A 70,730-nucleotide genomic window follows, 5' to 3' on the forward strand; every position below is an offset into this window, starting at 1 on the left:
TTCGGGAAACTGAATATACGTGGGTTCCATAAACCTAACGTGCCATCTAACAACAGCATCTGTAAAGATGCTAACATTTCTGGAACTCAGACACATCCTGGTCTCAGAATCTACCTGATGCATTAAAAAAAAAAAAAAAAAAAAAAAAAAAAAAAAAAAACATAAACGACCACAGGAAAACACCAACACTTCGGTGATTGTTTCCCACTAAAATGAAGGCACTTCTTCCAACAGGGCAAATCCAAATAGTGGTGGGGAAATGACTCATCTTTATTTACAAGGACTTTGAATTTACCCCATTATAGTTCAGAAAAGAGAAGACATAGGGTACCAATTCTTCTTCCTTTCCTTTTTCTCACATGTGCTGAAGAAACAAAGAAAAGAAAAAAAAAAAAAGAGGAATCTGTTTCTGGCCTACAAATTTAGATTTCAGGATGAAAAATCAGAATATTATGTAGGGCAGCAATGATCCCAGTTATCCAAATATGAAATCTCTTATTTCTACCACAGTAGAATGGTTAAGGTAACCATAGATATAAGAATTGCTTAATAATTTTCAGTAACAGTGCAGGAATTCTAATTATTAGGTCATAAGTAAGGAAACTAAGGCAAAGAAGAGTGGTGAGTCACATACATTTGTCTGAAATAATTTATAATCACAAAAAGACTTCTCAATCACAGGCAAAATCAACCACTCAGAATGGGCAGGGCCCCTTTTCACAACAGCAAGGCATGTCCTGTAGCAAAATGGGAGACACACGATCCCTCCTCGCCTACTGGATGGAACTGTCTGACTTATTCATAGTCTGACTTAGCCTCCAGGTTCAGAATCAAACGTTAGTCTATTTTCTCTCAAAAACATCTATGCATCTTTGTGCCAGGTAAGCTGAAGTGAAAATCTTATAGATATGATAGCAATGGTTCTCAATCAGGGACATTTATTTTCCTACTGCTGGTGGCTAGTGGGTAAAGACCTGTGGTACTGCGAAACACTCTAGGACAGCCCATACACAACAAAGAATCATCTGGCCTAAAATGTCAACGGCGCCAAGGTTGAGAAACCTGGTGTTAGAGGAAAGCTGACACATGTCTCTTTTTTCCCAGTAAGTTTGTGATGTATTTCTGTCTCCCGATAATTCACCAAATATTTATTGAGTATCCATTATGGCACTGTGAAGAAGAAAAACAAGGTCACTGCTTTCCTGAGCCACACAATTTGAAGAGAGGAAATAAGCAAATAAGCAAATAAATAACTAAGTAAACAATTTAATTTCAGAGTGTGGTGCATATTGTTAAGGAAATAAATGGATAACAATAGAGAATAACTAGAGGATGTTTTCGATAGTATAGTCAAGGAAGACCTACCTTGCCGAGGAAATTAGGATGTTTTTAGCAGCAAATAACAGAAACTCCCAAGTCAAGCTGGCCTAAACAGTGAAGAAAAATATGGTTTCACCTAACTCCAGAGGTAGGATGGATCTCAGGGTTGACTTAATGCCCAGGCTCCAATATCTATCCAAGTGTCTATTCCAACTTCCTTTCCAGCATGGCAGTAAGGTCCATCATAACAATTGTTGGTCTCATAACCTCACTTAAGGGTGCCTACGGGAAGGCAAGGAGATGGAATGGGGCACACATAGAACACTCACATCTCAGCCTTCTAAGCAAGAACACTGAGAATCACCTGAGTGGACTATGTAGGTCACGTGCCCATCCCTAAACCAATGACTGTGGCCAAGAAGAATGGAATGTGCTGATTGGCTTAAACCAAACAGTGACCACCCTTGGCTGCAAGGTCTGGCATCAGCTTCTCCTTAATAACTAAACAATCCCTTGGGTGTTTCTTGGGGAAGAGTGATGTCCTAACTGGGGGGCACTCAGAAACTTTCTCTGTACATGAGATTCAAACTCAGTTTTGGAGACTGACAAGGAGCTGGCCTAGCCAAGAGCCCAAGGAAGAGCTTGGGGGTGGCGGGGTGCACAAAAGCTTTGAGGTGGCAAAAGGAGGTCATTGGCCCTCCAAGGAGAAAGTGGTTCACACTAAGCTTGGAGGGGCAGATATGAACTTTATCCTATAATTTGAGTTTTTGCTAACCACATTTGTTATATGGTGATTCTTTTTAAGTTGGGAGGGAAAAAAAAAAAAACCCACCAGTCTTTATTTCCTTCAGGATTTTTCCATGCATTCCATGATTACTTTTAGGTAATCATTCTTTCTAGTATCACTTAAAATGAAGACAGAATAGGTTTTATCAGAATTAATTGTCAAAGAACAATTTTCAAGTTAATATATGAGAAGAAAAAATCTTTTAGAAAGCAAATGTTGGAAAAGACTCAACTGGACAAGATTTGAGGTGTTTGAGCATTCAGATGCACAGGGACTATAGGGAAGCTATGCAAAACTCCTCCTGATTTGGAACAAATTTTCTTTGCTTCTGTAACCCCCCGCACCTGGCACAGGCTGAATACAGAGACAGCCACAATAGTGACTCACACCAGAAGTTGAAGATCATGGGCACTTTCGTGTCCATTATTCTACCTACATGACCACTGTTTTGCCCATCTCTTCCTTCCTTTTAAGGAAGCCCATCACAACTTTTGTTTATATTTACTGCACATGATCTCTCGGAATGGCATTTTTGTTTGGGCTTTTCTTTCATCTTTGCATTTTTGTTTTATTATTCTTTGGGAGCTGTTTCTGTTTCCAATGTTGATGACTCTCTTGTTCATCAAATATGGGGGGAAAACCCCTAGTAACTGCAAGGATACCTGCTAGCAGATTTAGGATAAAGTCACCTTAATTCCTTGTTTACCTTTGGCTCCATAATTAGCAATGATGTGTTGGGATCTGTGTCTGTTCTTTATTTGATCCTAAAATTTCTGACGCTATGACAGAAATAGTGTGAGAAGTTATGTGTATTAAAAATGTAATATATCGGGGCGCCTGGGTGGCTCAGTCGGTTAAACGTCCGACTTTGGCTCAGGTCGTGATCTGGCGGTTTGTGGGTTCGAGCCCCGCGTCAGGCTCTGTACTGACAGCTCGGAGCCTGGAGCCTGCTTCTACTTCTGTGTCTCCCTCTCTCTCTGCCCCTCCCCTGCTCATGCTCTGTCTCCCTCTGTCTCTCAAAAATAAATAAATGTAAAAAAATAAAAATGTAATAAATCAAAATAAAATAGTAAAATAGGATAAAGTAATATAAACAAGGATTCTAATTGAATAATAAGCATAGTATCATCTAATTAGATAATGTGATAGTTCATATGGCCCCTACTCCCTCACCTGTCCCAATAATTAAAGTGAACTGATTAAATAAAAGGGGGTTACGAACATGTACAACTCAGCATTCATGGAAGCGTGAGCTGAGATAGCAGTTGTGGTGTTGGCTTTTCTTGAATAATATTACTACCACTATAATTTGTTGAATGCCTACTACCATATAGATGTTGTATTTATATGTAATCCTTCCAAACTCCCAACAAAGATAGTTATCTCCATTTTTACAAATGACACCAAAGCCCCAATAACAATTTGAAGATTACCCAGATATCACATAATAAGGACATACGTTTGGTGGTTTATATACATCCTCAGTTATTACATACAACCTGCGAGGTGGAACTCAAGAAGGTTTAGTAATTATCTCAAGGCCTCACAGCTGGCAAATTCATAAGTATCTAGAGCCAGAATCAAAGCCCATAAAGTCTAACTCTGGAAGGCTGGTACTCCTACAAGCTGTGCTATAAAGTATCTTAGTATAGACCAGGATTTGAATCTGACTTGAAACTCTCTAGCTCTAAAGGCAAGAACTGTTCCCTTCTTTCTGTTCAAAGGTGCTACCATTCCGGTGATTTTAATACAAGGTTTTGTTACGCAAACAAAGTGGGGGTGAGAGAAGTTTTTGGAAGGCAAAACAAAAAATCAGTACAGCTAAACAATTTTCAAAGGTAAGAATACAATCACCTTTAGATAGCTACTGAAGCAATTAAAAGTTAAGTAGTTCGTCTAAATGCGGGCCTACCATCGAAAGGCACATGCAATTTACTTTGTATGTAATAAAAGCCGGCCTCCCAGGCTTCTATTATAACCTTCTAAGAATTGCCATACTCTTCAGGAGACATATTTTTGTATCTCCAGCTCACTACTACTACCTTATCCAGTTACACACATGTGAACTGTGCTTATATTTCTACGTGCCCGGGGGGAGAGGGAGCAAGGAGTTATCGGGACAACTTGAAAGACACAGAAGTGAGTAAAAGACGTAATAGCAGCAGAATTCCACCTTTTTTTTTTTTCCTTTTCGTCCTTGTCTCTTTACCGAAAACAAGCTGACAGCAACACCACTGTTCAGGGAAAGAAACAAGATCAAACAAGAAGCAAAACTTAATAATTTATGGCCAGGAGGGGCAGGGTAAAACGAGGTCTGCTCAAGTCAGACTTCAAAAATAAGCAGCAAGGGATACTACAGACAGCCTTCCAAATTACGCCACATTTAAAAGGGCTTCCTTTACAAAGAAAACAGTAACAACAACAACAACAACAACCTCTTATAGTTTATTCCACAAAAGAATATCCTGCCGGCTGATGAATACAAGAACTTTTAACACACACCCTGTGCCTATTATTAGCCGCATCAACGGAAATTCCTTCTTCTAATTCATAATTCACTGTGGGGTGATCTGTACAACAATAGAAGCGAATACAAACCAAACAGCAAACAAGATGCCACTGCTGGAGAAGGCGCGCAAACACAGTACGGGGAACCGGGCCTCTCCCGCGAACTCCCTAAAACAAAGCCGGGTCCCGGCACGCACTGCGGCCGGAACTACATATCCCAGCATACAAGGCGCACACAGTCTCCCGGCCGGACTACGGTTCCCGACATGCTCTGTTGACAGCTGGTCGGCCTCCTCAGGGTGTAGGGGTCTAGGGTCTCCGCAGAAGTGTGGTTTGTTTCCCCGCTCTCAGCCCCTCGGGGTCGCACACCATCACCCACTAGTAAACTGTGAAGATTACGATTTTTGGGGTCCGTCTTCATTGTCCATTTTATTCGGAGAGCAAAGAGCTGTGGCTAGGGCGGGCGGGGACGTAGGTGGGTCAGTCTGGCCGGCTTGAGCCAATAGCGCCGGAGCGGCTCTTCTGCCACTATGGCAACCGCGGCGCTCCCCAGAGGGACCAGCCACCCATTGGGTAGAATCTTTCGAGAAGGCTCGAGAAGAAGGAAGCGGAAGTGGCACGTGGAGGGGCCGGTGGAGGCGCCGGAGAGTAAATGCCGCAGATTCTGGAAAGTTCTGATCAGTGCGATACATAAGGCTGAGGAATTGGGACCTCCCCTTTTGGGTCGGTAGTTGAGCGCGGCGCCGGTGAGCAGCGGGTGCAGATCGAGACAGTCCTCCCGAGCTTGAGGAGCGCCCCGCGGAGACCGAGCGCCGCTTTCTCCCGTGCTTAGTCCGCCGAGTGCTGCCACTGTCCCCGGGAAGCCGGAGGCGCCGGCAGGCGGGCCGTTCGTGTTTCCGTCCGAGTGACAGAGGAGCGGTCGGACCCCGCGGGAGCCGCGCGCGGCCGGGGCAGGAAGCGGCTGCCGAAGCAGCGGGAGGGCGGCAGGAGGACGCTAGACCCAGACCCAGAGCCGAGGCGGAGGCGGAGGCGGACCGCGACCCGGCCATGTCGGTGGTGGGGCTGGACGTGGGCTCGCAGAGCTGTTACATTGCGGTGGCCCGGGCTGGGGGCATCGAGACCATCGCCAACGAGTTCAGCGACCGCTGCACCCCGTAAGTGGGAGCCTGCGGGGGCGCCAGGGGAGGTTCTGGAGTGCGGAGAGAGAGCGGGGGCCGGGGCTGGGGACCGTGGGGACCCGGGGCTCGCGGGCGGGCTGCGGCGCGCCGGGCCGAACGGAGGGCGATGTGGGTAGCGGTGCGCCCCTGGGGAAGGTTGGGAACCGGCGGCCCGGCCCGGCAGGATGCTTGCCCGACAGGGGTGGGGGCTTGCCGGCAGGACTGGAGGGGGGGGGGGGTCGTTTTGGCGATCCGGAGGCCAAGAATAGTCTCAGAGCGGAGAGTCCCAGGGTCGTCGCTTCTGGGGCGGGCTTCCTACTGATGGGAGAGCTAAGGCCAAGCCCGCGATTTCGTTCCCTTTTCTTGGCAAGCCTCAGTTCGCTGCTTCCGCGGCCGCCCCCGTTTCCCCACGCGGCTTCTGAGCTGACTGAGCCGCCCCCAGCTTGTCCCCCTCCTTCCGAGCATGCCTCTGCGCACCGCAGATGCGGGGCTGCTGAGCTTTTTCTTCCGCATCGAGTCTCCGAAATGAACTAGAAGCTTCCAGAGCCTGGATGCTGCTGCTTGTCCAGTGAGCGGGCGGATTGTTGTTAGCGACCGCAGAATCACTCCTTTGATAGATGCCTTTTCTTGCGCACTTTCGGTTGCTAACGCTAGCAGACTTCGTGCCTGGGATCGTTTGTGAAGATGTAAAGGGCCTTTTGCTCGTTTTAGGAGAGCCATTCAGGAGGAATCCTAAATCATGTTCTAGTTTATTAATTTTGCACAGTTTAAATAAAGGAGATAAGATGAAAATTGCACACTTTTGTGCTAGAATTCGGGGATGGATGTGGTCAGAATTAGAATGTTCTATTCCACAGCAGCGTGGGGTGGGCAAGGGCAACATTTTATTAAAGCAACTTTTTCAAGGGGCTTGTTTTCTGAAGATCATCATGCAGACACGCCTGCATGTACATTGATGGAAACAACTGATTCCTTCTCAGGAAAATTAATGTAGGTAGTAATTTTTTCAACGTCTGAAACCCAAGATAAAAAGCCTAGAATGATACCTTGAGCTCAAAGGTAGGATGACCGTGTTTGTATCACTGTTTGAGTGCAGATGGCCATTTGTGAAGGTGAATGGAAAATCAGAAAATTAGCAAATGTTTGACATTGGGAGTACCATTGGAAAGACTTATTCCACGATTCTACCTCTTTGCAAATCTACAGTCTGTTCTTTAGATATGTAAAGGTCTGTATAATTGGAGTACGGTAAGAAAGACAGTATGTCAGGCTTTCATGCTTAGGTACAATGCACATCTTTGTTCTCTTTGATCCAATAAAAAAGAAAAGCTGTTCAGATGAGACTAGGAAAATATTGTATACGTGGCTGTGGTGACCACTGTGAAACTGAAGACAGCAGGTATGTCCCTAGAAAAGGTAAACAGAGGGCAGCATTGGCGTTCCCTGTGATCTTGTTGATACAATAGATATTTGGCTACTTGCATTGGCCACTATTAATTTCCAAGTGGAAAATGAGTAAAGTCGTTCTGCAAGTAAATGGTTACTCTAGTCCTAGAATGTTACTTTGTTTTCAGAAGGTTCTAGCCTTTGAACACTTCTGCGGCTTTTAGGATGCTGTTTAGAGCACCTGCACAGATAATTTGGGTCTACGGTATCAGAGCAACCTTAAACTTGATGCAGCCCCGTGTTGAGTGCCCTCAGCATATTCCCACTTTGTTCACCTACCTGCGCCTTGATTGAAAATCTGATTTGCGCTCCTCCTGACAAGACTTGAGTTTATCTGTGCTCTGTGCTACCGTTCCGTTTCCATTGCTGAGAAGGCTGTCTCACAGAGGTCATCTTTCATCTCTTCAAAGCTGACTTAATTAATGGAACTAATTATTCATGCTTTTCCCTCAACAATTACACTCTGTTTGCTGTGGTACTTGCTCTGCATCATACTTACTTGGCCTCCTTAAGTAGAGTTCCCCGTAGGACCCTTTTGTGCTTTTAAACTGCAGAAACCTGACTTAGGCCAACTTGTTTGGATTCATATAAATCTGTTGATCCTGAAGGGGTGGAGGTATATCGGGACAGTAATCGGTATGACAGTGATACTTAGATTTGTACAGAGTTGCCAACTGAGAGTGGAATTCACTCCATATATTTTGCTGATCATGTGGCTAGGGCCAAAATAATTCCCTTCATTCAAAGTATTTTCAGAGTTAATGTCCATTTTGCTAATAATTGGGGACCTGGAGAATTACACGGGTATTTGAAGTAATGGAAAATGCCCCCTGAGCCATGAGCAGACTTTTTTGGCTAACTGCCCGTTAGATTACATTCTCAGAGTAACAATTAAGTGGGCTTCTACTAAGTATCTGACTAAAGCTTTAGACTACAACATTGTGCTGTACTTGTGCCGCCCACCAGCACCCCGACCATGGGTAGGAAACTGGTGTATTATTTTCTCGTCTATGCTTTTCAACATTTTGAGACCTGTGGTTTGTATATTTTCTAGATCAGTCATATCATTTGGATCCAAAAACAGAACCATTGGAGTTGCAGCCAAAAATCAGGTATGTTCTTTAAGACCATTCTGGTCACGTTTTTAAGGGAGAGGTTATGAAATATCGAAGCCTGTTTATGTTTGAGTTTTAGAAATGTAATGTACGTATTCCTTAAGAGCCCTTAGATGGTTATTTTTTTCTTTGTTCCCTTCCTCTTTCAGTGAGTAAGATCTGTCTTAACTTTTTAATCTGCCAACCTTAATTTTTAGTGATTTTGCTACCTTCTAATTTATCTAATTTTTAAAAATTATAAATGAGACACCTGAAGTTCTTTCATGTGGAATTGTGATACTCATTTAAGAGTTAAGGAAGATTTCTTCTAGAAGTTCTATATTTTAAAAGCACGTTCGGGTTACTTAGGTAAGACTGGGAGAACTGTGTCTAGATGTGTGCCGTCTTCAGGGTAGCTGTTAGATACACTTGAATTTGCCTCCTCTGCATTGAAATGGGAAGTAAGTAGGACATACACATGAGCTTTTGAAGTCTTACAAGGAAGTAAAGTATCTCATCGATATTCAACATGAGTACATGTTGAATGACAGTATTTTGGATCTGTTAGACTAAATCACTGAAATTAACTTCACTTGTTATTAATGTGACTAGAACATTTATGTATGCCCCTTCCATTTAGGGCTCACATTATAACCAGGAACCCTTAGGGTTGGGGAGGAAAAAAATAAAGGAAAAGAACATGAAATTTGAAATGTTTGGAGAGGCTGTAAGAAAGAGATTGAAAAAATTCTTTTAAACACAGAAAATAGTACTGCTGAAAAAGAAGCAAAACTCTAAACCCTGGAATGCTATAATAAGGCAAGTTGGAAGAGATACAAGGCAAAGGAGAGAAAAATAGCTATGCACACTCAAAATGGTGTACTTAAAAGAAAAGGGACACATCAGTGGAGGAACTGTCTCCCTCAATATGGCTATTTAGAATATTGATATGCCAGACCTTAAAATGCTGTTGCAGTTTTTTTGTGGTTCTGTGAGGAGACTCAGTGGAGGCTCAGATGTAGCCTGTAGATTACTAGATACACTTCAACTCCATTTCAGAATCACAGGGAATTTTAGTACATAAACATGCTTAAATTCCATGTTTGAAAAACTACTACTGCCAGGCTGTATTCCTCCCTTTAAAAGAAGTAGACCAGAGAAAATGGTAAATAGGAAACTGTTCTGGTATTTTCATTACTTTAGAAGTCTGTTTTTAATCTTTTATTTTAATTGTTTCTGTATTTTAAATACAGTTTTCACTGTTGAGTGCTTTGAGTGAAATATACTATGAAGTGGGACTTTTTAATCCGGAGCCTAATCATCAAAAATATGCAGTTAAAAGTCACTTAGAAATTTTGAATGATCCTTGCTTCTTCTGCTTTTTGGTACCGATAATTGACATTCCATGATTATAGCAGCCCGTGTATTTTATGGCACAAAATGTTTATCCTGACCAATTAACGTTAACTTTTTTAAAAAATGTAATTTGACTTGTAGTGCTTTTAGATCTCCTTATTCGTGTATTCGGTGGATATAAAACTTAATAAGTTTAGTGGGGAAAAAGGAATGAAATAAAGGGATGCAGTTCTTGATTTGTTCAGGGCTTTAGAGGTCGTTTCCCAATCTTTGATTTTATCTTGCAGGGTTTGAAATCTTTTTAAAAGTCTGTAGTGACAGCATTGCCTCCTGTTTCTTCTCATTTCCTACCTTTTGGCATTTCCCAGGGTTGCGGAGAAAGTTACTTATATTATGGTTTGAGTCGTACAATTGACTTTTTATAAAATTATAATTACCGATGTTCCAATTAGAAAAAAAACCTAACTTCTCGTTTCTTTTTCAGCAAATCACTCATGCAAACAACACAGTGTCTAACTTCAAAAGGTTTCATGGCCGAGCATTCAATGACCCCTTCATTCAAAAGGAGAAGGGAAACTTAAGTTACGATTTGGTTCCCATGAAAAATGGTGGAGTTGGAATAAAGGTAATCTAACTGACTAACTTTAATGTGCTTAATAGGAAATGAAATTCACCTATAGAAAAAAACGCCTAGTTCTTAATAAATGTTTACCTCAAATTTCTTAATTAGATGATCTTTTTTTTTGTCAAGTTCTTTTAAACTGTAGGTATATGTTTTAATGGCCAAAAAGTGTTTAAGTGGCATATATTGCTATAACTTAATTAATATCTTATGACTTCTTTATAATTGTTAAAATTTAGGTTTACTTAATGGTGCTTAAAAAGTTCTCCATTGTGTTACAAAAGTCTGTTCCATTACAGCCCAGTTGCAATTGTTTGAAGAGCACTCGTGTAATGCAACCAGAGATCTGTTCTTAAACCAGCGGAGGCATTCCTGTGTTATGACCTACACAAAATGATATTTGTCACAGTGATTCATCTCTTCAGTTAGAATGGAAATTTACTACTTTGTATAATGTTTTCACTAGTACTTTGGGTAGGGGGAAAATTTACCCTAGATTTGTTTTCTCTTCATCTCTAGAGAAAAGTTCTTTGTTGCATTTTGGGTTTGGTTGGTTTGGTTTTTGGTGTCCTGTTCCTTTCTTCTCTAATGACAGCTGCAACAATAAAGATTTTCTAGAAGAGGATATGTAATAATATATGGAAGTCAGTATTAGCATATAAACATTAAGTACTACAACGTTTAAAATGTTTTCTTTCCCTCATACAGGTAATGTACATGGACGAAGAACATCTGTTTAGTGTGGAGCAGATAACAGCCATGCTGTTGACGAAGTTAAAGGAAACCGCCGAAAACAACCTCAAGAAACCAGTAACAGATTGTGTTATTTCAGTAAGTAGAATTCAACAAGGCAGTGTGTTTTCTTTTAATTTGCCTTTCTTCCTACCCTTTACGTGTTATTACTAGGGATCAAAATCCTACTGGACTGTATTAACAGAGTGTTCAGGAGCATTCAGAGTATGTTTGAGTGGTATTTTTAGCAAGAAGTTGCAGGAGTTCCTGACTGGAGGTGCAAATCAATCTCTTGCGGGACTCTTTGAAAAGACTGAATTGGTCGGTTGAAATGGAAGATGTTCTAATGCTGTCCGTTAACAACACTGTTAGACAACCTGTACGCTTAACGGGGATTTTCAGAATTCTGTCCGTTGTGAACCAGTTCACTAGAAGTTTTACGATGTAACCTACCAGTAGTGACAAAACTTAAAAGATTTTTAGCACTGGAAAATCCACTATCAGTGGACGGTTGATAAGTTATCTAGGGGTATTTGAAAAGGACAGAAGTCAGTCTTTTATTTGGACGCCAAAAAAGCAGCTGTAAATTCTGCTTTCCCAAATGTGTAGGGTCACCTTTTGGTCTGCTCTGGTTATGCTCCGCACTAAGACTGTCTGTAACGGACTACATCACGCGTGGTCTTTGCATTACAACATGAGCAGGGTGGCCTGCCCAGACCAGTCAGAAGCTTTGGTGACTGTGTGTCCTAGGATGTGAAAGGATAAGGCAGAGAGCCCTGTCTTGCCCTTGCAAGACAGAATATGTTCTACTAAAAAGGAGTATTTGGCTGTTGCATGGAGAAATAATAATCTCTGGTAAAATTAAGAATTAAGTTACATGTCAGTAATTTTTCCTTTTTTTTTTTTTTTTTTTCCCTAAGTAAGCTAATATGGAAAAACTGCTGAAAGCAGTGTTCCTGATTGGAAAAGTGAGCAGAGACCCACTTTTGCTCTTGCCTCTCTTTCTGAAGCAGCTACAAATACTTTGGGGAAAAAAATGAAAGCCACTGTACTAAGTTTTCTCTTAGGTACTTTCTAGTTAAGTGATGCTATGAATGTATTGTTAGATTCTCCTGAAGAGTGTCCTAGTTAAAGTGCTGTCCTAGAAAGTGATCAAAAGAATTAACCTAGCTAAAGCACAGGTCAGCACCATAAGAAATTTCATCCCATCCCTTGAGCTGTTTTTGCTCTTCTTTTTAGGAATATCAACAGGCTTTGCCAAAAAATGTTTTTGTGATCTTAACAGGTCTACAGAATTAGAAGGTACCCCGTCATCTATTAATGCTTGAATACAGTGAATAGCAAACTGCAGGGCGGTGGTGTATACGAGAATTAGCTGTGCGTTACCTTTAGGTACCTGTAGTATTGTCTGTAGTTTAGTTACGTTTAACATTAAATGTTGACTTAGCATTGTCGTTTCCAAATAAGAAATTTCAGACTGGCTTGGAAATGGTATTTCATACACTTAGATTTAAAGCTTTCTTTTATTAGGTAGAGGCAGTTGTCACTATGTCTTAGTGAAGACTCCTGATTAATTTTTATTTTGGGTTAAAATTTGGTTATAGTAAAGATTACTTTGATAATACTGTTTCAGGGCATTTTTTTTTTTAAACAGCTACTCTTCTGAAAGTTACGGAACTTGCTAGAAACTAAGTGTAAATGTCTGTTTCTGTTTTATAACTTTGATAGGCACATATTTATCTAGACTGTTGTTAATGTGTCATAAGTGGTCGTGAGGAATTTGTGTGTGCTCTAGACAACTTAAGGTTCTTTGTTTTCTTGTTGGTAGGTCCCCTCTTTCTTCACAGATGCTGAGAGGCGATCCGTATTAGATGCTGCACAAATAGTTGGCCTAAACTGCCTACGACTTATGAATGACATGACAGCTGGTAAGAAAAAAAAGCTACTTCTGTGTAGAAGTGAATATACTATCAAAACTGAGTTAAGACAAGTCAGATATCCTAGCCAAACATTTGTTCATGTACCCGTAGAAACATAGCCTATTAAAAGACATGGGTTAGATTTGAAAGCAGGAATTCTGTTTTTTTTCAGATGCTTATGTTTAATGAGAAATGGTCACTGTGTCAGTTTATGAATCTGTTGTCATTAGGAAGTACTTCTAGGTATATATTTCAGTCCTTTGTATTATGTGTGTTAGATTTAGTTTTTTATTTCCTCACATGGTTTTTATAGTTAAATTTTCCCCAAACCTTAGGATTTTGGGTTTCACAGCTACCATGGCTACGAGTATTAATGAGGTTAAAAAAATTTTCCCCCCTTAGTCATTGATCACTCATTTTCTATCAAATATTGATTTAAGCTGTACCATTTGCCAGGCGTTGTGTTAGGTACGGATAGGGTGGTGAGCGGACCAGTCACTGTTCCTTCCTCCTAGAGCCTTTACTAGTTTTTTATGATTACAGGTGAACAAAAAGTCAAGTTACAATTTAGTGTATTCAGACAAAGCAAGTAAGACTTTATTCCAGAATATTTCTAATATGTGTATTCTTTAAAACTCTTAATTCAAGTATCAATAAAGGTGTATTCTTAGGCTATACATGTTTAGAAATATGGTGGCTTCAAAGTTCAGAAAAAGCTGACCCAGTCTCCTTAAGGTACATCAGTTATTTGCCTTGGCTCTAAAAAGAAATTGGTAGGAACTGCCATTGCTATAGTTGTATATTAAATTCTTAATTTTTTTGGATAAGCATTCTCCTGGCAGGTTGTGGTTAAAATGTAAGTATGGTGTAATTAGCCTGCTAATGTTTGTGGTTACATTTCATTGTATTTGCACCTTGTACATTTTCTTTGTCACATCTCTTCATTGAAAAGTAATAGAGCATTGTTCTAAAATCGGAAAGGGAAAAAATTATGCCATGAAAATTAGTATGAAGTCAGGTGTGAAAGAAACGTGTTCACCAAGTTTCCTGCATGTATAATTCTTTCGGTAATGATGAAATTCCTAAGAAAATGTGAAACAAGGAATTGAAACAGTTGTTTTTTTGTAGTTGCTTTGAATTACGGAATTTATAAGCAGGATCTCCCAAGCCTGGATGAGAAACCTCGGATAGTGGTTTTTGTTGATATGGGACACTCAGCTTTTCAAGTGTCTGCCTGTGCCTTTAACAAGGGAAAATTGAAGGTAAAGTCATAAATTTGAACTAAATGACCAAAACATATTAAATGTGTTGTAGTTGTCATTACTTTAAGCTACTGAGCCTTCTTGACTTTGTGCTTCTTAGGAAGCAGAATTTTGGGTACTATAGTAACAAGGACTTATTCCTAACACTGCTCCCCATAAAGATGACGTGATTATTTTAGGAGACCCTTAAGTGTTCTTGCTTAGGAAGGAGAAGCATTTTAAGATTATCTTCTATGTAATCATTAAAAGTAAATTAGAGATTCAGCATTTCATTTGGATTTGGTAGTAACATTTTTCTTAGATTTCATGTTACTATAATTTAAATAAAAGTTTTGATCTTATTAGTCTTTAGTTGTTTGTGTAGTAATATTTAAGATTCTGATTAAAAATATGATTGAAAATAACCAGATTATTTGTTGTTTTAACTAAATTAGGTACTGGGAACAGCTTTTGATCCTTTCTTAGGAGGGAAAAACTTTGATGAAAAGTTGGTGGAACATTTTTGTGCAGAATTTAAAACTAAGTACAAGTTGGATGCAAAATCCAAGATTCGAGCACTGCTTCGTCTGTATCAAGAATGTGAAAAATTGAAAAAGCTAATGAGCTCTAATAGCACAGACCTACCACTGAATATCGAGTGCTTTATGAATGACAAAGATGTTTCCGGAAAGATGAACAGGTGCGTCTTGAATTCTGCTAGATTAAACACAAGAAACTTCTTGCTGAAACTATAGCCCAGGTGTCAGTCTAGCTGTGGTGTTGAGAGTCTTGGTCCACATTTTCAAGATTATATGCTATATACTAGGACTGTTCACACCATTAGAATTAGGGTCACTTGTGCGAAAAGGTTTTTTATTTTTTTAAAGAATAGGTTTTGTTGGTTTTTTTTTAATGTTTATTTTTGAGAGAGAGAGTGGGGTGGGGGGTGAGGACAGAGGATCTGAAGCAGGTTCTGTGCTGACATCAGAGAGCCTGACGCGGGACTTCAACTCATGAACCGCGAGATCATGACCTGAGCGGAAGTTGGACACTTAACCAGCTGAGCCACCCAGGTGCCCCTACAAAGAGGTTTTTTAAAAAGATCTTTGCTAAGTGTCCTCATGATGAAATCTTTTTAGTGTTTATCAACTCTCGGTGTTTCTGGGCTAGTAATTGAATAATGGTTTCACAAAAACCATTTAGGAGTAAAACGGCAGTCTGAATAGTGATTTTTTTTCTATTAATGCTGGTAGAGCTAATTTTTCTCCCATTTCTTTTCTGTACCTGTTCTGTGTATATATATATATATATATATATATATATATTTTTTTTTTTTTTTTTTTTTTAAGTTAACAAATTACAGTACAGTTAAATTTGGCCCATACGGAATGGAGGTTGTCTGAGGAAAAACAAATTCATTGGGTTAATATTATTTTCAAAAAAAATAGAACAAAGTATTGGCTTTCAGATGCTTTTTCTAAAAATTTATAGTGTTCCTCTTATTTGCCAAGGGCACAATTTGAAGAACTCTGTGCTGACCTCCTGCAAAAGATAGAAGCTCCCCTTCATTCCCTTCTGGAACAGACTCAGCTCAGAGTTGAAGATGTGAGTGCGGTTGAGATTGTTGGAGGCACTACACGAATTCCAGCCGTGAAAGAAAAAATTGCCCGATTCTTTGGAAAAGATATCAGCACGACACTCAATGCGGATGAAGCAGTAGCTAGAGGATGTGCACTGCAGGTATTACGTTCTCAGCCCTCCTTTCTCTTGCTGCTCGTTCCTTAAGCCATTTCTGCTTTGTTTCATTGTGGTGGGGTCATACAGTAAGGAGAGCCTTGTGTCTAATAGATATCACAAGGGAGCACACTTCCAAAAACATCTGTTAAGGCTGTGGGGAGACCAGGATTTTCAGATCCGGAACATCTAGGAAATTCCTGATTAAAAGAAATTTGCAGCTGATGTTTCTTGAACTGCGGATTAGGAATAGGCATGATTCTGAGGAGACACGGGAAACACAACTGTAAAGCATGAATCAGTTGTGTGGTGTTGACAGTTGTTACAAAGCACACAGGGGGATTAGAATAACAATGTGGTGCAATAAGGAATTGATTTGGGGGAAATTTCCTGGGCTAGGAGTATTAGTTAACAAGTGATTTTAGAAAATAGCTGACCCCCTTCCCCCTAATTGATTTTAACTTGCTTATCAAGTAAGAAGGTGGCTCAGAGGCTCAAGTGTGTTTGGCGGAGCAAAAGCACCAAAACTAGAAGTTGTTGATAAGAAAAGCAGCATCTGTAGTTAGGATATCACAGTCTTGATGTAAGTAGTTTTGACTAAGTTTCAAGTTAACAATCCTTAAATTTTATTCTAGTTTGTACAGTTATTTTTGATATAAAACAAAGCAAGAGATTCTATACACAAAGATACTTAGAAGGACTATACTTAATACTTAAAGAAGAACATGTAGGTACTCATTGTTAATTATCTGTTGTATCATCATGATTTGTCATGGGGTTTTTGTTTTTGCTTTTGCTTTTTTCCTTGATAATGGAGTATGCCCCCTTACCTAAGAAGTCTCCCAACTCCCCAGAACATTGGAAGCGTATCATTTCTTTAGAGGAAGAGCTCACTTTTGGTCTCTCTTTTGAAGGGTCCTATGCTAATCAGAAACTGACTTTTAGCGTAGTCACATATTTAGTCATTTTTATGTAACTACTCTAAATCCACCTGTCTGTTGGGTGTCATCTACCCCAAATGTGAATTTACCATCACCTCCTTCATAAAATTCCTTGAAAATATGAATATTTGGGGTTTTATCTTTTTTCAGTTTCTTAGACATTTGAAAGATGATGTGGACAGAGCTGTTTGTGGATATATACACAGGTTCAAAAGTGGTACAGCTTGTAATTGAAGTTGCTGTCAGGACATTTCTGGAAAGGTCCATGTTTTTTCCCAAGCTCCTATGAAACTTGCTGTTAGTTAACTTTTGCCATCCTAAGATTCATTGTATTATCTGTCTTTATATTTAGTGATTGGCATAGTATTTAGATGAAAATCCTTTGCACTTAAGACAGTGTGTACCGTAAGCAGTTTTGATTTTGAATTTAAACTTGATATCCGATTTTAATTAAAGGGTGAATGCAATTATTTATTCATAGCCTCCTGATAATCCTTTTTCTTTTTTCCTTTTAAGTGTGCAATTCTTTCCCCAGCATTCAAAGTTAGAGAATTTTCCATCACGGATGCAGTTCCTTTTCCAATATCTCTGGTGTGGAACCATGATTCAGAAGATACTGAAGGGTAGGTAGCAGAAGATAACTATTCACATACTGTATTTTAATATCAAGGAAAATTAACAAATGACTTTTACAGTTGAGAGTCTGATTACTGGGATCTTTGAACAACCAAACTGATCAAAATATTTCTCTCATTTTGGTGTTAATAAATGGTGGGCTAGAATTGGTAGAGATCTCAGAGTGTTGATTCAGTTTGTGTAGCACAGTAAGTTTACATGTTTGCAATACTGAATGCTTTTTCCTTTCCTCTAGTGTGCATGAAGTATTTAGTCGAAACCATGCTGCTCCTTTCTCCAAAGTTCTCACTTTCTTGAGAAGGGGACCTTTTGAGCTGGAAGCTTTCTATTCTGACCCTCAAGGAGTTCCATATCCAGAAGCAAAAATAGGTGAGCCGTTAATTTTGTGTGTTTATGCTTTTAAAGACTTAGTGTACAAATGTAAAAATTTTTCTTGATGTTGAGTGGAGTAGAATTCCACGTAAAGACATCGTTGATTTAGAATAATGGTGATGGAGAAATCTTTTCCTTCTATGGATGAAGAAATTGGCCAGTAGAGATGAAATGACTTGCTGGTGCCACTGTTACTTCCACATATTTGTGTTTAGGGACTCTTCAGTGTTTTTTCTCTTCTGATACAGTCTCTATTTAAAGCATCAGCACCTACTTTTACTGTTAACCTTTCTTCTGGATGGAACATTACTTCCAACTTAAAACCTGCCTCAGAACCCAGTGAAAAAAGTACATCTTTTTTGGTACACTTTTCTTGGAGAGGTTTGGCGCTGTCTGTTTTGACTCCTAGTTACTGGAAGTCTGTTGGAGAGCTACAGATACATCTTCCTGCGTGGCCATGTCTCTTTCCCAGGCTGAGGGCGAAATTCGCCAGCATCGCTAGATGTGTTCCGGACTCACCCTTGCCCCATACCTTTTTGTAATGAAGTTGTTTGAAGGAGTCTGACCTGACCAGTTGTGTCTTCTTTCTTCTTATTTAAGACTAAAAGTGTACTGGCACAGATTGTTTGGTTTTGTTTTTAAACAGTTTTTACGAATTTATTGCTAAGAAATTGTTGAATAGAGACTGAACTTTTAATAGGTTGGATTCTATGCATTAATTCCCCATCATGCACAGGGTATATAATCCAGGTTTTTTAGTATGTCATCAAGTTAACATGTTACCACCAAAACCAAAAAGCTTAGACATACTTAAAGAATGGTCTTGAATTTCTCTTTCTCCTGTGACTTGTCTTGGATGCCCCATAGTAAATGCTGTTTCTTTAAATGGGTCTTATGGTAATTATTTCCTGACCTCTAGTGATCTGATAATTATTGAATGTCAATTCCAACATCTTTCACTGACCTGGTAATTAAATATGTAACTTTCTGTGTTTATGTAGACAGCACCTTAAATATAGGGCTGTTAAATCCCATATAGTGCTTTGCACATATGAGGTTCAAAATACTTAATTTTGGTTTAGTGATCTCTGGAATAAGGCTATTGGTGGAGATGATAGCTAACACTTAGCACTTGGTTCTGTAGTTTTACATGCTCACTGTAAACACTTGCAACTCTGTCCATGGAAACATAGGTTAAATAACTTGAATTAGGACACCTAGCCTGGGTTCAAGCCCAGGCCAGAGTCCACACTCTTAACCCCCCCTGAATAATGGCTCTGGAACTACTGTATTTTGCATAGTAATTTCAGACTTTGATAAACAGGTGTTATGAAAACCTCTCGTATTTAAGACCTAGGGAAATGTTTTGATTATTCAGTCAGAAAAACCGTATTCCCTAAAGCCCCTGTGGGATTAAAATGCATCTGGTGCTTGATATCACTTGAGAGCCGTCTACCTTACACTTGGTAACAGATTTTCCAGTCTAGTTTGTCCCTTACCACCAATCTGGAGAAACAGGGTAGGAGGAGGCAGGGACTGCTTGTCAGCAGTGCAATATCTATGTTAAATACACCCGATCACAAGAGTGCCCTTGCTTTTGAAGGTTTTATGGCATATTAAGACTAATCTCAAAGCACTGAAGTATACCATATAACTAAGTTTATTTTATGTTTGTAGTGAAAAAGATTCTTAATTCAGTTGGTAGAGAAAATTGGGGAGATTTAGGACTAGTGTACTTTCAAGCTGTATTTTCGGGCCTTTGACTTCTTTACGGAGCTTTAGATGCACTTCTAAAATTGCCAATTTCTTTTTGTTCCAGGCCGCTTCGTAGTTCAGAATGTTTCTGCGCAGAAAGATGGAGAAAAATCTAGAGTGAAAGTGAAAGTGCGAGTCAATACCCATGGCATTTTCACCATCTCTACAGCATCTATGGTGGAGAAAGTCCCAACTGAGGAGAATGAAGTATCTTCTGTTGAAACAGACATGGAGTGTCCAAATCAAAGACCAGCAGAAAACTCAGACACCGAGGTAAGTTTCTGGATCACCCTTTGTGTTTGAATATATAGTTGATTTAATTCTATAGGAGAAGGGTAGGGAAAGGTTAAAATACATGTTTCTTAATTTTGATTAGAATTTTGGGTAAGGGTGATAATAGCAATTGCTAGGTGATGATAATATACAGCCCAGAATTTGATGACTTATAATCGATTAAACTCTATATCGCTTAATTTGAACTGGCACATTACAATATAACTAGAGTCATAAAGTTTCTCTGAATTATTTTTTTAAAGGCATCGACCACATATTGAGAAGGCGGTGTTAACTGATGATTAAGAAAAAAGACTTAAAAAAGTTAATGTGGTGGAATATATACCAAATATTAAAGATTATTTTTAAAAATTGTGAAGTTGACTTTGGTATTTCAGGACTTGCTTTTATTTACACGGTTTGCACTTTTGTTTACATGGCTTGCTGTATTGTGGGAGGAGGGAAGAGAAGTATCTACATAGAGAATAGAAAGTTGTTATTGTTCACGTTCTTAATTTAGACTTTTGTTAGCATGAGTGCAGAAGAATTTTAAGAAACTTCAAGATAAATTAACTGTTAGAGTTTCCTTTTGGATAATAATCACAAATAGCTTACGTGAAGAGGCAGGTGGTGTGATGTTTTAGTTAACATGTGAGAAAGTATGGTATCCTGTGGCCACACAACTCTGTTAACACTGTTACCATTTCTAGAATGTTTAGAGAACATTTACATCTGAGCCTTCATTTTCTCATTTAGAAAAATTTCAAGATAATGAGTTAAATGACCAGTGCCATATACTTTGCCATTTGGCGACAGATACCATTATTCTAATACCTGTTGTATCAATCTCTTAGTGCCTTTTGGGTATATTTACATCATGAGTGCCTTGTTTTTGAATACTTCAGTGTCTGCCTTAGAATCTTGAAGTTCTGAAAGAAAATTTTAAGAGGCTTCAGGGTGGATAGAAAGTAGTTAAATTAGAATGTTTTGGGCTTTTCCCGAAGATGGGAAAAGAGCATAGCAAGCACTGATTATTGGGGATTGAGTTCTACTAACATGTAGCGTATATTCTTTATCCTGAGATCTTCTGAGGTAGAAATGGCTGGATCCCAAAAAGAAGGTGGGGACGGATGCGGTCTTGGGTATCTGTAAGCTGAAATGATGCATCCCTGAAGGACTGATAGTTGGCTATTTTATGCAACTGTTCATTTCATTGAAATGGAGCTGTGTTGAGATGCTCACAGCTGCTGGTGAAATTTAAGTTTTGGAATCTTGTTTTTGGGAGAGAGGCCTGGAGTCAACCTACTTTTTGTGCTTTTGAGAGCTTAAGAGCTGTACAAAGCTAGGTGAAAGTTTCTTAAAGGAGAGTTCTTGACTCATCACATCAATCAAAATGCCTACTACTTGGTTATTTAACTATATTAACTGCTATCGTTGAAAGAATTTCTTACAGGTTTAAGATTTGTAAGGAGTTTTCATGTGTTTATTTTGCTTTTATCCAGTCTCTTTTTTCCCCCACTTATTAAGATTTCAGAAATTGAGTGTACTGTCTTTGGTGCCCTATAACCTATTAAAGTTATACAAGTACACCTGCTTTCTACATCCTTTGTGCCTGGGCTTTCATTTCAGAAAAATATCCAGCAAGACAACAGTGAAGCTGGAACACAGCCCCAGGTACAAACTGATGGTCAACAAACCTCACAGTCTCCCCCTTCACCTGAACTTACCTCAGAAGAAAACAAAATCCCAGATGCTGACAAAGTGAGTGACTCTTCTAGTTCATTCCTTTAGACAATGTTGCAACATGTGATCATTAATGATATCATTAAATCTGCAGTTTCAAGAGCAAGCACCAAGTTATCTTATTCTGGGTAGGATTTTTCTTCTGTTAATTTTTTATGTGTTTTTCAATTAAAATGAGGAAACTGAATATCCTGCTTTAAACATGACAGCTTCTCTTGATGAACTGCTGCTCCGAGCAACGAGAGATGAATGCATGGCATTTCTTGTCTTCTCTGGTGCCAGACGTATCTGCTAATGTGAGGAGCAGAAAGAGCTACATCCCAGTGCTGTGTGATGAGTTCTTGCTTGCATTAGTCTGATGATAAATACACGGGCTATAGGAGTCTAGTAAACTTTTTTCTCCTCTCAAGTGACCTGTCAAATTAACTATGATCTGGGAACAACCAGATCGTACCTCGAAGTAATTTTTCTTTGCCATGCTTCCACAGTATGTATTGGAAGCTAAATGAGTTGTGTGGTGTCCCTTGAATAAATGACAGCTCCTAATAAGCAAACCTTTAAAATTCATGGTCCGATAGATACCGCGAAGTTTCCATTGTGACTCCAGATCATTCTGTGCTTTGCAGAACTTCCACTTTTTGTGCAAGTTGCATGTAAATTATTAATCTTTCATTAGTGATTTGGTTTTCTCTTACCCTCCGATGAATTCTAGAATTGTTCATTGGCAAAAATACATTATACACTTGGTAAAAGCTTTCAGTTTTTAATCTCATGCCCTGATTGGTCCTGGCGGGGGGGTCCTACTATGAGCTTTAGTTCCTGACTCTCTGAAAGCCGCCTTTTTCTTCTCTTCCAGAGTTGCGTGGTGGTGGAGGTGGTGGTGAAGCAGCTTTGCTTTCTTTGCCACAACAGCTCCCTGCCGTCCCCATCCTTCCCCTTCACGTAGCGTTGAGCATGAACTGACTTGTGCTGATGGTCTCAGTACCTGTCTGGAACATAACATGGGGCACCATCTCATATTCTTAGTTGTAGGTGGGACTGATAGCAGCAGACCCTCTGGAACACTGTCACATACTACTTTGGAGATTCTTCATCTGTGCCTTGTCGAGTGCCATTTTGTGATGTATTGGTTTAGTCAGTAGTTGGTTTAATGTTGGACCGTCAGAGAGTCTTATGCTGACTTCACTGCCACACATGTGCTGTCATCCATTCGTTTCCCAAATATCTGTCGTACTCCTGTGTTTTGCTAGGTGTAGATGTCATCTAATTCATTTTCCTTGTGGTTCGTGGCCCTGGAGCATGCGTAGTCTGTTGGGGGGTCTGTGCGCTAGAGTGAAGAAGGCATGGGGACTGCGGGCTGATTGGCAAGATCATTGTGGGTGAGGCAGCTGGCCGCACTGAGACCTGTGACTCAGGAATACTGAAATAAGTCTGGGAAACAGGAGTTCTAGTCCCGTCTCTGTCTTCATCATTTTAGGCAAGCCGCTGAACCTTTTTCAAGTCCCAGTTTCTTCTATGAAGTGCCTAGAGCTTCAACCTTTTTTTTTTTAACTCCCCAGAATTATCCACCGGTGGTGTTTGCCGTATCGATGGGCTATTCTTTCCTATTTGGCCATCCCAGCCAGTCAGGGTATATGTTTTATACCCCTTGGTTTTTCTAATCTGTTCCACAGCTGAGTTTCCTAAATTGTGTTCTTTACCATCTCAGCTAGTAGGAGCCTATAGAAATGGAAACACAGAAAAGTCCTGGAAAATTAAAGGCAATAGGAGAGATACTTACTTCTTTAGCCCTGTATTTACATATTTTTAAAAACTGCAGTAAATTGTTAGTGTTTGCTGCATCATTTCACTTTCTATATTAAGGCTCTTTGTCTGTTTTTACCTTACAGAGTTGCTTGTGAAAAGTGGGATCATTCAAAAACATAATAGGAATAAGGATACTTATACATATACTTACATATATGTATGGGTGTGTGTGTATGTATATAATCCCCACATTCAGCAGGAAACTTTAAAAGGCACTCATCAGTATAGTGCTAATTATAATTGCAACAGGTATAATAGTGGGATATAGGGATTTAAGTATATATTACAGGAGTAGATTGGTCCTAACATGCTTAGCATTGGTCATAATCTATCTTGTTACTATTAAGGTTCTAGACTATGATTTAAAGATGTGGCAATTTAATAATATTTTTGACTTCTGGAGTCTGAAATATTGTTGAAGGGGGTTAAAAATTAGAGAACTATGAAGAAAAGCTTTAGCAGGAGAGATTAAATTTGCCATGCAAAGAGAAAAATATCCTGGTGAATTCTTGAAGGAAAGTATGACATGTTTAACTTGTAACTGCAGCCCAGTGTAAAATGTGTGGTGGGAATTAGACGGTCTTCGACATTCTTCTAAAGTTTAGGGACTTTATTTTTGCCTCAGTCATCAGTAAGTATGATAGGGAGATACCGTTGTCATTGTTTCAAGGATTATGTAAGAATTTTTCCACTTCTTTTTTACCCCTTCCCTAAGGTCAATGAAAAGAAAGTTGACCAGCCTCCAGAAGCTAAAAAACCCAAAATAAAGGTGGTGAATGTTGAGCTGCCTGTTGAAGCCAACTTGGTCTGGCAGTTAGGGAAAGACCTTCTTAACATGTATATTGAGACAGAGGTAAGTGCTTCAGGTAAATAGTTTTCATTCTGCTGTGTATTTAGTTGTTTGGCCCTGTTACCCTTATTTCTAATAGATAAATACGTACACTTCTTTCCCATACTCCCAAGTTCTATATAGTAGTTTTAGGAATAGGATGAGTCCGTAACTAATGGTTTTCCAATTTAATGTTTTTAACAAGCTTGATTTATAGTTTTGCATCCTTTTGAAAGAAATCTGTACCGTAGATCATTCTGCCAGGTATATAATTGATTGCCCAAGTTCTTGGAAGAAATTGGATGCCAGTATGTCCTAGTACAGAACACAATACAATTGGTATTTCAGGCCACACTACATTTTTCTGTTAAAGTACGTTGTGCTTCTTTGTAGTCTAGAATATGTGAACATAATTGAGATTCCGTTTTATTTTGCTGAGATGGCAACATTGTGCTTAGAAATTTAATAATTATACCTCACTTATATTTCATAAGTGGGTAAATAAATTTATAGTCCTTAATTTCAAATATGGTGGCAGAATGGTGTGACACGCTTGCCGATATTAATCCTAATATGAGACAATCGTATAACTACCTAAAAAAAATAATTACAGCGGATTGGGTTTTCCCCCCCCTTGGTATTAAACCTGAGATGCGGAAGCTGTGTAATTTATTACCCAATTTTTTTTTTTTTTTTTTTTTTTTAAATCCCAACCTACTATGTGTATATAGTAAATGAAGAACTTTGTAAGATTTATTGGAAGATTCATGAGGTGTACGTTAGAACTGTTAACACTTTTGGGGGCGGGGTATATAATTGTTGATTTTAACACCAGAGTCTAGTTAAAATTTAGTTACGGTTAACAGAAGACTGGAATTGACCTTTTCTGTTTTCTGACAGGGTAAGATGATAATGCAAGATAAATTGGAAAAGGAAAGAAACGATGCTAAAAATGCGGTGGAGGAATATGTGTATGAGTTCAGGGACAAGTTGTGTGGACCATATGAAAAATTTATATGTGAGCAGGTATGTGTAGAGCGTTGTTGTTTTCTTTTTCTGAGTTTATTTTGAGAGAAAGCGCACATGCACGCTCACAAGATGGGGAGGAGCAGAGGGAGAGAGAGAATCCCAAGCAGGCTCCGTGCTGTCCGCACAGAGCCTGATGCTGGGCTCAGTCTCACAAACCGTGAGATCATGACCTGAGCTGAAATCAAGACTTGGATGCTTAACTAACCGAGCCACCCAGGTGCCCCACGCTCTGCTTTTATTCAGATAATCTCATCAAGTGTTTCATCTCAAGTCTGACATTTAAATCTCTACTAGATTATGTAACACGCTTTTTGAAAACGGAAAACTTGAAATAGAAATTGTATAAACAAAGTCTCGGAAAGAGGCCCGTTAGTGATGTGCAATTTTACATTCTAACTTATCCCAGTGACCCTTTAGTTGTTACCATCCACAAGAAAGAACCTATCAAACATTTACTCAGAGTCTGTGACACTAAAGGTATGGGGGCTAGAGGGATAAATAAGAGGAGAAAACCTTGCTTTTAAAGACCTCAGACCTTTTTTTTTTTTTTTTAATGACTGGTTCCCTTGCCTGCTCTGTGGTCATTGTTTTATCCCATAAGACTTGTTCATGCAGTTGTTCCAAAGTTTATTGAGCACATTATTCCCCTTAGCCCTTTTCTAAGCTCCCAAAGTCAGTGTGGCTCTGAGTAAATCCCAGAAGCCCAACTATGAAAGATGGGACTTGGAAAAAAATTGGCTAGATAGAAATTTGGGATGGTTTAGGGATTAATCCTGAAGTTACAAGAATTTAAACTTGGAGGAGTCTGTTTTGTTCTAAGATCCTTGAGCTACCTTGTAATAAACGTTTGGTTTTTGGCTCTGCCCCGACACTTCCTGAATTTCTTAGATGGTTTGGATCCTGAAGGAGAGATGACCCAAAATAGGGTAGACCTCCTCAGGCTAGAGTAGAAATAATTACATGAATTGGTTCGGAAATGATTTAGGTTCAGTGATTGAATTGTTGTCAACTTGTCTGACATCTCCCTTTCAGTATTCGGTAGTTGTGGGAGTGAATAGAAAGTTCCTTAGTCAGGGCCCAGTTGCTTTGGAGAACGGGAAGAGAACTGCTCTTCCATAACCACATTTCAGTGTAGAGATTGTCCAACACTGGACTTCTGAGATACATCATTAAGTCAGTAAGCAGCTTACCAAAAATTCTCAGATGTCCCTGTGTAAAAGAGAAGCCAAAGAATTACTGTTCATCCCTCATGTAAAATGTATGGCACGGATAGTGTTCATTGCTCCTTGATAACTTTTCAGTAAAGAGAATCCAGCTAATCAGAGTGCCTTCCTAGAAGTAAGATTGGTTACTTAGCGTTTAGCACTTCTGAGGATGACTGTTTTGCTGTGAAAATTTTTGCAGTCAAGTTGCAACTGATACGGATTCTCTTCTGTTTCCTGTACAGGATCACCAAAATTTTTTGAGATTGCTCACGGAGACCGAAAACTGGCTCTATGAAGAGGGAGAGGACCAAGCTAAACAAGCATATGTTGACAAGTTGGAAGAGTTAATGGTAAGCCCTTCTCTCCCCCTAGACTACAGACTTCTGAGATGCAGCTGGACAAATGCTAATTTATTACATTTTGTTTTAGAAAATTGGCACTCCAGTTAAAGTTCGGTTTCAAGAAGCTGAGGAACGACCAAAAATGTTTGAAGAACTGGGACAGAGACTGCAGCACTATGCCAAGATAGCCGCGGACTTCAGAAATAATGTAAGTCTTTTTATACATCGCAAGGAAGTTAACCTAGATTTTAATAAACTAATACTAAGTTGAGGAACCTTCGTTGTGAACACATCTTCCTAAGTGAGACCTTTGTTTTCGTGTTTGAGACCAGAGGTAGGTATGAACTTCATGGAAAATTGGGTCAGGTGAGATGTTATTGTTAAATACTTCGTTTCACAGGATAACTGCTTTTTTTCCATTCAGGATGAGAAATACAATCATATCGATGAGTCTGAGATGAAAAAGGTTGAGAAGTCTGTTAATGAAGTGATGGAGTGGATGAACAACCTCATGAATGCTCAGGCTAAAAAGAGTCTTGACCAGGATCCAGTTGTACGTGCGCAGGAAATTAAAGCAAAAATAAAGGTAAGCATTACTGTCTAACGTTTACCCCTGTGTTTTCTTCGGGACTCCAGTTGTAATCCTGTGAACTTGAGACAATTCTTTCTTTGATCAGTCTTTACCTTATTCTGACTGAAACCAGATTTCTTATTAGTTCACTGTTGATACTTCAAAATACAGAAGACCTTATGTTTCTGTACAATTTCCTTTTCTTCATTATTCATTTACTTCAATAAATACATTTGTTGAGCGCCTACCATGTGGCAACCATTGGTCACAGGTGAAACTGAGTGTACAGAGGCAGTCCCCGCCCTGTCACAGTCCACCTGCTGGTTCGAGGAAGGCTTCACAGCTTACAAGTGCGGAAGGAAGTGTATCAGATGGTGTCAGGTGCTGCGGGCACAAATGAAAGTAGAGTGTTAGGATTCCGGGCACTGGAGAAGGACCCAGATTGGTATCGTGTCAGGGAAGGACTTGCCAAGTGTGTGAGGCTTTAAAGAAAGCTGAGAAGAAAACCAAAGAATGCTTTGCATCTGCAAGAATGTTTAAACACAGTGAAGGTTAAAGAATCGTGAGCCTTTGAAGTCAGGGGGCTGTAAACTTGAATCCCAGCTCTTCACTCACTGGTTTTCCTGATCTTGAGGTTAAATTATCCAGCCTCTCTGAACCATCTTCTCTCTCCGACCTAGATGGGGATCATAATTCCTACTTTCTAATACTGTTGTGAGGATTAAGTGGGGTAATATGATATAGGAGTACTTTGCAAGTTCCTGACACATCCTACAAGAATATTCTCTTCTCTCTTGATCAGGCCTCAGGCTATAGTTTTGGGCAAGTGTAACGAGAAAATGAATTCCTTGAGCTGTATATAATTGGAGTTGGTAGAAATGTACCCGTTCACGTGTGTTATGAAAGTAATTGAAAATGACTGGATGGATCTGAGTTACCCTGACGACCAGTTTTGTTTTCCTTGCTTAGGAGTTGAATAACACCTGTGAACCCGTCGTAACACAACCCAAACCAAAGATCGAGTCACCCAAACTGGAAAGAACTCCAAATGGCCCAAATACTGATAAAAAGGAAGAAGATTTAGAAGGCACAGAAAATCTGGGTGCCGAGCCTCCACGTCAGAACGGGGAGTGTTACCCTCACGAGAAGAGGCCCGTTAACATGGACTTGGACTAGAGCACACTACGTCGGCTTCGTCCTTCAGTCAGTAGATGTTTCTGCCACAGTATGTGACTCTACATAACATACTGAGACTATTTATATTTTCTTTTTTAAGGATGTTTAGAAATTTTGTGTATTATATGGAAAGAGAAAAAAGCTTCAGTCTGTAGTCTTTATGATCCTAAAAGGGAAAATTGCCTTGGTAACTCTCAGATTCCTGTGGAATTGTGAATTCATACTAAGCTTCTGTGCAGTATTCCCATTTGCATCACTGAGGATGAATTTGACTTTTGTCTTTTGGAGAAAATAAACTGTACTGCTTGTTCAAGAGGGCTGTGATTAAAATCTTGAAGCATTTGTTCCTGCCAAGGTAGTTTTCTTGCATTTTGCTCTCCATTTCAGCACGTGTGTGGGTGTGGATGTTTATAAACAAGACTAAGTCTGATTTCATAAGGGCTTTCTAATATTAATTCTGTCCAATAGAATATGACTTTTTGCTTTGATATTAAAAAAAATCCAATGAGTAAAGCAAAAGCTAGTGAAATGTGTTAGCAGCATGCAGAACAAAAACTTTCAACTCTATCTCTTGTTATACAGCACATTGTCATGTGAAGGTGTAAATTGGAAGAAATGTGGATTCTGTTTGTCACTGATATTGTGAAGCCTTTATGAGCTTTAAAATAAAGTTCATCTTATGGTGTCATTTCTAAACGGTTTTGTCACTAACTTAAATGGGACTGAGGGAGAGGAAAAGCATGTAAACTGTAGCAGAAATGAAGTTCTTTCGTATGAAAAATCCCAATTTTCCCTTTTCTGATACCCCTTACATATGCTTTCTCCCGATAGAAAAGTAGCCTATGTTTATTATATTAAACATTGTCTTTAATATAAAGTTGAATGTAACTCCCAACACCCAGAAGAAAACATTAACCTGTTGCGTATCTTTCGAGCCTTTTCCTCCTGATGACGGGTGTGTGTGGGGACGGGTATACGTGTTCCACTGTTGTGTAGGATGTTTTCTAAAACTGTGACCGAGGAGAGAAATACAGTTAGGTGTTGTAACTTTACTGCTCTACCGAGTTCCAATGTGAAGACATACGTAAAACTACTTTAACCAGTCCCAGTGCCGGTGGAGAGCAGTTTGTCTGGGTCTTTTAATCTAATCAATCCCGCGGTGAATCCTGTCTCTATCTGCGTATTTTCTAAGGACAAGAAGTGTCGGGGGTGGGGTGGGGAAGACATGCTCATTTAGGATAGATGACAACCACGCTATACCCACTAAGGGCAGCAGTTTTATGCTCTTTTAATGAGGACCAATTTTCCCTCACCAAGGGGCGGAATTCATCTTTTATGTGTTGCCAGTCTGTTACAATAATCTATTTAGCTACTGTGTGTCAGGCTTTTCAGAGTTTAGTCCTTAAAACAGCCCTGGCACTCCAGCTACCCCAATCTTAAATCCCACACTCGACAGTCATTCTGCACTAAGTAACTTGTCTTTGTTACGTGTGGCTTGTACTTCCGACATGATGAATTTGTTTGCCTACATGTGTTTCATAAAGGTTTTACTCGTTCTTATTTGTAGTGTTTATTGATTTTCCATGTTACTATTGAGGATCTTAACCATTTGCCAACATTCAAACATTTTCCCACTTTGCAATTTCTTTTAACTTTGTTTTTCCATGTAGAGTTGATCTCGTGGTTTTTCTTCTGTTCTCTTAATGCACACTAATACATACTCATTGTACAGTTCCCCATTGACAGGTGAAGGTAGGTTAGTGTTCTGTGTACAATTGGGAAGCTCATAAAAGATGAAAGATTTAAAAAAAAAAAAAAAAAGATGAAAGATTTTAAAATACAAGAATGGGAAAACTTTTTCTTCCATCCCCAAATAGTACCTGATGACAGAGGAACGATCAGCCTGTCCTAAATCAGTATTAAAGATGGGAAGTTTTCTGTAGTATCACTTTTCTGTAAAGCTGAAGTCGTTTTTTTTTTTTTAAATGGCTCAACTAGCTATAGTTTGCAGACCTCAAGATTGCATTTATGGATATCGGAAAACAACATTGTCAATGTTGACTACTTCATAATACATGTTAATATTCTAATATATATCATAATATCACACAATTATGATTTATCTAGCAATCACTTAGAATCCTCAAGGCATGGAGTAGTTTGGATAAATGCTCTATTTAACAAAACATGGAATTTTATATTTAACTTAAATGGTCACTTTCTGACAATTATTCCTAAAAATATCTACTCACTGGAGAACATGGGCAGTAACCTGACATTGGCTATAGCAACTTCTTACTATATATGTCTCCTGAGGCAAGAGAAACAAAGGCAAAAATAAACTATTGGGACTTTATCAAGATAAAAAGCTGCACAACAAAGGAAACAAAAGGCAAGCTACAGAATGGGAGAATATATTTGCAAATGACGTATCTGATAAAGGGTTAGTGTCCAAAATACATAAAGGACTTACCAAACTCAACACCCCCGCCCCCCCAAAAAAGTAATCAGTTAAAAAATGGTCAGGAGACATGAATAGGCGTTTTTCCCAAAGAAGACCTACAGATGGCCAACAGACACATGAAAAGACATTCAACATCACTCATCATCAGGGAAACCTAAATCAAAACCACAATGAGATACCACCTCACACCAGTCAGAGTATCTAAAATTAACACAGGTAACAGATGTCGGTGAGGATGTGGAGAAAGAGGAACCCTTTTGCACTGCTGGTGGGAATGCAAACTGGTGCAGCCACTCTGGAAAACCGTATGGAGGTTCCTCAAAAACTTAAAAATAGAACTACCCCATGATCCAGCAATTGCACTATAAATATTTATCCAAAGGACACAAAAATACTGATTCAAAGAGATACATGAACCTCAGTGTTTATAGCAGCATTATCAACAGTATCCAAATTATGGAGAGCCCAAATGTCCAGCAAGTGATGGATAAAGATGGGAGATACATATCTCACATGTATATGTATATATGTAATAAATTTCACATTACACCCCCCATACATACATACATACAGTGAAATATAAGCCATCAAAAAGAATGAAACCTTGCCATTTGCAATGATGTGTATGGAGCTATAGAGTATTATGCTAAGCAAAATAAGAGAAAGACAAACATCATGATTACACTCACATGTGGGATTTGAGAAAACAGATGAACATGTGAAAAAGAGAAGCAAACTAGGAAACAGACTCTTCACGTATAAAGAATAGACTAGAGAGTTACTGGCAGGGAGGTGGGCCTGGGATGGGTTAAATGGGTAATGGGTTAAGGAGGGCACTAGTAATGATATACTGGGTATTGTATATAAGTGATGAATCGCTATACTATACACCTAAAACTAATATTACGCTATGTGTTAACCAACTGGGATTTAAATAAAAACTTGGAAAAAATGTCTACTCTTGTAGACCCTTGGAGTCTAGTTCATCATGAACATTGGTGAAGTCTGAGCAATGATTAGCTTTCTTGGGTCAAATCCCCAATGTTTACTTTTTATTGTCCTTGATTCCCCATCAAAAAAATGTAATATGCCTCGTTTCAAAAGCCTTTCAAGAGTTACTTTCAGAAAGTCCAAAAAATAAACTTTGGTTGTTGCCAATGACTCGCTTTTATCAGCAGCATTTGTGTGTGTGTGTGTATATATATATATATATATATGTATATATATATATATAATTTTTTTTTTTTTACATTACCACTTCCATCCAGACTTCTATCCAGACTATGGTATTTGCTGTGCAGGAATACGTCACTCTCTCTATGTAATCCACACAAAACAACCCTGTCATGCTTTTCTGGGGAGATGGAGTCTTCTAATGATATTTGGAGAGAGAGATTCACTTTCCCAAAGTACTATGTACTGTGGGCGTGGTTCCGCCCCTCCAGTGGGCAGGGTGAGGAGAAAGTTACCCCCGTGCCATTCCAGCTAGCTGTGGCAAATGTGCTATGGTTTTCTCTCCGTGGCCTAGCTTCGCTAGCATTGGGTACTTCCTAAAAGACAACCAGTCGAAATTGGTTATTTTTGAGTCTGTATTTGCATGTGTTTTGTAAATAATATGAGCATGTGTGACATATTTGAAAGCTTCAGAATAATTAGCTGTTCCAGTCTCTGGCGGTTTCATTTTCTCAGAACTGTAGTACAGCATGGGTCCCTTAACGATTCTTAATCTACTTAAGGCAGGTGGCACTGTGTTACGGGGACCGCCTGGCGCCTCATACAGTGTTCAACAGCATCCTTCATCTGTACCCACTAGGTGCCACTAGGGCTCCTGTTGTGACAACCAGAGAGGACCCCTGCCCCTTGAGAGCCTCTCTAGGGAAAGCGACGACCTTCCAAATCGCACACAAAGAGAAGGGGGGATATTGGCACTTACCCGCCTCCGAGTGCCTCAGCCCTCTGCTAGGTGCTCCTACTCGGGCTTCACAATCCTCCGAGGGTATGTTTCCCATTTTACCAGTGGGGAAATGGGGTGAAGGACAGTCCGACCAAGTTGAGAGGTTCATCAGAACTTCGATCTGACTGACTCCAAAGGTAGTGTTCTCCCTATGGCAGCAGAGGGATAAAAGTTAGCATGTACTCACCCAGGGGTAAAAGTTGGTCAGCGCGGTGAAAATACACTTTTATCATCATTGCAAACGCTCCGTGAGAGGCCTCCGAATCTGTTCTCTGCAATCATCCATTGAATGCAACCGTATTAAGATGTGTTATTTTCTCACCAGGCTGTAGAGAGCTTTCTAAGCCCATGCTTCTTTGACACACCAAAGCTTTTCACCACCAAATACAGTCTCTTAATCCAGTGTTTGCATCCCCGGTTGCGACTGAGACAGAAACAGAGAGGCAGAAAGAGAAAGGAAGAGAAGAGAGAGAAAGATTAAGCAAGATATCTGTGTATAAAAAGAATCAAGATGAGGACTGGTTCTGTTAGACCATTACAAGTGTTCATTAAAACAACAAGACAATTTAACAAAAACCGAAAAACGAGCTTGCCTCTCCATTAAACGCTGACCCAGAAACAGTGATTTGCAACGCAGGCTACAAGTTAAAAGATGCCAGAAGTTTTAAAAAAACAAAAAACAAAAAACAAAAAAAAACCCAAAAACCAAAAAACGAAAACACCCACAGAGATTCTGATTGGGATGGGGCCTGGGCATCAGGATTTGCAAGGCTTCCCAGGTGAGTGTAACCTGCAAACTCAAGAACCATTGAGCTATTGACTATACATAGGATGTATGTGATAGCTGATATTTCAGCCAAGGTATCTGAAGTTCCGTTTTCCGAGCAGTGACGCTATATTCTATAAACTGATATATGCCCATCCATTTACATTTTTCTATACTTAGCCTTTTCTCCTTGGCTATGGATGTTCAATTCTCCCTTAAGCTACCCAACTTCCTCACTCCTCCTCTCCTGTCGCTTCCCCCTAGGGGGACTTGGGGATTGATGTGATGCGGTTACCGGCACCTTTCCGTAGGTCTGTGTGTATCGTTTTAATGGTTTCTGTTTTCCTCACTTAAGGCTTGAGGCATATGGAGAATGAGCCCCCGTGCAGCCAACTGAATGAATGGTAGCAGTTATTTACTCTGGTCCTCGTAGGGGCTCCTCCCCTGCATTACCACCACCCCTCACCCCAACATCCTCTGCACACATACTGCAGCCCAGAGATTTCCAACAAATGTGCTCCCTTTTAAATGCTTTCGTCTTTTATTATTGAAAACAAAACAAATAAAGTGGAGAGAATCAGGAAACAACCCCCTACATCCCCCGTACTGGCTCCAGCTCAGTTGGGGGTAGCACTGGGTGACAAATTAAGTGCTTCCATAGCTTTTAAGTCAAACATACTGGGGGTTCCATTCCGGCTCCACATTTTACAATCAGCTTGGCTTTGACATTGACCTCCCCCAGCCAATTTCCTCCGTAAGCTCGGTTTCTCCCTCTACAAAGTGGTCGTCCTTGAGGATGAAAGGAGTTGGTCTACACGACGACGTGTTTGGGGATCTTGGCACAGAGCAGGTATGCGGTGAAGGCTCGCCGCACCAAGAGTAGGGAGGGGCTTCCTCTTTGCTAGGCTTCTTTTCCAACATCAGCATATACTGTTTACTCCTACCAGCTATCACTGCACACATGCGTGCGTACACACACACACACACACACACGATATTTTTTAATTTCTTCCCTTTCATGTTTTCTCTGAAAAGCGTGGCTTTTGAAATAGACATGGGCAGTCAACGCATGCCTGTCTTCCTGCTTGGTGAACCAACCAGCCGCTGTGGGGTGAGTGGAAATTCAGTCATTTATCATCACTGGGTGCCCAGGGCTACCTCTTTGCTAACCACTTCCAGGTTTGGGAATGTTCTAGAAGCCAGATGGCGCCAAAAAAAGGCTCTGAGGGACCATGACTTTATAATCCATAGGCCAAGGACACTATTTGCCCAGGGCCAAAGAAGGGGTGATTGTCAAAATTAGTGAATCGTCCTGTTTACTGGCACTAAAAACCTCCGAGAGAGTTGCCTTAACACTATCCCTTTCCCACAAAACGACAAATACCAGAGCAGCTTTTTTTTTTTTTAACGCCCCTCCCTTTTTATTTAGAAAAATTGGCAGAACAGTGCCGTGAACCCTTGACCGGTCACAGCGACAGTCACCTCTCCCGCCCACACCTTCTCGGAACGGGGACCTCGTCCTCCCACTCCTCAAGTCCACCGTCGCGCCCAAGGAACCCCTCGTCGGCACAAGAGCCCGACCAGGTACCTCGGTCCCCCAAACGTCCTTTACGGCTGTTGTTTGGATCCAGCGTCCGATCGAGGATGACGCGCCTCATCACTTCATCTGGTTGTCATAAGCAGCCCGACCCTTTCTAAACGATGTTAAGTGTTGTTTGAGGATTCCGGACATTCTATAGCAACGCTTATACGTAAATGTTTTGCCTGAAGGAGAGCTTTCTCGAGGAATTTAGAAGGTGGTTCTTTATTGGTCAAAGAATTCTCATGAGGTTCTTGCATTCGCTGGTCCCAAGTGTGTCTTAGTAACAGCTACCTAATCTTGCGACGAGGGTCATAACATTCCTCCATGAGTAGATAATGCGCATGCGAGGCGAAACGGCCCTACTGCTCCACAGCCACAAAGATAAAACCCAGGAGAGCAGGGGGGCACGCAGAGCCGCGCCTCCCCGTGTCCAGGAGTCGGGGTGGGCACCCTCTCCGTGAGGAGTTTGGCGGGGACCGAACGGTGCCCACGAGGGAGCCCTGACGTTCAAGCCAGGGGCGGAGTGGAGGGAGGAGCGCTGCTGGGGCAGGGGCTGCTGCTCCAGAAGGAATGGAAGGAGGTGTGGCACCCCCGGCCCCGCGGGGGCTGCCGGCTCCTACCTCATCCCTGGGCTCTCCCCGCACCTCCGAGCGGATGCGTCACCCTGACGGGGCAGGGCGGGCCGTGGCCAGGGGGCTTCTTCAGCGCCTGGCGGGCCGGAGCCTGTGGGGTCCACCTGGCAGCGACGGCCCCCCGGTTGCCACACAGTGAGGCCGGCCCGGGTGCCCACAGGGAAGCAGGCCGTGCTGGGAAGCGTCACAAACGACCTGAGCGATTCACGGACCCCCTTCTGCGGACTCGGCCCTTGCGCTTTGCCCCGGAAGGAGCGCCTCCCCTGAGATCTCGGCGCGCTCACGGGGCCACTTCAGCGCCTCTGGGCCCTCGTGTACCGTGCGCTCCCGGCGAACGGCAGGGACGGGGACAGGCCGACTCCCAGGTCTCTGACTTCGGTGTCAGAGGGAAAAAGGGTGCCATGCCTCAAAATGGAGCCCACAGGAGGAGGCCGGGCTAGAGGGGGGCGTGAGGAGAGCTGAAGGAGACGAGAGGAGAGCTGAGGGGGGTGAGAGGAGAGCGGAGGGGGGCGAGAGGAGAGCGGAGGGGGGCGTGAGGAGAGCTGAGGGGGACGTGGGGAGAGCTGAGGGGGGCGTGAGGAGAGCGGAGGGGGGCGAGAGGAGAGCAGAGGGGGGCGTGAGGAGAGCTGAGGGACGTGAGGAGAGCTGAGGGGGGCCAGAGGAGAGCGGAGGGGGCGAGAGGAGAGCGGAGGGGGGCGAGAGGAGAGCGGAGGGGGGCGTGAGGAGAGCGGAGCGACGTGAGGAGAGCTGAGGGGGGCCAGAGGAGAGCGGAGGGGGGCGAGAGGAGAGCGGAGTGGGGCGTGAGGAGAGCTGAGGGACGTGAGGAGAGCTGAGGGGGGCCAGAGGAGAGCGGAGGGGGGCGTGAGGAGAGCGGAGGGACGTGAGGAGAGCTGAGGGGGGCGAGAGGAGAGCGGAGGGGGGCGTGAGGAGAGCGGAGGGGGGCGAGAGGAGAGCGGAGGGGGGCGTGAGGAGAGCGGAGGGACGTGAGGAGAGCGGAGGGGGGCGTGAGGAGAGCGGAGGGGGGCGAGAGGAGAGCGGAGGGGGGCGTGAGGAGAGCGGAGGGACGTGAGGAGAGCGGAGGGGGGCGTGAGGAGAGCGGAGGGACGTGAGGAGAGCGGAGGGGGGCGTGAGGAGAGCTGACGGGGGCATGAGGAGAGCTGTGGGACATGAGGAGAGCGGAGGGGGGTGTGGGGGGACCTGAGGGGGGTGTGAGGAGAGCTGAGGGACGTGGGGAGAGCTGAGGGATGTGAGGAGAGCTGAGGGGGGCATGAAGAGAGCTGAGGGACGTGAGGAGAGCTGAGGGGGGCGTGAGGAGAGAGGAGGGGGGCATGAGGAGAGCTGAGGGGGGCGTGAGGAGAGCTGAGGGGGGTTTGGGGGGACCTGAGGGGGGCGTGAGAAGAGCTGAGGGGACGAGAGGAGAGCGGAGGGTGGCCTGAGGAGAGCTGTGGGACATGAGGAGAGCTGAAGGGGGTGTGGGGGGACCTGAGGGGGGTGTGAGGAGAGCTGAGGGGGGCGTGAGGAAACCTGAGGGATGTGAGGAAAGGTGAGGAGGGCGTGGGGGAGAGCTGAGGGGGACATGAGGAGAGCTGAGGGGGATGTGAGGAGAGCTGAGGGGGGCGTGACGAAAGCTGATGGGGACGAAAGAGAGCTGAGGGGGATGAGAGGAGAGCTGAGGGGGGCATGAGGGGACCTGAGGGGGGTGTGAGGAGAGCTGAGGGGGACGAAAGGAGAGCTGAGGGGGACGTGAGAAGAGCTGAGGGGGATGTGAGGAGAGCTGAGGGGGGTGTGGGGGGACCTGAGGGGGGCACGAGGGGACCTGAGGGGGGCGTGAGGAGAGCTGGGGGACATGAGGAGGAGAAGAGCCTCAGACTCCTCTCCTTGGTTGCCCAAACTGGCTGTGACATCCTGACCTCTCTTTTTAATGTTTATTTATTCTTAGAGAGAGAGAGAGAGAGAGAGAGAGACAGACAGAGCATGAGCCGGGGAGGGGCGCGGGGCTCAAACTCAAGAACCATGAGATCATGACCTGAGCCAAAGTCTGACATTTAACCGACTGAGCCACCCAGGCACCCCTGACCTCTCCATTTAAAAGCAAGTGAAGATTTATTAGCTTATGTAAGAAATGAGGAGCCCTGTCAGGAACATGGTCTGTGTGGGCTTCAGCTTGGGGTTGTTCTCAGTGGCCCAACAGACCCCTTTGTAGGCTCGTTTCCGGGGGCTGGTGGCAGCCCCCGCCCTTCACGTGCCCTCCCCCCAACACTATGAAACAAAGCAAAGCCAGGACTGGCCGCGTGTGGATTTCCACTTCCAACCCTGTTATTCCGAAGAGGTCTTTGTGTCATACAACAGTTTCTGTGAGGAACGGGGTTTGAAATCCACTCTTGGCTAAAACTCTGGATAGCACGTGAAAGGGAAAAGAGTCAATGCTTGGCTGCACTTGAGATTCAGGAAGGTCCCAAGTAGGAAACAGGTGGAGGCAATGGGGCAAGGACCGGGAGACACCACATGGACAGAAGGGAGCACCCAGGATGCTCGGGGTTCGTTCTGGTTTTCATGCTCGTGGCTGAAACAGGTGCTTCTGATTTCCAGGGCCTGTGTCCTCAGTGGGACAAAAGATACGTATGTTAAGGCTGACCTGGGTCGAACAAGGAGAAACCCAACTTCCTTTGATCCACAGGACGCTCACCGCTGGACCTCTGCCTGCAGGCTCTCGTGGGACGCATACATGTCACTAGAGGTAATTTAGGGTTCCAGTTTACTGCTCACTTTCCTAAGTTTACGTGTGGGAGAACGTTCTGCAAACGCAATGTCCGTCATTTCCTTACATTTGCTACAACCGCTCTGCTCTCAGAAATCACTAGTGAACTTTCTGGGGCTAAGTCGAGTGATCTTTCGGGCCTCCTCTCTGCTGGTGGCCCTGTGGCACTCAGTGTCCCCCATCTGTTGCTCCCCTCTCACTGGCCTGGAAGCCAGCAGTCTGAAATCAGGCTGGGGGTGGGCGCCCCCTCCCTCCAAGGGCTCTGGTGGGGGGCGGGGGGAAGATCCTTCCTTTCCTCTCCCAGCTTCTGGTGGCTCCAGGGGTCCATTGGCTTGTGGCCACATCTCTCTCCCTTTTTCACATCGTCTTTCCCACATGTGTCCCTTGATCTCTTTTACCTCTCTTCAAGGACACTTGTGGTGGCATTTAGGGCCCACCCGAATAATCTGGGGTCATCTCCTCTCATGATACCGAGTTTGATCACATCTGCAAAGACCCACTTCCCAATAAGGTCACATCCACAGGCTCTGGGGATTAGAACTTGCCAGCTCTGGGTGGCCATCATTCAGCCCACTACTGTGCCCCACGGTGGAGGAGAAAAAATATTGCCTATGTCTTTCTTGCAATATTTTCCTGTCTGTGTTACACCAGAGAGAAATCTCCCAGATGAAATGTGCCTGCTTTGTTGTTGTGTAGGAATATGAAGCCGGTAATTAAAATTTGTAAGCCTTTAGAAATACCTCTGATGGTCATAAGGATGTCTGCAAATGACATCTTTCTTCATAACAGTCACCACAACAGGAGGCAGAAATGAAAGGGGAGACTGGAAAGTGTGTTTTGGGATGGGAGGTACGGGAAGGCGTGACACATTGAGCCAGACAAATTATTTCAGACTAGCATCTATAGAATATTCTCTTTGGGATCCTGGAACTGACGGGAAGGGGAGGGCAGGCCCAGGTTTAATCTGAGCAGAAAGGGCAAGAGGTGGTTTGAGGGATGGAGGGTAGAGGCTGGCCTCAGGGAGGGACCTGGGAGTAGTCAGGACTCAGGCAGGACAGAGTGGCTTCCAGGGTTTGGAGGAATATTCCTGTCCCCGTCCTGAATCTCACGGGCATCTGGCCAAGTATCTAGGAGCTGTAGCTGGCCTCCCCTGAGTGAGCGCCTGGAGTGGAGAAAAGACCCCGGTTCCTCTTTGATGGTCCCCTACCTTCTACCAGAGCATCCTGAGAAGACAGACAGATTGTGCTCCCAGGCTCAGCCAAGTGGTGCTACGCTGAGTTGTCCCAAACAGAGGAGAGAAGACAGTGCCGCTATTCTAATACCGCTGGTTAGAGACTGGGGTCCTGACTGGGCTTCACACTCACGGTGGGTCCCTCAGTCCAGAGTCCTCAGCTCCCTGAAACCTGGTGGTAAGACTTGGGCAGGAGAAGGGAAGACCGCTCAGGCTCTGAGCCTGTCATAATCCCAGCTCTGCTTCCTGGAAGAGTCCGTCTGAGGGACTACCAGTCGTCTCGGCTAAAACCAGTCATCTTGGCTAAAACCAGTCGTCTCGGCTAAAACCAGTCGTCTCTGCTAAAACCAGTCGTCTCGGCTAGCAATAAAATGGCCCTTGTTTCCATCTTCCATTATTGCCTGTTGTGGGTCTCCCTCTGGGATCTCACCAGAAGGGGGGGTTACTTCTGGTAACCTCCCCCGAGGTTGGATCCCCTCGAGCCCCTGCTCGAGAATGCCAGGCATCATCAGCATCTCAGATCGAGTCTCATCCTTCCTACCAGCTGCCCACCCCACCTGCTGGTCCACAATGCCTCACGCTGTCCTTTACTTACAAAGGGAAGAGGACAGATGTAGGAATCTAGAGACATCATCGGTCCCAGACCTGGCTCTTGCCACCTTCTTGCTTATTATCCTGAGCAAGTCGCCTCTCTGTTATGGACTGAGTGTTGGTAACACTCCCACATCCATAGGCTGAAGCCCTGGCTGCCCTGTGGGGGTGGTGGGAGGTGCTGCCTTTTGGAGGTGATCGGCTTGATGTGGGGTCAGAGGTAAACAAATCTGCTTAACGATCATGAATCCAGCATTTCCCAAACTTATGTCGGCAAGGACTGGTGGGTAATGGCTGGCTTATCTCCGCTCCCGTTGCGACCGCCAGTGGACAGGTGAGAAAGCAGGATTCTGGCTGCAGAGGTAGGAAGAGTGGGAAGGGGGGAAAGAAGAACCGGGTCAGAAAAAAGGGCAGATGTCTTCCACTGCTTTGCCCCATTTTCTTCCAACAAGTCCAGACCCACTGGAAGTTGCACCTGGAGGTATCTGGAACCCCGCTTGACATGATTTATAAGATAGGGTTTTGTTTTGAACGCCGCTGACTTCATATAATGGCATTATTTCCTCAAGGGATTAGTTAATGGAGGGAACACTGCCCTCAGCAAAACAGCATTAATGCAGAGCTCTCAATTTAAAATAGTACCAAGTAGGCAGGCTAGAACCCTGAGGATTAAACTCGAAATGTTATGGTCCAAAAATAAAGGATTAAAAATGAGTACTTCATTAAAATGGGGAGAGATCCAGTGTTTGAAGGTTTACATAAAGCAGGATGGGAAAGGGGTCCGGCCAAGGTGGGTTGGTTGCTTAGGAGGCTCAAAGATTCCAACACAGAAGGGCAAAATCCGGGGGTGGGGGTGCACACAGTTCCCCCTGCCCTTTGTAGCAGCTGAAGATATTCAGGCTTAAGGGATAAGTAGTAATATACTCTGGCCCATCCGCAAGCTGGTGATAAAGCTGAGAGTGGGTCCTCTCTGTGCCTCTGGAGCCTGGGTTCAGTAGGAAGGAGAAAACTCGGGATTTAAATCCATGTCAGGAAGAAGGGAAGGAAGGAGGGAAGGAGAGAGGGAAGGTGGGGGAAAGGCAGGCAGATAGGCATAGTTTGCTAGTCTGAGGCAGTGGGAATCAATTGTCTAGCTTTCGGAGACACGGAGAGGATTGTTTATCTACTCAGCACCCTCCTCTTCTCCAGGGAACAGTCCTTGGCATCACTGTGGCTCTACGAGACCAGCCATTTTTAAAGGAACCAGGCTGCGGCCCTCACTCGGTCTGAGCCAAGGTAAGTGCCGACTCAAGATATGTCAGCAAGTCCCTTTGCTAGGGATGTGAGACTTAGAACCCCAAGAGAACCTGACGTCAGTCTCTCTGTGGAGTTCAGGCTACAAATTAAACCCAGAGACTGTTGTGGCCATGTTTCCTGCACCGTGGACAGAACTGGTCTGCAGAGAGAGAGACAGACAGAGAGAGAACAGACAATATCACAGGGACAAGGATGGGACGCTAGCCCTGATGGGGTTTTTAAGTTCTTGGTCATAATGTTTCCCATGGTTCTACAAACCAATAAATTTCTCATTTTGCCTAAGCTTGGATTGCCTAACGGGTAGCCAGGAGTCTTCACTGATGTGAGGGTTCTCCACCGGCACCAGCTGGAGGTTCCTGTGTGGTTGGGTCAGAAAAATCCCAGGGAACGATCATGCAACTTAACCGGAAAGAGCAGCCTCTTCCCGGGAGTGGCTGGACATAGACACGTGTGAAATGCCAGTCATGGTGGGGGACGGGACGGGGCTCCTAAAACGTGCCGAGTGAGGATCCAGCATTCTTGGCCAAGGTGGAATAGGGAACAAGGCCACGGGGGCCTTGAGGTCTGGGAGTGGAGGAGTCGGAGAAGTGAAAGAGAAGTAGGCACAGGCTCACCTCTAATTGGGAGTCCAGGGCAAGAGTACAGATGGAGGCTCAGTCTTGAAAAGTTAAATATCAAGTTAACAAAGTGTCCAATAAAATGTTCAGCAGGTGACAAATGTTCTATCCTCCCACCTTGGCGGTGCGTAAGGCCCCAGAAGGCCAGTACGGACGTAAAATTTTGGAGTCCTCGTGGCTCCGTGGTTATGTGACAATGCAGGGAGGGCAGCCCCTGGCTCCCAGCCCCCAGCTCACCCGCTTTCTCCCTCCACCCTTAGCTTCCTCCTGCACCGTGAGGGGCGTGGATGGCACCCCCAGCAGCACGCCCAATGTGTGTCCGCACCCCAGCAAACACCCACCCCTTGGCCCCCTTGCTGGGCTGGGACTGTGTGGTCTCTCCATGGATGGATGAATCCCCGAGGACACTGCATCCATGGCCCTGGACACGGACGCAGGGCCATCTGGGCACGACATCTCCAGGGCCCAGGACCTGCAGCATGGTCCAGAAGGGGGACGCTTCTCCTTCGTCCCGCAGACCCCTTGCCCTACGGGGAGGGGCACGGCCAGGACAGCGCCCCGCTTGCCCCAGTGTGAAGAAGGTCATGGGCTGACCAAAGAGCAGGTGAGCAGTACTGGCAAGTACCGGACTGGAGGGTCAAGAGACTTCCTGTGTTTGCAGTCACGGACTCTGTCCCTTACTGTCCTCATTTGCAAAATGATGGCTTTGGATTAAGGGTGGAGATTTATAGCCCAGTGACTGGGGCCAAACTAAGGTTTGAAGTTGGGATATTTTGGCTTGGGTGCCTTTATGAAAAAAAAAAAAAAATGTAATCTCTCTGAGGACCAGTTTCCTCATCTAACAAGGAGGGATGCACCTTCCCTAGGCTGCTTCAAGGTTAAATGATGCCCATGAAGAGATCAGCCTAGCAAGTGCTCTGTAACTTGTAGTCACATCATTATTCTTTCTCTACCGCTGTTAGGATCTCTGAGGGGGCTGAGAGCTTTCAAATGGCTGCTTTAGAGCCACGCTTGGAAAGGACCCAGCAATTGGCCTTCTGATATTATTCCTGAAACTTGCTCTTCTCTACCCTGAGAGTCTGCGTTGTTGGTTAGAACTTGTGGCCTCTGAATTTTCTTGTGCCGTTTACTTAACTGATAACCATCAGCCGTCATTTAAACTCCCAGAACCTCACTTTCCTTGTTGGTGAAATGGGATAATCCATAGGGGTGTTTTTAGGAATAAAGGAGATAATACGTCCAAGGTCTTAACTGAGGCTTGCCTGGCACAAAACAGACTTTCAAAATTGTTAGTTATTTTTTCTTACCAACAGCGTCCCTTTCCTCTCCATGGTTCCACCCCACCTGGGGGCAGGAGGTGTCGGGGACACCTGGGTCGTGACAGAGCTGCAGCCCATCGGCTCTGTGCTGTCTGCACTCAGTGAAATCGAGGCTTCCAAGGAAGAAAAACCTCGAATCTGACCCGTGGGCTTCACTTCAAGCTCTAATTGTTTTGGGAGGAAGCCCACATTGGCAGACATCATTTCTTGTTTTGTTCTTCTTGGCCCCCGTCGGGCAAAGCTTACTCTGAGTCAGTCAACTGGATTAACTGGGGAAGAAGAATTTGCCAAGAAAAGAGCACCCTGGTCTCTTCAGAGCCCAGACACGGAAACTGCTATGTGATCACTGCTCCTTCTGGGTGGCTTCGCTTCCTTCTTTTTCCCGTGCAGGACAATTTAAATTCAACAAATCCGAGCCGATAATAGGCAAGTCTGGCTTCTCCCGGACAGCCGACATGCAGGCGACCTGGTGGCACCGGAGGGTCTGGTAGATGCCGGGCCACCCCAGCTCAGGCGTTCTCCGGGAAGGCTGGTTCCGCTCCAGCGGCAGCTTGCAGGAAAAGGACCAGATGAGCGTGCGGATTCCTCAGGCACCTGCTGCCTCCCGCTTAACCGGAAGCCCCCCCTTCGGCACGGTGGTCCTTCCCATCACAGCACCGCTTCCATTAGCAAAAACATGCGCATGCTCCTCTCTTCGATTTGACCCTCTATCACCAGCTCTTCTCCCTCCTGCTGAATTTGAAACACCTTGGAAAGCCTTCTACTTCCGCCCCTCAAAATCCTTCCTTCCGTGGTCAAGTCCTTCCCACGGTCACCTCCCCCCAGACTCTGTGCCAGCACATGGAGCTTCTCACACTCCGAGAACTCCTCCACCTTTCTCTCTTGCCCTGGGCCTTGCCTCATGCTCCTCCCTCCCTCCCTCCACCCTGCCTTTCACTTTTAATTGCGGTAAGACTCGAATAACACAAAATTGACCATTTTAGCCTTCGTTAACTGCAGGACAGTTGGGTGGCGTTAAGCCCGTTCACCACCACCCGTGACTGGAGCTCTTGCATCTCGTAAAATGGAAACTCGATCCCCATTAGACAACAGCTCTGTACTCCCCTCTTCCCCCAGCCCCTGCACCCACCGTCCTACTCTCTGTCCCTATGAATCTGACTCCTCTCAGTCCCTCATGTAAGGGCAGTTGTACAGTCTTCGTCCTCCTGGGTCTGGCTGATTTCACTCAGCTGAATGTCCTCAAGGTGCATCCGTGCTGTAGCGGCAATTCCTTTTCTAAAAGTTCTCTTTCAATTGGCTGAGTTCTATTCAACTTTCAGGCCGGGGTGTGAATGCCTTTCCTCCAGGAAGCCCTCCCCTCCATGGGCCCCCCACACTGATGTTCCCACAATGCTGTGCACCCCTGCTGTCAAGGGGCAGCTAAGCGGTGAAGGGTGGGGGAGCCTGGAGACTACCCGCTGCTTCCCTGATTGTGGACTCCTTCGGGTCACAGACTCCCTCCTACTCCCACCGTGTCCCACACAGAGCGGTGCTCAACGAATAGTGCAGCATGAATGCTGAACAAACTCCTTGGAAGTACTCACTGACGACTTTCAGCAAAAATCTCGAGACCAAGCCTGAATGTTCTTGATCTACCAGGGACAGGAGGTACACTCACCTACCCTTTACTGGAGCATGGTTTGTCTCTGTGGGGCTATTCTCTGTCTCTCTACTAGATTCTGTGGCCTCGGGCGGCGCCCCCTCCATGTCTCTGAGAGCCCAAAGGTACCCTTGCCCTCTCTCCGCTCCATGCACAGCCACTGGGTCATCCGCTCGCCTTCCTGGTACCGTGTCTCTGGAGATGATTTCCCAGTCTGCCTCTCCCAGCCTCACTTCGCCCTACACAGCCTGGGAGCCATCTACTCTTGGCCACTTGGCCACCCCTCTCCGTGTAAGTGAACTCCAGCCAGCGTGTGTTTCAGCAAGTTAACACTAGCGCCCGCATTCGGGGCAGGATGCTTGATTCCACGATAATCTGCCCCCAGCCAACAGCTTCTACGTAGCGTCTGGAGCATTTTACAATTACGCTTTCCTTTCTGCGCTCAGACCCGAGCCCTTCTCTGCGGCATGGCCTTTCACAGAGCAGTGGCACCACGCGCCTGCCTCACCACCGAACAGTGATCTGACTTTGGGCAAACTCGAAGCCTCGGTTTCCTTATCCGTAAGTGTGGATAACACGTCGTACCTCTCCAGGATGTTGTGAGGACCAAACAAAATAATTTCGTGATTCCCACCTGACTGTCAGAGGTGGCCCCGGACAGAAGACCCTCAACATTTTTTGGCGTTGAGTAAGGCGTGTGCTATTGGAGAAGGCCGGGCCCCACTCAGAGAATGTAGGTGAGGTAGCGCCAACGCGGGTAGAGCAGTGACAGGATCTTCTCCCTCCTTCTTGCTGCTCGTGGTCTCTCCTTCTTGTCCTCAGTACTACAGCCAAGCTGTCCAGGGAAAGCGTCAGTGTGATTTGTAGGGGAACCCTTGCCGCTCCAAGGCTCACATATAACAGACGCCCTCCTGACGGAACTCGCGGATTGACTGACTCTGTAAACACCTGCCAGATGCCCGCAGCCTCCCAACAATCACATCTGGCAGATGGCACGTCTGCTCCCAATGGTCGAGGGTTGAGTTGTACACTTAACAAGGACCTGCTGTGTGTGTTCCCAGACCTGTTTATGCCAGTGGGACATTTTACTGCAATTATATATTTATTTAAATGAGATGAAAATGTGCCCAAAACCTTGTAAGAACTGAGATGAATTCTTTGGAAAGACTAGAGGAAGGGTGATATTGAATTGAGGATAGATGGGACAACTTTTAAAGCTTGGCGGAAAATTCTAAAAAATCTAGGAGTCCGCTGTGCTCATATTGTTTTGCAAACACCTTCAGGTTCTTGCTGTACTTAAAAAAAGCAAAAAAGGGGCACTTGGGTGGCTCAGACTGTTGTGCGGCTGACTCCACTCAGGTCACGGTCTCACAGATTGTGAGTTCGAGCTCCATGTCAGGCTCTGTGCTGACAGCTCAGAGCCCGGAGCCTGCTTCGGATTCTGTGCCTCCCTCTGTCTCTGCCGCTCTCCCGCTCATGTTCTGTCTCTCTGCTTCAAAAATAAACATTAAAAAAAAAAAAAAAAGCAAAACCTGAAAGTCATATGTAATGGATTTAAGGAAGACTGTGCTGAACTCATCTCTTAGTTGAAGAAAACGCCTTGGCCCAACATCCAAAGATTGGGGAATGGGTGTACATTTCACTGTTGCAAGTTGAAATAAAACATTTACTATACATACGTCGGTTCCCTGCCTTAGAAAACATACATTTTTCAGTAGCCCAACAACCACAGGTGTTGATCCAGTTGGATGAGAGTATTTCCACTGGTTCCCTTCCTGGTTGGGACCTGCGAGGCAGCCCCGCTCTGGCCTCTTTCCTTCACTGTTCACAGCTCCCCCTTTGCATTCCATTCTTGAGGCCAGTCAGCAGAAAAAGGTAGAGAATCAGCTGTGTGTCCAGAGCCAGCTTCCATGCCACCCCACTTGGAGTGGACGGAGCGAGTGTCGGTGGCTTCTTACTGCTGGCTTATGCTGTTTGGAAGCCTTGCCCTGCCCCACACCCATAACAGTCTCCAGGGATAGACTGCAAGGTGTCCCTCAAAGCTCAGATGTTGGAGCCCTAATCCCCAGTGTGATGGTATTTGGACACGGGGTCTTTGGGAGGTAATTAGGGTTGATGAGGTCATAGGATCAGTGCCTTCACAAGAAGAGGAAGAGACATTGTTCGTGTTTCACCCCATGAGGACACGGTGAGAAAGCGGCAACTGCAAGCCAGCAAGAAGGCCCTCACCTGGAACTGGATTGTCCAGAACCTTGATCTCAGACTTCCACCCTCCAGAGCTATGTGAACGAATGCCTGTGGCTTAAGCCGCTCAGTCTGATATTTTGTGACAGCAGCCTGAGCAGACTAATGCTCCCAGGAGGGGAAACTAAAACCCAAGCAGGTTCTGCGAAGGTGAATAAAGAATGACACCGATTCTGCTGCTGCCCACGATGACAGTGACGAAGACGCTGGTGATGTCAAACCCCACGTGTCTGAGGACAGAGGATCCCCTTCCTTTCCCTCTCCGGACCTACACACTGTCACGCTCACCAGCTCGTTGGATCGCAGACCCACGTGGGAGATCTCCATGTGTATAACAGGAAGTTTAAGTGACTTGCCTGAGGTCACACTGTTTTCAAAGACAGACCTGTAACTCTAATCCTAGTCCGTGTCATTTTCTAACTGGCCAAAAATTCTCCCAAGGCCAACTTTAGATTCGTGGCTAAATGATGCCCATGATGGATGGTGTTTCTGTGTGTGATGCTCTCCAATTTTGATAGCATCTGAGGCATGTTCCTATGTGACCCCCTGAAATAGAGATTGCTAGTTGTCTACCAAAAATCCTTTGTTCCTTTCCTCCTTGGTTACAGAACTCTGAACTCCTCTTGCAGCTAGGTGTGGCCCACGTGACTGCATTCTGGCTAACAGGATGTAAGCAGCAGTGTATGGGACCTCCTAGAAAAGTCCATAAAGGTTGCTGATCTGGCTGGGAGGTGCCTCCCCTTTGTCTTGGACCTCTGTTCGCCATGCCTCTGTTTCTTCACACTGTCTGGAAGGTGGGAGGCCCTGGCAGCTATAAGGTGATAGGGAAGACAGAAACCGGAGCCAAGATAGTGGGTAGAAGTATGAAGAAGGGGTCTGGGCTCCTGATGACCTAGAGCCACTGCACCAAGGAACTGGGCATGTCGGGATGGTGTCGTCACTCACACGGCCCCACGGCCTAGATCTAAATCATTCAGGCAGGATGTTAAACTGGTGAGATTTGAATGGTGACCTCATTATATTCACAGGCTGCGGGGCTTAGGGACAAGTGACTCATGCTGATGGCAGAGTAGCCCAGGATGCCTCAGCCAGGAAAGGCTGCCTTACTTCAAGGGGGCCCTCGCTTTGACCTGGCTGTTCCTGTTCGGCTCACCTGCCATTGCAAAATGCATACCATTGATTTATGTCTTGTTTCAGTTCAACTTCAAGGATGGAGTCTTCTGGAGAGCAAGGGTTAGGGGTTTTTTCAGGCTGGAAGAAGGAACACTTGTGGGAATGGGAACCCAGGATCATAATGGTGACAGGGAACAGAGATAGCTTGTCAGTTACATGCATTTTTCTGTGTTGGAACAAGACACAGGCTGGCTGAATCCGTTACAAAACAAGAGCATTTTCCCCCGAGCTTTTACTCAAATTTGAAACCACCAACTCCTATGTGATATTTTCCAGGTGAGTGATTTTCTGCATTCCATCAACTTACTTCAGTTGTGGTTGTGTTTGATATGCTGGTATTCGGGAAGAATCGCTACTGACACCCAGAATCCAATCAACACATTCGGTTTTGCAAAACAGACATTCAGAGAAACATAACATTTTTAGAGCTGGAATAAAACTCACAGATCAGCTAATCCCACCTCTCATTTCACAGATTAATGGAAGTGATTGCTGGAGGTCACGCAACTAATGAAGGTGAATTTAACAACAGAACTCAGGCGACCCTACCTCATAAACACTTTATTCTGCAATTTCACAGTTTGGGGTCCCATCGAATGGCCCACATACACTATATAAGGGCTCAGGTTCTTTCCTTTTGCCCTGTGTATTTCTCCGGGAAAGAATTTGCAGACTGTTTCCTGAGGTACCAGCAGTCAAATTGGACAGAAAAATAAACACAGATGCACCTAATGGTCTACCAGCGAAAACCAAAATCCATCCTGGAACTGACTGCCCCACTCTCTTTCACCCTCAGAGAACCAACATCATGTCAATGATCTGTTTTGATTTCTGAAACTGAGCGGCTTCCTCCCCACCCTGCCTCTTCCTTTTCCTCCTCTTCTCCCTCTTCCTCCTGCCTTGCCCTCCCTCCGCTCCCTTCCTGTTCCTACATTACATTTGCAGTGGGATTTCTCTCTAAGACTGCCTTCCAGCCAAGCACTCGCCTGGCTTCTGAGCACATCAGCATTTTTCCCTTCCTCTCGCCTTCCTCTCTTCCCTCCTCCCTCTGGGCTTTTGTTTTCAAATGGCGGGCCTATCAAAATTAATGAACGCATTTATTTGCTCCGTATCAAATGCACACTGAAATTATTGTATTTCTGAATAGCCCAATGGTGCTGGGTAGACACATTCTGATCTCCTGAGGGCTACCACCGCACCTCTTTGTTACCTTGGGAATGCTTATGAGAACAGGATCGTGGAAATGTGAGAGGCCTCTGACAAGACAGAAGGTTTTCTTGATCTATGCCTGCCCAGTCCCTTTATTTCCTATTTTGAACGTGTTTGGGGCTCTACACAAAAGTCAGCGACGAGGTCATACCGTGTGATCAGTATTCTAGGAGGCTGCCAAGGAAAAACCCGAGACACATTATTTTGCTGGCAGAGCAGGTGTTCTGCTTTGAGTTGTAACATAACCAGTGAGCAATAGCTCATGAAATGACCTTCTTTTCAATTTATTAAAGGGCAAGCATTTCTTGGAAATCCATATATTTTCACTAAGCTCTAAATCAAGACTGCATCTACCAGGGCCCTCTTAAAATCTCTTCCTCCAGTTTTGACTTTCATAGACTGGGGCACTAACCCATTCATTTCTTCCTTTCACTTGGAAGCCAAGCTTCTGTGTGTATTTCTTAATAGAGAGTGTGTGCCGTGGGCTGAATTTGCAGTGTCTGTCCTTCTCAGATGTGACAGCCGGGCTGAGCATGATCCTGGGTCTCCTTACATTCCAAGGCCATGAATAATTGCCTTTTTATCAGTCAAAGGAGGACAAAGTCAAGCGATGCTAGGGGGATGAGCTTCAATCATTCCCACAGATGCACCCACAACCACCCCCTCCCCCACCCTACCTGGTCAGAAGCACGATCTCGGGACACACTTTAAATCTCTATGTTTACTTGTTCTCTGGGTCATCCCCTGACTCTTTCAGTCTGCAGTTTGTATTCCATGCTGATCTGCCTGGAAGCCACAAAATCTGAAAATGCAGGTGAATTGGATGGACCAGGACCAACCTTAGCCTTTTCCTCCACCACATTGTCTCGCTCCTCCTTTCCTTTGTGCATAGCAGCAACATCCCCTTCCACCACTGGGGGAGCAGGCATGCTCTGGGGATCTGTCAAAATTTCATAGGGCACTCTAGGGTGGCTCCGGGAGGCAGGAATGAAAATATCCCAGGGGCTATGCTGCCCAAAGTTTCCTGGAGGAATAGAGACAAATAAGCATAGTACGGAAGCTAACCTATCTTCTAATCAGAGCAAAGCTTACTGCTAAGGTTGTTAGGTCAACCTAATCAAATTTAGTTCTGCTTCTGTGGTTCCGTAAGAAACAACTCCAGGGCAGTTGGCTCTGGAGACTTGAGCCTGGAATGCCTCCTACAGAATGCATCACATGGGTGCATAAGTTACTCAGTACTAAACTAAGGACGGACAGGATAAATTCTAAATAGTTTTAGCACTTGCTTCAAGGAATATCAGCTAGGGAGACAAGCTGACCTGCTGAAATAGGTTCAGAGTCTCTGTACATAGTGAGTCAGGTGAATCTCCTTACTTTAGCCCACTCAGGCTAGGCCCTTCCCTGTGTTCTGAATTGTTCCAACCAAGATATGACCCTATGATAACACATTTTCTTACCAAACTCACTGCATTGAGTCTAGGTGAGCTCTCTAAGTTTAAATGTCTTTAATTTTGCCAATTCTTTGTGAACGTAGGCTGACGTTAAGGTATAGACTGAATTTTGTTTCCTGCAAAACTCACATGTTAAAGCCCCACCCCCCAGTGTAACTATATTTGGAGATAAAGCCTGTATGGAAGTAGTTAAGGTTAAAACGAGCTCATGAGGGTTGGACCCTGATCTGACAGCGATCTGATAAGAAGAGACACCAGAGCCATCTCTCTGCCATGCAAGGATACAATAAGATGGCCCTCTGTAAGCCAGGAAGAGAGTTCTCTCCAGAACCCGACCATGTCAGCACCCTGATCTCAGACTTCCAGTCTCCAGAACCATTCTGATGTAGGAAAACAAATGCCTATTGTTTCAGTCACCTAGTCAACAGTATTTGTTAGGCAGCTTGAGCTGACTAATACACTTGGCCTTAGAGAATATATGTAGCCCTGAACTGAGACTGAGGAGGCAGCCAGGTAGGATATTCCATACCTATGTACGCCCCATCTCTGCTCCAGAGGCACATGGTGCAGTCAAGGGAGGATGAGAGCAGAAACTGTTCTTCTATCAGCTCTAAACTAATGAGATAAAAAGGGAGGAAAGATGCTCCAAAGCTGTTCCAGCATGAAAGGGACATTGAATCAATATGTCAATGCTCCATTAATGATGGTTGGAATATAGAAGGCAGGTCAATCTTCTGAATTATCCTTGGTACCATTCTCTCCCTACCTCCTACCACATCACACCCTCCAAGTTCTCCAGCGCCAGTCCCAGGATATCAAACAAGATACACCGAAAACCATCTTACGGATGATGGGTCTGGGGGAAAGATCAAGATGTTGTAAAGAACAGCCCCACCAGAGTTCAGGTTGTGCCCTCAGCACTGACTCCTTTCAATTCAGTAAGAAAAAAAGGTGGGGGGACACCTGCACCTGGGTGGCTCAGTAGGTTGAGTGTCTGACTCTTGATTTCAGATCAAGTCACAGTCAAGTCAGGTTCGTGGGATCAAACTCCGTATCAGGCTCTGCGCTAAGTGTGAAGACTGCTTAAGATTCTCTCTCTCTCCCTCTGCCCCTCTCACCTGTGCTCTCTCTCTCTCTCTCAAAAAAATTAAAAAATAAATTAAAATTTAAAAAGTAATAAAAAGATTAAATTTACTAAGTGTCTGAACTTAAAGGAAAATACCAGACCAATTCACGGAAGACGATGATCCATTTACAAGAAAAATGAAGACTTCCAATCGCTTCCTTTAGTCCCGTGCAAGCAGTACATACATCTTGTTTTCCCCAACAGTAGGATTCGGGATTACAATCCGGTTTTCCTATTTTGACTAATTCAGAGCTCTTTTGAGAGGGTTGATTTGATCAAAGCAATGGGAAGTATTTTAACTCTTACAAGTTCTTGAACTCTAAAATAGATGGTACTCATGACGTCACAACACTGACATGGGCCGTGCGGAAGGTCACATCTAAATCAAAAGGAAGAACACACCTGAGTACAGTGGGAGAGTTAATCACCACAATGCTAGATGCCGTACAGCAGTTTCATGGGATGGGGTCAGATCCGGATGAGTGTCCAGCAAGGGAGAGGTACCGGTGTGGCAGTCATTGGTTTTGCTACACTAACTGCTAAGTGTTTATTGAGCACCTAACTATGTGAAAGACCCCATGCCAGGTCCAAAGACATATAAAATGGGTCCCTTGCAAGCTGCTTATGCTATGGTTTCCCTCAGTGCTTAGGGTTTGGAAAGCACGCAGGAGTAGACAAGTAATCAAAAGTGATTTGTAAAGTAGCCTGGCAAGTGCTATGCACCCAGTACTTGGAATAGAAGATGGAGGCTAGGCAGGTGGCTCTTACTTCTAAATTCCAATTTCTCTTGCTGTAGCGTTTAAACTTCTGTGGGGAACAGGAAAAGGTGACTAAATGGAAGTCTGTATTTACCTCTATATTGGCCTTCCAGAAACGTGTTCATTGGGATTCTATATAGCCATTTAAATATGTTAGATTCTAAATATGCTGAACGGAGTTAAATGTGCTTTTTTGGAAAGTTGTCTAAGGGATGCAAAGGTAAAAAACAAGTTCTGGAAATTATGTAGTGGGATACAGGTGCCCCTGTATATATATATATATATATATATATATATATATATATATATGCATAGAAACTTTCTGAAAGAAAATTTAGATTTATTCACAGTGTTCCCAGGATGCAGAAATGGCAGGTCAGGTGGTAAAAGAGGTCAGAGTAGCAACTAGTGCTTTTCATTTTCCATTCTTTTGTGCTCTCTGAAGCAATGTTTCCATAAGACAGAATTTCTGGAATACAGATTTCCAAAAATAAAAAATAATGCACATTTATAACCTCATCTACCAAGAGATAACATTTGTGAAAACCTTGGTGTGTGTCTTTCCAGACTTTCAATCTTCCACGTATTTCTTTGTTTTAACAAAGAATCATGCTCTCTTTATTTTTAAGATTCATACTTTAATTTTGTCTTGCGATCTGAATGTTTTCATTTAATAATTTACCGAGAATATTTTTCCTGTGAATACACTTTCATTTACGGCACTGTTCTTCAAAGACTGGATGGTATTCCAGTGTATTTGTTATACCATCATGTACTGAATCAATCCTCCTTATGTTGGATATCTAGGTTGCTTCTAATTATTCTCTTTCTCCCTTACGAACAATGTATTGATTCACCTGATAACTAAATCTTTGTGCGCATGTCTTATTATTTCTTATGGCCAAATGCTTAGAAGTAGGATTGCCGGTTTGAAGCTTTAGATATGTAGAGTCAACTTACCCTTCCGATAGTATACACCAATTTGCTTCCTAGCCAAGAGCATATAGGAGTGCCCATTTTCCTGTATCCTTGCCAAGCTAAAAATATTTGTTTCTAAACCCATCCTTAAAGGGTTTTACAGACCGCCTCCCCCTACCCCCCATCCTCACTGGTACAATTTCATCTTACCAACCAGAATATTAAGTTAAAACTGAAGCTGTGCTCATTATAGTATTTAACATGAAGTGTTTATTGTCTACTCTTGGGGGGCTGCAGCTCGGGTCCCTGCAGGCCATATTCTTTGATGTCATAGACGTGCACAAAACCTTCCTGGTCGGCCACGTAGGCGAAGGCATCTCTTGCTGTCACTGCGATGTTGCTGACCTGTGCTTTGTCTCTGGACTGAAAAACACATGCACATGGTCCATCACACACACACACATTGGGTCCATCATACACACACACACACACACACACACACACACACGGCCCATCACAGACGCACACGGGGCCCATTGCCGATAAAGCTGACTTGTCAGACAATGGCAAGTGGAATGCTGCATCCCATTTGCAGTAAGAACTTATCACTGTGCCTGTGTTAATCTTTCAGCAAGATAGGGTATGCTATATAGATAATCAAGCTAAAAACTTGGAGCCCAGAAGAGTCGCTGTGTTGCACAGTCAGGCTAGTGTCAATAAAGAAAAAAACGGGCGCCTGGGTGGCTCAGCTAGTTAAGCATCTGACTTCAGCTCAGATCACAATCTCACAGTAGTGAGTTCGAGCCCCGCGTCGGGCTCTGTGCTGACAGCTCAGAACCTGGAGCCTGCTTCGGATTCGGTGTCTCCCTCTCTCTCTGCCCCTCCCCTGCTCGCACTCTGTCTTTCTATCTCTCTCAAAAATAAACATTAAAAAAATTTTTTTAAAGAAAAAAAACAACAAACCCCAAGCATGGAAGTTATTTCCAATCGACTGTCCAACTTACAGGAGTGAGGTCTGCAATGGGACGGGCCCCACCAAACAGCCTCCAGAAGGTGACAGAACCTGTGAGGAGGGGAGAGCAGGAAGACCATCAGGGGTGTGCACTTCGCCTGTGCCTCCGAGTCTCCTGAGACTTTGCTGCCAGGCATTGCAGCCTCGTGACACCAGGGGCCTCTTCTTATACCCTTGGCTAGAATTATCTGTGAATATAGGGGAAGGGGGTCCTCTTCGTGGGTTTTGAATCAAAGGGCTCAGTGGCCTTTTCTGTCTCCACTAATCTAGGCAACTTTCCTGATGAGAAGGGCAGATTCGGCTATGGAGGAAAGGTCTGGAAGTTAGAGCTGCGGCAATAATCAGTGTGTGTGTGTGCGCGCGTGTGTGTGTGCACGCACATACATGTGTGTGTAAGTACTTATTTTAAACACACTGTGGGGCCTGTCTAGTCAAAGGGATTCTTGGGCCGGGGGGCTTTTTCGCCTATCAGCCACAATTCTTGAATGTGTTTTACACATGGGTGTTCATGTAGCAAGCCTTTGTGAAGTGGGGACCCCATGGATATCGCTTGCTCTTGGGAGTTCCCTAAATTACTAGGTTGAAGTTTCCTCCTCTTAGGGGCGAGGGGGCTCTGTGATCCCACCAGGCAAAGCAGAAGCCATGGATGCCTCAGTGTGGAGGGTGGAGAGGAGCCTCCAAAGGCATCTGCAGTTTTGGGGCTGGGGCCATGGGTCCAAAGTCCAGAGGACATAGCCTCCCTTACTACCTAACGAGAACGCGAACGACCACCCCGGGATCCGTACACACAACTTGAGCCTCCCCTTTGCAACCGGAACACAGGTGGCTGGCTGTTTTCAACTCATAATTTTAATTAAAATCCTGGAGCTTTGGAGCAGGACTGTGGCCCACTTGTTACATTTTACTAAAGCCTGAGGGTCATGTCATTTGTGTAACATCGCCTTGCTAGTTAGTGGCAGATCTGGATTCAGAAGCTCATCCTCAGACTCTCAGGGGAGCCCTGGCTTCTTCCTCCTAAAACGAGCAGGATACATAGATGATCTACACTTAGGATGCTTTGTTCTTCTTAAGGCTCTTCCGTCAGGCTGCCTGTGCTTACTCGTGGCTCTCCCCTTAAAAGGCTGTGCTTGGTGTTCATTTAGCCTGACTACATGATGTCCTCGGTGACCCACTTCACTTGTAGAGGCCTCTGAGTGGGCAGCTGAGGCGAGGAAACTTGATTTGGAGGAAGTGGGAGTCAGGCCCTCACTCCCTGGGTGATCACCTCCCTGGCTGGCAGGACCGGGGCCAGAGCAGGTAGGGTAAGGGGCTTAGTCAGCCTGGGCTCCAAGGACAGAGCGGCTGGAAGGAGAGATAGCAGAGGTTGTGGAGGGGAGTAGTGAGTGCTTAGGGACCCTCCCTTTCCAGATCCAGGCCTGCAGTGGCCAAATATTAGAAAAGAGCAGCACAGCCCCTGCGGGAAGCTATTCTTACCTTGGGGCCCATTGGTGATTAGGGAAGTGGCCACTGATTCAAACTTGGCTGCTCGAGTCTTCAAGAGGGCAAGACAGGAAACGCTCTGATCTGGGCCTGGTCACCAGGGAGAGTTTGGGTGTGCTCACAGCCCTTTCTCCCACCTTCTTCTGTAGCTCTGCCCCCCAGCACACCCCCTCCTGCACCATGGGCCTGAAGCAGGAGCTGTGCACACAGGGGCATGGACATGCTGGCATCCTCGCTGGTTAAGAACCAACCCAGGTGGGGGCGCCTGGATGGCTCCGTCTGTTGAGCGTCCGACTTCAGCTCGGGTCATGATCTCACAGTCCATGAGTTCGAGCCCTGCATCGGGCTCTGTGCTGACAGCTCAGAGCCTGGAGCCTGCTTCGGATTCTGTGTCTCCCTCTCTCTCTGCCCCTCCCCGCTCATGCTCTGTCTCTCTCTCTCTCTCTCTCTCTCTCTCTCTCTTTCTCTGTCAAAAATAAACATTAAAAAAAATTTTAAATAAAAAGAACCAACCCAGGTAAAGTCAGGTGTGAAGGCAGATGGCCCTGCCATTGCCCAGGACCCTAGGACTTTTGGAGAGAAACAAGGATTTGGGAGGCTTTGCCCAGGACTTTACAGGTGCTTCTCAAGAAGTCCCCACTCCCTAGAAATTCTTGGATTGAAATAATATGAATTAACCATTATGTCACCTCTTACATTTACCAAGGTATAAAACCATGTGAAATCCTATGGTACTGGATTATTAGTCCCTTGGTCAGAGAGAAAGTGGAGACTTAGAAAAGTCAAAAGCCTTGCTCAAGTCCAAAAATATGTCCATTCTTTCATTCACTTGTTTTTGATCAACATGTGTTAAATCTCTGGTACAGCCCCGACATTGTGCTGAGAGCAGTGGATAGAAGGAGAGGCAGAGGGCCACACTGAGGCAAAAGAACTACTCCCAGGAACGAACAGGACGCTGCTGGCACATGCGGGACGGGGCTTGTTGTGTATGGAGAATGGAGAGGTCAGAGAAGGCGTCTGAGGGGAAGCGGCATTGAATCTGGAATCTTGAAAGATGTCTCGGGCACTGGGCAGAGAGGGCTCTCTAGGAAAAGTCGTCAAACTCTATCTTCTCTGTACAGCCAAGGGTTGGAATACGTTCTAAGTCCACCTCCCTGCTTCCTCCTGGTCTTCCACTCCCCCTGCTATACTTTAAGCACCATCGACACAGGAGCCACATCTGTCTTTTTTTTTAAGCCACTTATCTGTCAATCCTCTCACCATGCTTACTACATAGGACTCAAATATTTGCTGTTAAATAAAAATCCTGCAAACTGACTTAGATGAAGCCTGTGAGAACCACAAAGAACGTTGCTACTTGAGGTTGTGGGCAAGGAGCTCTCCTTACGTTTTTCTCCTTGAGTCTGTGGGCATCGGGGTACGTGGCCCAGACTGAAGGTGCCATGAATGGTCTCATGTAAATAAGGGGCTATATAAATAATGGGGCTGGTGCTGAAGTTAAAGACAATGGGTGCTGTCTCACTACCATGGGGGTACCCATGAACCAGGCTGTTAATCATTCAGCAATACTTATTTTGGCCTCTGAGCTCACCACAGTGGACATGATAGACTCAGGCCACGCCCTCAAGCAGAAAATGATTAGAATTAGGATTATCTATTTAATGGACACTTTCCATGTGCCAGGCACTGAGCTAGGCATGTTCTCAACATTCCTGTACTTTAATCATCACAACAATCTTAGGTAGACATTATGTTTCTGATTTGACAGGTGGTGAGACTGTTTTAGAAAGAATTACATTGCCTAAGGCAGACAAATTAACACATAGAAGGGCTGAGATTCAAACCCAGATGTGTTCACATCCAAAGCCCATGCCCTTGATATTGGATGTTGTAATTGTCTTTGGAAGGCTGAGGATTCTTAGAAACAGGATGGAGGGTCCACCCACATGGCGGTATGGCTCTTGCCCGTACCCAGTGCCTGGAATATACCTATAATGATTAGGCTAAGTGTTACCTTACTCTCAGTTTATCAGGTCCTTGGGATTATTGACACAAGGGGGGGGGCAAGGTGGGGGGCAGGTAAAAGAGGGGGATATGCAGCAAAGATAAAGTCCCTTCACTTTGCCCACATTTGTCCTGCAGAGGGCCTGCAGTCCCAAGAAATGGGTCTGCATGTCACTTCCCTACTTTCCTCAGGGAGCATTTCACTTCCCTAAACCTCAATCTTCTTCATCTGTGATATGGAGACAATGCTTCCTATTTCATAGAGTTTGGCCAGGAGTAAGTGAGACACTATGTGAATTGTGCTACATGACCTTGCAGTGATAGCTGAATGGGGACGATGAACCTACAGTTCATGGCACAGAGACGCTCAACAAATGGTAGCTTTCATAATCATTGTTACTGAACTCTCTGGCCTCAGTTTCCTCATCTGTGAAAACGGGTACAATAGCACCTATCTCTTAGGGTTAATGTGAATGCTAAATGAGGTAAAATATTAAAAGCACTCAGGAAAATACATACAGGATTAAATATATTATTTATATAATATTTGTATATTGTTATATTAATTATAATTCTATTATTAAATAGTAGATACTATTTAAGTTATATTTATGAAATATTATTATAATAATTATTATATTATATTTATTATAATTATAATATATAATATATATTAATATAATAAATATTATATTATATTTATGAAATATTGTTATAATAGACAAATATTATTTACAAACAAGAAAATATTATTATATTGTTTTCCTAGTTAAAAAGCCTTAGTATCTAAGAACTAAAAAATGAATTCAGCGTAATAGCAGGATACAAAGTCAACACACAAAAATCCGTGCATTTCTATACACAGACAAGAAACACTCTGAAAAGGAAATTGCAAAAACAACCCCAGTAGAATAAAAAAGAATAAAACACTTAGGAATTCACTAAGGAAGTGAAAGACTTGTACAACAAAAACGACAAATAAATTCAAAACATTTATTTATGTTATGAAAGAAATTGATAACCTAAATAAATGGAAACATATCCATGTTCATGGATTGGCAGACTTAATATTGTGAATACTACCCAAAGTGATCTACAGACTCAATGCAATCTCTATCAAAATCCCAATGATGATTTTTGCAGAAATAGAATACCTATCCTAAAATTCGTATGGGATCTCAAGGACCCCGGACAGCCAAAAATTTTTCAAGATTTTTCTAATCCTGAAAAAAAAAGAGCAAAATTGAAAGACTCACACTTTTTGATTTTAACATTTACTGTAAAACCATGGTAATCAAAACAGTGTGGTACTGGTATAAAGACAGACATGTAGATGAATGGAATAGAATAAAGATCCCCAAAATGAACCCTGACGTTTATGGTCAAATGATATTTGACAAGGGTGCCCAGATTGTTCAATGGGGAAAGGAGAGTCTTTTCAACAAATGGTGTGGGGAAACTGGAATATCCACATGCAAAAGGATGAAGTTGGACCCTTATCTAACGCCACATACAAAAATTAACTCAAAATGGATCAAAGGACTAAACGTAAAACCTAAACGAGAAAAACTCTTGGAAGAAAACACAGGCCAAAAATTTCATGACGTTGAATGTGGCAATGATTTCTGGGCTATGACACTAAAGGCACAGGGACAAAATTAAAAATAGACAATTTGGACTTTGTGAAAATCTTGAAAAATGTACATCAGAAGACACTACCCAGAATAAAAGGGCAACCTATAGAATGAGAGAAAATATTTGCAAATCACATATCTGGTAAGGGATTCATATCCAGAATATATAGAGAACTTCTAAAACTCAACAACAACGAAAAAACCCCAAACAACCTGATTCAAAAATGGGCAAAGGACTTGAACAGATGTTTTTCCAGTAAAGATATACAAGTGGCTGATATGCACATGAAAAGATGCTCAACATCACTGATCTTTAGGGCAGTGCAAATCAAAATCATAATGAGATACCCCCTCATACCCATTGAGATGACTATTAAGACAAACAAACAAACAAACAAATGAAATAACAAGGGTTGGTGAGAACGTGGAGAACTTGGAAACCTGTGCACTGTCGGTGGCCATGTAGAATGACAGAACCACTGTGGAAAACGGTACAGAGTTTCCTCAAAAATCTAAAATAAAACTGCCACACGATCCAGTAATTCTACTTCTGGATGTATACCCAAAAGAACTGAAAAGCAGGGTCTTGAAGAGATACCGGCACACCCATGCTCACGGCAACGCTATTCACAGTGGCTAAAATGCAGAAGCAACCCAAGCGGCTACTAATGGGAGAAGGGATAAGCAGACTGTGGTACATCCACAATGGAATATTATTCAGACTTAAAAAGGAAGGAAGTTCTGTGATATGCTACAGCAGGGTGAAACTTGAGGACATTACATTAAGTCAAATAAGGCAGTCACAAAAAAGACAAATATCGTATGATTCCACTTACACGAAGGACCTACGGTAGTCAAAATCGTAAAAATAGAAAGTATCATAGTGGTTGCAGGGGATGCGGGGAGGGGAGAATAGGGAGTTAGTGTTTAGGGGTGACGGTTTCGGTTGGGGATGATGAAAGGTTCTGCGGACAGGAAGTGGTGATGGTGCGCAGCCACGTGATTGTGTTTAATACCACCCAACTTTAAGTTTTGGTGTGTGTGTTTTACCACAATAAACAAAGAGGAGGAGGAAAGGAGGCAGAGGGGAGGGAGGGGGAGGAAAGGGAAGCGGAGGAGCAGAGAGAAAAAGCCTTAGTCTCCCAGTGAGCTCACTGCTTTCCTGGATTTTAGCCTGGTTGAAATCTGCCTCTCTCTTTCACTCTCAAATTCTTTCTCTTTGTTGTGAAGGAAGATGTAACGATCCCGAATATAAGGAAGAACGAAGCTAAAATGTTGGAAAGTCAGCAGAAAGGATGTGTTTGCAGCTCATTTGGCTTTGCCTGCTCTCTCAGCTCCCCTCTCTACTAAGAACGACTTCAGAAGAATTGTCCAGACAGTTTTCCAAATAAGATGATGACCTCTTAACCAATCCCATGTGAAAAAGACCACTGGGTTCTTTGACCTTCCAGAGGAGCCAGGACTGGCTCTTGGCTCTTTCCTGGAAGGGTGGGGAACTTTCACATACTTTCACCTCGTTTTTTGCAATGTAGAAATGTGAATTATTGGTAACGATGGCTGGCTTTGCATTTGGGGAGCAGAAAAGGAGTTTCTCAAAGCCAACAGTCACATAACTTGAAGCAATAAATGCTGCTGCAAACAGGGTTTTAAATTAGAGCTGCTGGCTGAAAGGTCAACATCGCATTCTTGGCCAGTGACTTTATTTTCATTTTAATGGCAATGAAAATAATCTTTCAGAAGGAAATGCCATCACTTTTTCCCCAAAGGTTTTTAAAACTTTTAGGCATTCTGGGAAAGAGCTTCATAGAAGAATCTTTTTTGTTATAGTAAAGGGGGTAGGAATAATAAGTCTATAGGTAAGAATTTCTTTTTAATCTCATGGTGCTTAGTGGTTTCCGTTGCTAGCCGCTGCCTTCCAGAGTGTCTCTCTCGCAGTCCAGAGGCTGATCACATTGCTTTACCATTATTTTACTTACTGGGCATTCATATCTTGTCTCTGAATTTAGACTGTGAGCCCCCTGAAGGCAGGGTCAGGCCTCGCATCTCTCTCTCATCTTTTCTATGTATCTCCCTCAGTGTTATACCCATGGGAATGGTTCAAAGATATTTTCTGATCAAGTAAGTCATTAGAACTTTTCCTTGGCTAGTAAGTTATCAAATGCCAAAAGCAGGGATTGCAGGGTAGGGTTGTCTGAGGTTTTGCTGCTTGGGCTTCAGGAAATGCAAGAACTTACCAGTTTTATGCAAAATCACCAGTGCCCTGTGTCTCCCCTGTTGGGGCTCCATGGGTATGAGGTAGTGGGTCCCCTGGCTGTTGGCAGATGAGTGGCTGCAGACTGCGACTTGGGAAAAATAAGCCTGGACTCTGGAGGTAGGGCAAGGACTGGTAGGAAGCCTTTGGCGGCTGTGGGTTCCCACGGTTTTCCATCCAGCACAGCCAGCCATGAAACTGATAGATTAGTGTGTGTTTCAAATGGTTCATGACTTAGAGGGAGAGGGGTGTAGTTACCAGCCCCAGGACCCAGCCCTGGACCTGCGCATAGCAGGAGCTCATCAATATGTTTTGAATGAAGATGTGAAAGAATGGGCCCGTGATCACATTAGCAGAGAGAGGGGGTCTTGAAGAAATGGAACCAGGGCAGAGAAATTAGAGAGAATGGGGTGGGAGAGTGAGGAAAAGTTTTGCAATAAAATATACAAGTAGTAAGGACTGACCCATGTGGGGGCGTGTGGGGGATCATGGGACCCTGGGGGCACCCGAAGGGCTAATGCGTGTGGTGAGAGTGGCATTAAGCTTGAGGGCACACAGCTGAGTGACACATCAGGAGATGATGTCTGAGGTGGGATGGGGGACAGGAGTGATAGCTGGGAAAAGGAGCCCATAAAGAGTGGTGTTAAAGACACAGGGCTAAAATCAGCACTGTAGCAGAGACCAAGGGGCTCAGCAGGAGAGACAATCCTTCATGTGGACAGTGGATGAGACAAGGCTCCCAAAGGTAGTGGGCAAGGCTGTGAGATAGGCTCTGATGGATGAGTGCCTGGGATATGGACTGAGCTAGCTAAACTCTTAAGCTCCCTCCCAGCTTTGGGAATTTCCATTTGACAGGTTAAACCTGAAACCAGGCTAATCCCTTCTCACCTGGATGCTGTCCAGAACTGAGATTTCTTTAGCCGATGAGCCAGGAGTCCAAGCCTGCTGGGGCCTGTGCAGAACGGCCATGGAGCCTGCCCCTCACCTACCTTTTCTTTCTTCTGCAACCATGAGAGGGGCTGGGAGTGTTCAGCTTGCAGTAAATGTGGCCTGAGATGACGTTCCAAATGATGACCTCTCCATCATAACTGGAAGTCATGAGAAGAAAAGGTGGGCATTGAGCCACACAGAGGATGTCCTCTTTGTGCCCATGGTTCTGAGAAGGAGACAGATGGAGAGGGACAGGGTAAGAAATCAAATTCCCAATCACCCATAGCTAGTTCTCCTTCATCTGATCCCTAAGACAGAGGATGCAGACGGGTTCCTCCTCCTGTGCTTGCCCACGATGGAGACTCACCTAGAATCTCATGACCCGGCCCCAAGGATCAGGGCATCCTTCCAGGCAGGAGTCTGTGTACAGGTCAGCCAGAGAGGTGCTGCCTCTCCTTGGGTCAGTTCTACTACCTTCCCCAGGGAAGTGATAATCCTAGCAGCTTCCTGACCTCCCCACACAGCTGGCAAATGGAGCGTTTGCAAGGAGCCCTGTTTGGGGCTGAAATGGTGATGGCAATGGGATAATGGAAACCAGCTCTGGGCCAAGGTGGTTTGGCTTCCCAACAGCTCAGTTCTAAGCTCCAGAGTGTGCTGTCCCTTGACTTGATTCCTACAGGGCTCCCATCTGCGGCTTACACATGCAGTTAGGAATTTAGATCACCTACTCTCCTTGAAAGGAGGATTTGGATATGGATCCTTAAGAAAGATGAGAAACCAAAATGGAGTTTTTTGAGGGCAGTGCTGCAGAGAGCTTAAAAAAAAAATCCTCACTGGGGTACAGTTTCCATGTGAAGAAAATTGGCTTCTCCTGGTGCTGTAGAGGCATCATTTCTCCCTTGCCCTCACATACTTTCCACAGAGTGTCCCCTGGGGACCTGTCCATGTCATCTAAGATGTCCCTTCTGCCTGAAAGTGGCTGGGAAGGTGGTGGTATAAGACAGTTGGAAAAGAGAAGGTCAATGGCTCTCTCTTTCCCACAATTTTCTGCCAAATCCTGTCTCCTTCTGTGACTTGTGACCATGTATGTCTGGGATCCTCCTCCTCCTGTGATCCCCCACTGCCCACACCATGAAGTGTACATGCCTTAGCATGACTGTCAAGCTCTAACTTTTCAACCTCATTTCCCTCCTGTGTCTGATGCCCCAGCCCCTCAAACTTTTCATAGCCCTCCAGACAACATGCTTTTCATGCATGCTTCCCGACTTGGCTCATGTTTTCATGCTTTCCCCCTTCCCATCATCTACATTGCTTTCCTCACCTCAGCCTCCTGGGAAAATCCTAGTAATCTTTCGATCTCCTGTGTGATGTTAGAGCAAAGTTAGTAGTTCCCACCTCTAGGCTTCTCCCACATCTTTTACGTTATTATATCATTTGTCACATCGCATGATTATTATTTCCGTAGTTTATCTCCTCACCAGGCTGTGAGATTCTGGGCCAAGAATCACATTGTTTTTTAAAAATATTTTTTTAACGTTTATTTATCCTTGAGAGACAGAGCATGAGCAGGGAAGGGGCAAAGAGAAAGGGAGACACAGAATCTGAAGCAGTCTCCAGGCTCTGAGCTGTCAGCACAGAGATCGACATGGGGCTTGAACCCACGAACCATGAGATCATGACCTGAGCCGAAGTCGGACGCTCAACCGACTGGGCCACCCAGGCACCCCAGGAATCACATTTTATTCACGTTGTATCTCCTGGGCCTATCCATTAAGCATGACACTATAAAAGTGCCCAAAAACACGTGTTGAGTGAGTTAATAGTTGAATAAATAAATATTTGAATGCACTAACACTTCACTGACTTGTCTGACAATGCCTCCTTGCAATGGCCTTCACTTCCAGGCATTTTCTGCATGACTTTGTTCTTTCACTCAATAATCACTAATCTGCGAACTCCGGGAAGGCAGGGATCATGAGATGACCCTTTTGATCATAACTTCATCTTCAGTGAACAAAGCACACTTGGTCCACAATCTGCACTTGGCATATGCTAGTTGAATGGAATCAAATCAATTAGGCATTGCTATAAAGTGGGCACTGGGCTAGGTCCTGGGAATACCATGGTGAAGGCAGACAAGGCCTGGCCTCATGGAGTTTGTATTCTAGTGACTTGTACCTTTTGGAATGTTTATGGGGGTTTAAGGTAGGGTTGAGCTATAGCACACGGTTGGGCACAGTGACTTTGCTTTCTTAGCACTTGTCTTATTGGCTTGGCATCCAGACAATTTTGAGGGAGGTCATTCAACCATAGGAGGCTGTAGAAAGTTGGGGCACTTTGCTAATAAGAATCACAAGAAGTCTCCCGGTTATGGGCCCCCAACAAGCCACAGGGCAGGAATGTCATCTCTTCGGCTCCCTGGCTGCCCAAAGGTGACACAGCAAATGCATACAATTTTGCGTGCCAAGCAGAAACAGGAAGTACATGCTTCTTTGAGGAAAGTCACACCCACCACATCTTGGGCTGGCATTCCTGTATTACACAAATCCTGGCTGAGCTCATGGAGAGCTGCATGGATTGGCTTCTGTAGCCCCATGCCCCAATCTGAACACAAGGCCATCACTCTTCCTGGAGGGGAAGCAGCTGCCTGGAGCCCAGTACTTCTGGCTCTGCCTGGACCCCAGTCATGATTCCTGCCACAGCAGAGGCTTTTGAGGTCCTTGTGACAACCCTAGGCAGGCCCAGGAGAGTCAGGGTGAGCCTCTGAGTGACAGATATCCTCAACATGTGCCACTGTTTGGGTTGAGAGCCAGACTGTGTGGACCAGGGCTCACCAGGTCATCCTGCCAGTGTGGCTGCGGCTTCCAGAAGTGATGAAAGTCACATGGTGCATCCTGTATGCAAAGCCAAGGAAGAGACGTTGTATAAGCAGTAAAATGAGCTGCCAACACACTCACAACTTCAGAGAGAAGGTGTTGGCACATTTTATAACCCTACCCCTCACCCCACCAGTGATGTAGTTTTTCGAAATGTCAAAGCAAATTCCTCTAGTGCTAGTGGGAATAAAAAGCAATCCACTTCTGACGTTTGGGTGATTGCATTTCAACAAATCATATGTCAACTGACAAACTCTCCTTGGATGGTCTGCATAGCTTTGCCTTCATAATAAGAAGCCATAGCCGCTGCATGTGTTAAAACAAAAGCCGTCAGCTCAGGAACCTATAATACCAAAGGATGGATTCAACACCAGAGCTTCTCAGGTAGTCGTCTCTCAAATCATCTGGGGATGCAAGGCTTAGGCTGTGAAATACGGCTCGCCTTCAAACGAATAAAGAACTTACAATGTTTAAAGACCTTCAGAAATCCATGACCATCCAGCATAGTGAGCAGGGGAAATAAAATGTCACAGGTAGATTTAAAACTTAGTTTCAGTCAGCATTTTCAACTTCTCCTGTCCCTGAATCCTTTCTCCATCTCTAAGCAATAAAAAAATACTTTTTCCCCCCAGAGATGCTTATAGATGGCATTTCATCTCCTCTTCTCACTTACAGAGGGACCAGGGCATAAAGACAAGGTGGGAGGAAGAAGGGAGAAAGTAAGGGCTGGACAATTGACAGAGTGGTTAGCCCTCACTTAGGGGCAAGGATATGTGAGATATGCTGACGCCCCAGCGTGCCCGGGGAGGAGGGAGCATGACAGCCCGGGTACGAGGGGTAAGAATACATGGCAAAGTGTGGAGAGCTCCACGTTCCAGGCACGGTCTGCTTTGAATTCCCAGGGATGCCCTCTGTGCCTCTGATAGCTCTTCTAGCTAACGCTTCGTGATACTGCGACTTACGATAAGAAATAGGTATTTGGTCTCTGTCCCCACTTCTGGCAGATAGCTCCTAAAACCCTTGGAATTCCCTAAGTGCTGAGAGCATGGAGGGTGTCTGAAGTTGGTGGGGGGGCATGAAGACCGGGCTTGTGGGACTGAGCCTGTAACCTGTGGATCTGATGCTATCCCCGGGTAGATGGGCCAGGATTGAGCTGAATTGCAGGACACCAGCTGGTGTCAGAGAATTGATTGTTGATGTGGGAACCAGCGCCCTCCCAGAGTTAGGTGAAGAGTCATTATACTTCCTCCCATAAAAGAGAGCTAGAGGGGTGCCTGGGTGGCTCAGTCAGTTAAGCATCTGCCTTCGGTTCAGGTCATGATCTCATGATTCATGAGTTGGAGCCCCACATCGGGCTTTCTGATGTCAGTACAGAGCGCGCTTCAGATCCTTTGTGCTCCTCTTTCTCTGCCCCTGCCCCACTATGTCTATCTTAAAAATAAATAAATAAACTTAAAAAAAAGAAAACTAGAGGGAAGAAACAGAAACAAAAACCAAAGTAAAAAAGGTTTCTAAAAGGGAGGAAGAGAGGGAGGGAGGAAATTCTTCTGTCTCTATCATGGCTTCACTTGTAGAGAGAGCAGAAGTCTAAAGAACTACTACAAACTGATTTTAGTGTGAAAAGAATCAAGGGTAGGGTTGGTGGGGCGAGGATAGCAATCTGAAGCAGGGTTTTGAATAGCTCATTTTGTACATTTCACTTACAAAATACACATTTATTCTTCTGTCCCATCCAACAGCTATGATGCACCTAGAACAGTAACAGAGTAGTAGTACATCTCAATACTTGAGCTTATCATCTCTTTACTTTTTGCAAGCAATCAATACTGTGGTTTAATTTTGCCATGTCTATATGATAAATGGAGAGAGCAAGATAAAATGTGATTTGATAAATTAGGGTCAGCGCTTTCACTGCTACTTAAGGGATCTATAATTTCCGAGGTCTATGGATGCTACTCCAGGAGCAGTTGCCCTCCTGAAGGTTAAGTGATCCTAAGAGCTCGGTTGAAACACGGAGGCAAGGGCACAAACAGAAACCAATCGGGAATTGTTTTCACTCTTTTTGTGTTCAGGAGAGAATTTATTGGAATTTTATTCTTGGCCTTGTGGCTGCTGAATTTAATTACTCTGGTAATCTAGTCTGTGATTTATTCTTCAAGAAAGCATTTGGTGGAGAGATACAGTGTTCCCTATCTCTACCTCTAAATAGTCATCAAAATGTGCAGAGAATTGCTTCCAATATTCTAGAAGAGCCTAGTTGCCTAAATTACCATCAGGGAGCAACCAGGGTCCTCAGGGATGCTTTGACATATTTCCTTCTGGAAAATTCCCTTCATTGTCTTAGTGTCCTCCTCCAGCATAGATTTTGTATCAAAAAGATGCATCCCCCTTTTACATCCAAGCTGAATATAACTCACTTATTTTGGTTCACCTCCAAGTAGGTACAACCACAGACTTCACTTTGCTTTTCATCTAGAAAGATAACATTGTCAACTTCTATTAGACATTCTTCTTTATTAGTCCTTAAATCAGTTTACACATGTTGTCTCAATTCAATGATGATTGGGGAAAAGTTACATACTAACTTTCTAGTTTTCAGACCACAGTTAGGTGTCTTTCAAACCACCAAAGCCCTGCTGGTTTCCTGCACACACCCCCGCCCCCCGCATTGCCCTAAAATGCTGGTTCTGCCCTTGCTCAGCTTTGGGAAGAAGCTCACCTTCTCCTGACAGGACCCTACATGGTGCCCGACCCCTCCTGAGTGAGGAGACAAGTGAACACAGGCAGGTCAAAAGCAGAACTTGGAATCACAAACTCATTACTTTGAGTGATTTTTGTCTTTTTTTACTTTGGATTCTTTTATATTCTCTGGTAGTTGAAAAGTTTTTGCCTCTTATCTTCCTCATGGAAAGTCAACAGGCCAGAATTGTGGAAATTCGACCAAAATCAGGTACAGCACATGAACAAGTGGAAAAGTGGCCTTGGAAAAAAAAATCAGTAACACACAAAACAGACTAGGTTTTAGTTTGCTCATCCATATTTTGACTTATGTGATGTTTAAAATGTTTAGAAAGCTAAGCTCTTTTAAGAACGCAGATAAACATACCGGGTGATGAAGGAGCAGGTGCACAAGGCTTAGCTGGGAGCACATACATTCATGTAAAGTACGTCTCTCCTCAGTAGAAGTTTAAAGTCATTGGTAAAATGAAGGGCCAGAGAAAAAGAATGTAGGATTGTCACGCGCACCCTAGATCCCATCTCATTTGTTTCTTCTACCTTGACAACAAATGCCCAATCTTGCATCATTATGTTATGGGGAGCCTTGGTAGGAAGCGACTTGGCATGTTTCAGTGTGTGTAGACAATGTCCGTTGTTGTAGCTCCATATCTTCAGACAGCCGTCTCTGCCCCCAGTGACTAGCCTGGAAACAGTCTTCTGTTAGGAAATCATGTCAGAGAGCTCACTGCCTAATGGCTGAAGCTACTGGAGAAGACACATACCTTCTTCCACTGGAGTCAAAGGTCAGAATGTGATTCCAGCATTGCCATGAGCCCCAGTAAATCCAGAAACAGCCTTCCTGTTTCAAAGTCCCATACTTTTACCACCTGTATCCGGAAGTGGAAAAAAAATAGTGACCTTGAGATACTGGCTATCAAATTAAAGGGAATTTGCATTCAGAAGTCTAGTGCCACAGATATGTAAGATGAAAACTTACCCCGAAGGTATATTTACTTCCAATACAAGTTGGCTTACCTTGGTGTATTCATTTGCTGGGCTATATTATAAAATACCACAGAACAGGGGGATTAAACAATAGACATTTAGTTTCTCACAGCTCTTGGGGCTGGAAGTCCAAGATCAAATTGTTTGCAGGTTTGGTTTCTTTTGAGGCGTCTCTTCCCGGCTTGCAAATGGCCACCTTCTCATTGTGTCCTCACATGGTCTTTCCCCTGTGTATGCACACCCAGGGTTTCCTTATGTGTCCAAATTTTCTCTTGTTATACGGACACCAGTCAGATTGGCTCAGGACCCACCCTAATATCCTCATTTTAACTTAATCCCCTCTTTAAAGGCTCTATCTCCGCATGCAGTCACATTCTGAGCTGCTGGGATTGGGCCTTCAACATAGGAATATCCGGGAAACAAAATTCATCCCATAACACTCAGCGAGAAGATTAGAAAATTTAGAAATCTTTGGGTAAAAATCTCCTGACTACCTAGGC

General features: G+C 44.1%; 1 protein-coding gene and 3 long non-coding RNA genes across 11 annotated transcripts; 2 read left to right on the forward strand and 2 right to left on the reverse strand.

Moving 5' to 3' along the window:
• The first annotated feature begins 5,385 nt into the window (after positions 1-5,385).
• HSPH1 (heat shock protein family H (Hsp110) member 1) lies at positions 5,386-29,289 on the forward strand. Of its 4 annotated transcripts, none has more exons than XM_060637428.3 (18): positions 5,386-5,769; positions 8,273-8,330; positions 10,153-10,293; positions 10,999-11,121; positions 12,851-12,950; positions 14,070-14,203; positions 14,638-14,882; positions 15,694-15,922; positions 17,374-17,480; positions 17,729-17,862; positions 19,685-19,893; positions 21,523-21,654; positions 24,158-24,295; positions 25,172-25,297; positions 26,748-26,855; positions 26,935-27,054; positions 27,271-27,432; positions 28,387-29,289. In XM_060637428.3, the coding sequence occupies exons 1-18, from the start codon at positions 5,663-5,665 to the stop codon at positions 28,591-28,593; spliced, it is 2,580 nt and encodes an 859-aa protein (XP_060493411.1). In that variant the 5' UTR covers positions 5,386-5,662; the 3' UTR covers positions 28,594-29,289. The 4 variants fall into 4 exon arrangements, with proteins under 4 accessions (XP_060493411.1, XP_060493410.1, XP_060493408.2 ...); XM_060637425.3 differs by lacking the exon at positions 5,386-5,769 and adding an exon at positions 6,713-6,762; XM_060637427.3 differs by lacking the exon at positions 21,523-21,654 and having other exon boundaries at positions 5,538-5,769.
• On the reverse strand, positions 19,644-35,667 carry LOC132682205 (uncharacterized). Of its 3 annotated transcripts, XR_014137524.1 has the most exons (5): positions 35,366-35,667; positions 33,199-33,435; positions 27,666-27,801; positions 20,728-23,355; positions 19,645-19,732 (listed from the first exon to the last, which is right to left on the reverse strand). It is a non-coding gene; the product is annotated as an uncharacterized LOC132682205 (long non-coding RNA). The 3 variants fall into 3 exon arrangements; XR_013552412.2 differs by lacking the exon at positions 20,728-23,355 and having other exon boundaries at positions 19,644-19,732; XR_013552488.2 differs by lacking the exons at positions 19,645-19,732; positions 20,728-23,355; positions 27,666-27,801 and adding an exon at positions 29,518-29,603.
• Positions 35,668-36,237: 570 nt separating this feature from the next.
• Positions 36,238-52,719, forward strand: LOC132682202 (uncharacterized). 3 transcript variants are annotated; one of them, XR_014137521.1, is made up of 7 exons: positions 36,238-36,356; positions 38,581-38,728; positions 41,760-41,846; positions 42,745-43,088; positions 48,884-49,135; positions 49,335-49,375; positions 52,531-52,719. It is a non-coding gene; the product is annotated as an uncharacterized LOC132682202 (long non-coding RNA). The 3 variants fall into 3 exon arrangements; XR_009611533.3 differs by lacking the exon at positions 49,335-49,375 and having other exon boundaries at positions 36,239-36,356; positions 52,531-52,716; XR_014137522.1 differs by lacking the exons at positions 48,884-49,135; positions 49,335-49,375 and having other exon boundaries at positions 36,240-36,356; positions 52,531-52,715.
• Positions 52,720-65,224: 12,505 nt separating this feature from the next.
• Positions 65,225-68,980, reverse strand: LOC132680306 (uncharacterized). The gene is made up of 3 exons (XR_009610626.3): positions 68,925-68,980; positions 68,212-68,257; positions 65,225-66,525 (listed from the first exon to the last, which is right to left on the reverse strand). It is a non-coding gene; the product is annotated as an uncharacterized LOC132680306 (long non-coding RNA).
• Positions 68,981-70,730: the final 1,750 nt, after the last annotated feature.

This window comes from Panthera onca, chromosome A1, assembly GCF_046562875.1.
Source record: "Panthera onca isolate mPanOnc1 chromosome A1, mPanOnc1 haplotype 2, whole genome shotgun sequence".
Taxonomy (NCBI): Eukaryota; Metazoa; Chordata; class Mammalia; order Carnivora; family Felidae; genus Panthera; species Panthera onca.

What these genes read in the sequence shown, in the direction of transcription:
- HSPH1 (XM_060637428.3), top strand. Translation starts at nt 5,663, where the DNA reads ATGTCGGTGGTGGGGCTGGACGTGGGCTCGCAGAGCTGTTACATTGCG. An exon ending in CTAGAGGATGTGCACTGCAG is followed by an intron (nt 15,923 to 17,373) that starts GTATTACGTTCT and finishes TTTCCTTTTAAG; the next exon opens with TGTGCAATTCTTTCCCCAGC. An exon ending in ACATGTATATTGAGACAGAG is followed by an intron (nt 24,296 to 25,171) that starts GTAAGTGCTTCA and finishes GTTTTCTGACAG; the next exon opens with GGTAAGATGATAATGCAAGA.